Genomic DNA, 72,089 nt, shown 5'->3' on the forward strand with positions numbered 1-72,089 from the left:
GAATCCGCGGCCGCTTCTTGAATGTGCGCAGCGGCGTCATGACCGCCGCGTGCAGCGTCTCGTCTGAGCGCAGACAACGCTGGCGGCGCGGACCGAGATCAAGACGCGCCGACTACGCTCGGCGGACGAGCCCAGCTGACCGAAACGTGTAAATGTCCTATCGCCGGGGCATGCAGAAATGCCGGCGGTCGGCCTTCTCGGGGCTTCGGCGCGCGGGGCAGCGCTGGATCTCTGCATGCTGGATGCAAAGCGGACCCGCACTCAACAGCGCGTCGTCCCGTTTCCTCTCCTTCGCCGCCGCCGCCGTCTCTCTGCGGCTCGCAATTGTTGCGTCGTCCCGTTTCTTCTCCTTCGCCATGGCGGCGGTAGTAGTTGTCTCTCCACGGCTCTCGTCATCCCGTTTCCTCTCCTTCGCCGTGGCGGCGGTAGTAGTAGTCTCTCCACGGCTCTCGTTGTCCCATTTCCTCTCCTTCGCCGCCACCGCCACGGCGGTGTTAGTAGTTGTCTCTCCACAGCTCGCGTCATCCCGTTTCCTCTCCTTTGCCGCCGCCGCCACGGCGGTGGCAGTAGTAGTAGTCTCTCCACGGCTCGCAACGGTCGCGTCGTCCCGACCCTCCTCTTCTACCAGCGTAGTAGTAGTCTCGCCACCGCTCGCAACGGTCGCGTCGTCCCAATTCTCCTCTTCTACCAGCGTGGGAGTAGTCTCGCCACCACTCCGACACGAGTCGCTCGTTGTTGAGAGCGGAGGACTCGCGCAGCTTTAGCAACATCGCCGACACGTTTTCCGCCTGAGCGAGGTTCGTCGTCACCACCATGTCCTTGGTCTGGTACGCTACAGGCCGCTCTCTGCTCGTCGCTTCTTTTTTATCCTCTCGCAGCAGGGACTGGGGCATTGTTTCATGTTTTATTTATTTGGTTCTTATTTTTTGTTTTTTTTTGGGGGGGGGGGGGACAATAAACAATTATAAAAACAACTGTGTGTGCGTGCGAGTTTTTATTCACCCTTCCTCGGACAATGACAAGAAACAAACAATCAAAGAACAAAATCAAGTCAGCATAACGGTCTGCACATTGTAGGTTCATTGAGGACGGTAATAATAATACGTGCGACAACAAAGCCAAACGGGCTGTCCAAGGTCACAAAATAGACAGAAAAGTTGCTCTTTCACACTTCCGTTTGGTCGCTGCTTTTTATTGTGGCGGTAGTGTCGCGTCGAGTGCCCTCGTAGACCGTTCACAACCTATGCCCGACCTCCATCTGCGCAATGTACATCTCGTGTAGACGCCTGATTCGTTGGCGGTGCGGTACAGGCGTTACAACTCCTCATGCTCCATCGCGCGCATACGCCGCCGCCGATCGTCGGCTTCCCGCTCCCGTTCCTTCTCCCTGTAAAACTGTTCAGCCTCCGCGATATCTTCCGGCGAGTACGGACTCACGGCAGGCTCGTCGCAGGACGGGTTACCCTCTGGAGTCAGCGTCGCCAACTCGGCGGCGCTCAGTCGGTACAACGCGTCGGCGATGGCTTCGCTTATGTGCATCTTCGAGCGTCCGAACTCGTGCAGCAGCGCGACCGCCACAGTCAACAGAGTCTCGTCGTCGATGTCTGTCGAGTCGGCTCGCATCAGCAGGAACCGTCGGAGGTGCGAAACACGTTCGCGCATCAACACTCCGCTCGTAATGTCGCCAAAGTAATAAAGGTAATATTTTTGTCTTCGGGCGCGTACGCGCACCAGTGTTCTGTCCGACGCGTGGAGGGTATCCTGCGTCGGCAAGCGGGGCACGCGTACGCCTGTTCTCGGATCTCGACGTCAATCTGGCGAAGAAGCCCCGTTCGCAATCGTGCCACCGTGCGTTCGGATAGCACCCACTCTGGCAACTTGGCCTCAGCGTTGTGTGAGTACCGACTCGTGTCGAGCACCGGAGTCAGCACGGCCAGTTCGGTGTCGTTCAAGCACCGGAGCGCCCGATCGACGGCGGCGCGTATGTGCATCGTAGAACGTTTGAATTCATGCAACGTCGCGACCGCCGCGGCGAACAGTGCGTCCGCACTCATCTCAGACTACACGGGGTGCATCGTCAGGAACCGTGGGAGGTGTGAAAGGCGTTTGCGCGTCAACGCTCTGCGCGCGATTTCGTCAAAGTATTGCGAGTAGAACGTTTCGCGTTCGGGCGAGATGGCGGTCTGCAGTTCCCGCCGACGTACGGCCGAGTGCTTCGCATCCGCCACATCTCGGATTGCCGCGTCGACTACGAGGAGAAGCCCCCATCTCATTCGCGCCATCACGTCTCGCGATCGCGCCCACTTGGGCAGCTCGCTCCGGAGCTCGCTCCGGAGCTGGGCCCAAAGCGTGTCCTGGGCACCTCGATCGGGCGCTCCTCGATCATCGCGCGAGAGTCCGTGGCGCTACTGCTGCGAGCTCAGGCTGTCGTAGTGGTAGTCGCGGCGAAGCGCTAGTCGCTGCGCTCATTCTTTATAGGAAGTTAGGAAGGTTCTGGTTTGTGATTCGTTGAAACTCTGCATACACCTGCATTAATGAAAGAACAGTACAATAAAAATAATTATTAATTCATGATGAATGAAATACGGCAATGCTACACGCAATGTGAAAAAGTATGGTCAAAGATAAAACCAGATGAAAGAGCTGATCCACATTACCTCAGCTGGCATATGAAGAACAGGCCAGAGGTCCATTAGCTCTTTCACAGGAGGGCAGGGCATTCTACTTTCCTGTGGAGTTTCAGCCTGATTGGACCTTGTTTTCACACAAATGGAACCAAAATTATGTGAAATTTTGCTTTGTGCGACATCATTCTGGGTGCCATTTAACAACCATAAGTGCTAATGACTCCATTCCTTTTGCTGGTTATAGGGGCTGTCCTCTCTAGGACATTCAGAAGAAAAGTTATAACACAAATGGAACCAAAATTATGTTATGTTATGTCAAATGTGCCATTTGATGTACAAATGTAGGTAAAATGACAAACGTTTGCCATTTTCCCTACTGTTACAAGTCATCCTCCCAAACTAGCTGACTCTTTAATAAACACTACGTCTCAGGGTTGACTTGTAATTCTATTTGTGCGTGAGCGTGAATCCAGTCTGAGCTCTTACACCACTGTGAGCTAATCAGCGATCATCTTTACCTAGATTTAGACTCTGGCAAACATACTTTAGCAGCACAAAGGAAGACTCTTGTTATAACTTCACCACAACTCAGTCACCTGCAGCTTATGCTATGCCCAGGTTAAAGACTTTAAGCTTAAGTGTTAACCTCTTGGAGTGGGATTAAAAGTAACCAGCACCTCACCTTTCAGCTGTTATGCGACACGATTGGAGACCCCAGGCTGGAAATTCCGTTTAAAGCCCCTTATATGAAGGAGCAAATATTTTATTTTATATGATGAAGTAAAAATATTCCAGATTTCCCGACGCAGCGGGTCAAATCACTCAACCGTTACAGTTGTCCTCCGAACTCTTCCCCAAACACCCAAAAAAGCCCCTTGCCAACGGAGCCCTCACACTTTTATTCTCCCCAACTCTCTCCTTCTGGCCCCCCTTCCGTCTCCATGGCAACCCCTGCCTCGGAAGCATTCTTCGGCCTTCAGTATCCTCCCAGCTCCCTCCGGTATCAGCCAGATGGGCGGAGGTCTTCCCTCTTCCTTCTTCCTTCTTCAGCTCAGATCAAAGGAAGTCAAACATAAACAATCTCCAGACGTGTGTCCCTGAAATTCTTATCACATCCTGGGCTACACCATAAAAAGTCGATACAAGGTTAAAACTACAACATAAATTTGTCATGGATAGCAGATTAGTTGAAACACACACATCATTTATGGCAGCATGAGATCAGGAGTCAAATCACCACACACAGACCTCTTGCTGAACCCTGAAGCCTGGTTTCACTAACATACAGATTTGAGATGTAATCCAGAACTGCTATTATATAATAAGACAGGTCTGGAGGAATCGAAAATCTTTATTCAACAACCAAAAACACTAGTAATCCAAAAATAGTGGTGTGCATCTCTACCTGCCTCACGATTCGATCCGATTCCGATTATCTGCCTAACGATTCGATTTGAGTCTGAAATGCATCACGTTTTCAGTAGAGCAGCTTTAAGATAGAATATTACTGAACTTAAAAATAGTAAACAAATACTGTGTTAAGTGATTCTTTCACATCCAGGATCCCAAAACCGAAATTAGCCCAGACATCCGATTTAAATGTAACGGGTACATCTTTGATTACTGGTAATGTTGGCCCTGTATCCCTGTCCAATTGCTTCTAGGACAACGCAGTGCGCATGTCATTGCAACTCTGCCCCCAGAAGTAATTGTAAAACCTCAAAACTTTATTGTCCTCGCATAGACATAGACCAGGGGTCGGCAACCTGTTCCCATCAAAGAGCCATTATTACCCGTTTCCCACAGTAAAGAAAACACTGCAGCAGCCGCGGCGTTGTGGGCGGGGCCTACCCTCAGACATCTGAGAGCTGCTCACAACAGGTGACAGCAGCCAGTACCGGTCGCTAGTGTACGTCAAAGTTATCTTTCATAAGAAGATAATCAATAAAACGATTTATATAAAGTGGATCCAGAAGTTGTAGCCCGTCTCTGCCGACAATATTTAGATATTTTTCACCCTGTTGGTGGTTTTACTGAGCAGGTGCCACTTTTGTCATACATTTCTTTTTAAAACATGTTTAGACTGTTCAGAATACAAATCCAGGCTCTGTCACGCTTGATTGTTGTAATTAAACTTTGTAGGTGGGGAAGGTCAGAAAAGGATCCGATTATTTTGTTCTTCCCTCATTTACAGCGATGGAGATAATGGCGCAGTGCGCCTGGCTCTGGTGTTAATCAAGTTAAATTATAACTATTTTCACAAGAAAACAAAACAGTTAAAAGCAGGGCTTGTGTTGTGTTGACCGGACAGTTCCCGTTTTTGACCATTTATTTTGACGGAGAAAGAAGAGAAAGAATTACCCCGACACATGCAGACGAACTGACATTTTATTCGTTTCGCACATCGCAAATGTAGCTAAATCACTTAAGAAAAGATTCCCATCTGAGCTTGACACGGAGCTCAGCGCAGCTCGCTGTCAGCGCGTACTACATAAGGTGCATAGTGAGCTGAAGATGTGGAGAGGGGCTTGGAGCAAGTCGCAGAACCAGGGCGCATGCAGGAAGATTCCTCCGACTGAAGCGAGACTTGTCACTTAGAAAATGTTCCCTGATTTTGAAACTTTGGCTGAATAGCGCTTGTTCCTGTCTCCAATGTGGCGACACATCCAGGAGCAGTCTGAGGAGAATCCCAGAATCTCACATCCTCGTCAGCTCAGAACACGCATATGATTACGCACAAGCGTGACACGTCTACCCGGTCTCACAGTAAGACCGGGTTGGACCTGTTCAGGTTTACGCAGACAATCTTTACATTTAGAATTGGCATACAGATGTAAAATTAATGCAGTAAAATATAAAGCATTTTATTTAAATATCCATTCATTATTTTACAAGCAGAGAGAGCCGCATCAGATGGATGGAAGAGCCGCATGCGGCTCCAGAGCCGCGGTTGCCGACCCCCGACATAGACATAGGGAGAGAATCTCATTATGTCACGTTGCTGCATCGATGTAGAATCATGCACGGCTGAATCGCGATGCATCTTAGAATCGATCATTTTTCCCACCTCTATCCAAAAAGCGAGACGAGACTGACAGAATAACATCACAATGGACCGACAACAACACAGAGACAAGACATGGCTTATATAGACTGGGAGGAGCAATAAGGGAAACAGGCAACAGGTGTGTGGAGTGAGGGCTGGAGGGAAAGCAGGTGAATACAATTAACTAAATGGGGAACAGAACCAGAGGAGGGCAGATAAACCTAAAACTATTAAACACAAAACTAAACCTAAGGACTGAGGGAAGGACACACACACACACACACACACACACAGAGAGCTAGAGTTCTGGCTCTCTGGGACTGGTGATTGCTGATTGGCTGCACCTGGCGGTAAGGCGTTTCCTGTTTCCTGTTTTCAGTGTTGCACTCCGTGTAGCTGTTTGGTGTTTGGGGCTCGCTAAAGCTGATGTAATTTCTCTGTACTTGGATATCTCTGAGTTATTGTAGCACAAAAGCACGCTAAAACACACATTTTCTGTTGTTCCACCTAGCTTTTAGGCAACCATTTGAGTTTGCACGCAGTTTATTTGGTACTGAACAGTTTGCTCGTCCAGTTAGCTTAGCCTCAGCACGGCTATGGCTACTTCAGTCTCTGCTTCTCCGTCTCCTATCTCTTGCTCTCTGTGTCAGACGTTTAGTTACTCCTCTGCCTCCTTTAGTGATAATGGTACGTGTAATAAATGTAGCGTTTTTGTAGCTTTGGAGGCGAGGGTATCGGAATTGGAGTCCCGGCTCCGCGCTGTTGAAAAACCTGTAAACAGCCGTAGTTACATAGCTAGCGCGGGGCTAACTAGCTCAGAACAACCACGTAGCGACCCTCCAGTGGAACCCGAGCAGCCGGGACCTCAGGCCGGCTGGGTGACGGTACGCAGGAAGCATAGAACCCAGCCCGTGGGCCACCACCAACCCGTCCACGTTTCTAACAGATTTTCCCCGCTCAGTGACGCACCCACTGATAAGCCGACTCTGATCATTGGCAGATCCATAGTCAGAAACGTGGCATTAGAGACTCCAGCAACCATAGTTAAATGTTTACCGGGGGCCAGAGCGGGCGACATTAAATCTTATCTGAAACTGCTGGCTAAGGATAAGCGTAAATACAGTAAGATTGTTATTCACGCTGGCAGTAACGACACCCGGTTACGCCAATCGGAGGTCACTAAAATTAATGTTGCTTCGGTGTGTAAGTTTGCCAAAACAATGTCGGACTCCGTAATTTTCTCTGGCCCCCTGCCCGATCGGACCAGTGACGACATGTTTAGCCGAATGCTGTCCTTCAACCGCTGGTTGTCTAGGTGGTGTCCTGAAAATAACGTGGGCTACAATCATAATTGGAAAACTTTTTGGGGAAAACCTGGTCTGATGCGGAGAGACGGCATCCATCCCTCTTTGGATGGTGCAGCTCTTCTTTCTAGGAATATGGCCAGTTTTATTAGTCCTCCATGACAACCCAGGGTCCAGACCAGGAAGCAGAGTCGTAGCTTAACCCACCCCTCTGCAGCTTCTGTACTGTTACCCACCCACTACCCCATAGAGACAGTGTCCTGCCCACGGCCAAAACCACACAGATTAAATATCAGGCTTAATAAAGCAAATCATGGAAATCTCATAAATATTAGAACAAATTCAACTGAGCAGAAAACTAGAAAAATTAAATGTAGGTTGTTGAACATTAGATCCATTTTTTCTAAGACTTTGTTAGTTAATGACTTGATTTGTGATAATCAGATCTCTTTGCTCTCTCTCACAGAATCCTGGCTGCAGCAAGAGGACTATGTTAGCTTAAACGAGTCGACTCCTTCAAATTATTTAAATCATCATATTGCTCGAAGTACAGGGCGAGGAGGGGGAGTAGCAGCCATTTTTCATTCGGACTTATTAATCAGTCCCTTACAGATTAATAGTTACAGTTCGTTTGAACATCTTATTCTTAGTTTTCCTAATCCAGATAGCAAAACTGTAAAACCACTCTTGTTTGTAGTTTTATATCGTCCACCAGGCCCTTACTCTGAGTTTTTGGATCAGATCTCTGATTTTTTATCTGATTTGGTGCTAAATACTGATAAGGTCATTGTAGTGGGGGATTTCAACATTCATGTGGACATCGAAAATGATTACCTCAATGTAGCCTTTAGTAATATCTTAGACTCAATAGGTTTTACTTAAAGAATACATAGCTCCACCCACTCCTGCCATCATACATTGGACCTTGTTCTGACTTATGGCATTGAGTGTGAGGAAATAACAATCTTTCCACATAATCCATTCCTCTCGGACCACTTTCTGATAACCTTTGAGTTTTTTATAACTGAGTTCTCGAGACATGAAAGTAAATTTCACTATAGTCGGTCCCTATCTGACAACGCAGTTGCGTCTTTTAAATCAACTGTTCCATCTTTACTGTCCTCAGCATCTCAGAGGCATTTAGCAGAGGGCAATATTTTCAGTTCTAGCCCCTCACAAATTGATGCCTTAGTTCATCATGTGAATTCCTCTTTACGTGTGGCATTAGATGATGTTGCCCCTTTAAAAAAGAAGGTAATTAGGGACAGGAAGTTGGCTCCCTGGTTTAACTCTCATCTACGAGCCTTAAAACAAAACTCTAGGAAATTGGAGAGAACATGGCGCTCTACGCACCATGAGGAGGCCTACCTGTCCTGGAAAAATAGTCTTGTGCTTTATAAAAATAAGCTTCAACAAACTAGAACTGCTTATTTTTCAGCATTAATTGAGGAGAATAAGCATAATCCTACATTTCTTTTCAGTACAGTTGCTAAACTTACACAGAATCATAGCTCTGAGCCGTCTATTCCCTTAGCCCTCAGCAGCAATGACTTCATGGGATTTTTTACAAGTAAAATTAATTCTATTAGAAACAAAATCTTTAGCATCCTCCCTAATGCGATTTCTTCTTTCTCAGTAAGTGAGGCAGCATCAGAGGTGACTGTAGAACCTCATCTGTGCTTGAACCGTTTTGATCCAGTTGAGCTTTCAGAGTTATCAAAAATATTAGCTTCATCTAAACCTTCAACTTGCACTTTGGATCCAATCCCAACCAAATTATTTAAAGATGCATTTCCTTTGGTTACTGCCCCCATTCTAGATATAATCAATCTATCCTTAGTAAATGGGTATGTACCACAAGATTTTAAGGTGGCTGTAATCAAACCTTCACTTAAGAAGCCTTCTCTGGATCCAGATGACCCAATGAATTATAGACCAATATCTAACCTTCCATTTTTATCCAAAGTCCTGGAGAAAATAGTGGCCATCCAAGTATGTGAGCATTTAAACACTAATGCTCTGTTTGAGGAATTTCAGTCTGGTTTTAGAGAGTATCACAGTACTGAAACTGCATTAGTGAGAGTTACAAATGATATTCTTATGGCCTCAGATAAGAATCTTGTGTCTGTTCTAGTCTTGTTAGATCTCAGTGCTGCCTTTGACACAGTTGATCACAATGTTCTTTTAGAAAGACTTGAGCATGTTGTAGGGATCAAAGGAACAGCGTTAGGCTGGTTTAAATCCTACCTGTCTGACAGATTTCATTTTGTAAATGTACATGACAAATCTTCTTCATACTCCAGGGTTACTTGCGGAGTACCACAGGGTTCAGTGCTTGGACCAATTCTTTTTACTATACAGGTGCTGGCCAGTAAATTAGAATATCATCAAAAGGTTGAAAATATTTCAGTAATTCCATTCAAAACGTGAAACTTGTACATTATATTCATGCAATGCACACAGACCAATGTATTTCCAATGTTCATTACATTTAAATTTGATATTCATAAGTGACAACTAATGAAAACTCCAAATTTGGTATCTCAAAAAATTAGAATATTCTGAAAAGGCTGAATATAGAAGACACCTGCTGCCACTCTAATCAGCTGATTTACTCAAAACACCTGCAAAGGCCTTTAAAAGGTCCCTCAGTCTTGTTTTGAAGGCACCACAATCATGGGGAAGACTTCTGACTTAACAGCTGTCCAAAAGACAATCATTGACACCTTGCACAAGGAGGGCAACACACAAAAGGTGATTGCTAAAGAAGCTGGCTGTTCGCAGAGCTCTGTGTCCAAGCACATTAACAGACAGGCGAAGGGACGGAAAAAATGTGGTAGAAAAAAGTGTACAAGCTCTAGGGATAACCGCACCCTGCAGAGAATTGTGACGACAAACCCATTCAAAAATGTGGGGGAGATCCACAAAGAGTGGACTGCAGCTGGAGTCAGCGCTTCAAGAACCATCACGAGGAGACTCATGAAAGACATGGGATTCAGGTGTCGCATTCCGTGTGTCAAGCCACTCTTGAACAAGAAACAGCGCAAGAAGCGTCTCGCCTGGGCCAAGGACAAAAAGGACTGGACTGATGCTGAGTGGTCCAAAGTTATGTTTTCTGATGAAAGCAAGTTCTGCATTTCCTTTGGAAATCAAGGACCCAGAGTCTGGAGGAAGAGCGGAGAAGCACAGAATCCACGTTGCATGAGGTCCAGTGTAAAGTTTCCACCGTCAGTGATGGTGTGGGGTGCCATGTCATCTGCCGGTGTTGGCCCACTCTGTTTCCTGAGGTCCAGGGTCAATGCAGCCGTCTACCAGGAAGTTTTAGAGCACTTCATGCTTCCTGCTGCTGACCAACTTTATGGGGATGCAGACTTCACCTTTCAACAGGACTTGGCACCTGCACACAGTGCCAAAACCACCAGCACCTGGTTCAAGGACCATGGTATCCCTGTCCTTGATTGGCCAGCAAACTCGCCTGACCTTAACCCCATAGAAAATCTATGGGGTATTGTGAAGCGGAGGATGCAATACGCTAGACCCAACAATGCAGAGGAGCTGAAGACGACTATCAGAGCAACCTGGGCTCTCATAACACCTGAGCAGTGCCACAGACTGATCGAGTCCATGCCACGCCGCATTACTGCAGTTATTGAGGCAAAAGGAGCCCCGACTAAGTATTGAGTGCTATACATGCACATTCTTTTCATGTTCATTCTTTTCAGTTGGCCAACATTAGAGAAACAAACATTTTTTCATTGGCCTTTAGAATATTCTAATTTTCTGAGATACCAGATTTGATGTTTTCATTGGTTGTCACCTATAAATATCAAAATTAAACGTAATAAACATCGGAAATACATTGGTCTGTGTGCATTGCATGAATATAATGTACAAGTTTCACGTTTTGAATGGAATTACTGAAATATTTTCAACCTTTTGATGATATTCTAATTTACTGGCCAGCACCTGTATATATGCTCCCAATTGGTAAAATCATTAGACAGCATGGGATAAACTTCCACTGTTATGCTGACGATACCCAGTTATATTTATCCATTAACCCTGATGAACCTAATCGGTTGGGTAGATTACAGGCTTGTCTTGAGGACATAAAAAATTGGATGACTCTTAACTTCTTGCTTTTAAATCAAGACAAGACGGAAGTTCTCATCTTTGGACCAGAAATCCAGAAAAGGAAATTGCTTAGCCAATCGCCTGACCTTAATGGCATTACATTAATCTCCGAGAACAAAGCAAGGAACCTTGGTGTTATCTTTGACCAGGACATGTCATTCAAATCCCAGGTTTCACAAGTTTGTCGGATTTCCTTTTTCCACCTTCAGAATATTGCTAAGATTAGAAGCATACTTTCCAGGAGTGACGCTGAAAAACTAGTTCATGCATTTATTACATCAAGACTGGATTACTGTAATTCATTACTCTCAGGAAGTCCACAGAATGTAGTTAAAAGTCTTCAGCTTGTCCAAAATGCTGCAGCTAGAGTTCTGATGAGAATTTAAAAGAGAGATCATATCTCTCCTGTCTTAGCTTCCCTACCTTGGCTACCTGTTAAATTCAGAATAGATTTTAAGATCCTTCTTCTCACATATAAAGCTCTTAATAATCAAGCTCCATCATACATCAGTAATCTGATTGTTCCATATGTTCCTAACCGAGCACTTCGCTCTCAGACTGTAGGTCTACTGGTGGTTCCAAGAATATCTAAACTTAGGATGTGAGGCAGATCTTTTAGTTATCAGGCTCCTCTCCTGTGGAACCAGCTCCCAGCTTTAGTCCGTGAGGCAGACACTTTGTCTACTTTTAAGAATAGGCTTAAAACATTTTTATTTGATAGGGCCTATAGTTAAAATCTGATGTTAGCCTAAATCTGGACAAGTGGGGGAGTAGAGGGAGGTGGAGTGTACAGTCGGTAAAGACGGCTCTCCCTTGCCCTGCCTCCAACATGCCTACATCTAAATAGGATAGATTATCCAGAGTCAACTCTGTAGTCATGCTGCTATAGGCTTAGACTGCTGGAGGACACACTGACCACTTTTCACACTCTACTACTTTATTCTACAGTCTGCTCTTTAACTGTACTATTTTGTGCAATTTCAGCTGTTAACTTTATTTTCTCTGTAAGTGTTTTTCTCCCCAGAAGAAGCTACAATGACGTTCTGCTGAGCTGTGGTGGCCTCATGGAGGGGGCCATCGACTAGCACACTGCTGCTAACCACTAATACATTCTCTCTCTCCTGATAATAACTTTTTGTTTTCATTGACTTTTGATGTGCTACTACTAGTTTATCCGTTTAATTATAGATCCACTAGGATAAATACAATAAAGTTTATCTTTCACCAAATAGAATATTTACTAAGACATCACAATATAACTATAGACACATTACGTGTCACGTTTAGGGAGCAGGAGGTTAGGACCCAAGATGCAGAACCCAGGATGACAAGAGGCAGGAGTTGAATTGTAAGTGAAAATCCTTTATTTTGAGGAAGAACAAAAATAAATCCAAACGGAGGGAGCCAAAATCCAAGAATCCAGGGAGTCAAAAACACCAGAGGAACGAGCAGACTGACAGGACTAATAACGCTGACAAGCAACAACAAGCAAACATTAATGGACCGACAAGAACACAGAGACAAGGAGGGCTTATATAGACAGGGAGGAGCAATTAGGGAAACAGGAAGCAGGTGTGTGGAGTGAGGCTGGAGGGAAGGCAGGTGACAACAATTATCTGGATGGGGAAGAGAACCAGTGGAGTGCAGATAAACCTAACACTATGTAAAACACAAAACTAAACCTAAAGACTAAGGGAAGAACTCACACAAACACATACACATACTGAGACACACAAACTATGAACTGGGGAACAAGAGGCTGTGGCTATAACTTAAGACACACAACAGAGATGCAGACAAAGGACACATGAGGGCGCTAAGAGAACACAAAAGGGAATCCAGAGAGGGATGGAGAAACATTAGGAGACACATGGGGAAAGACGCAGACAAAGGACACATGAGGGCGCCATGAAACACAAAAGGAGAACCTGGAGTGGGAACTGGAGGGCTGGGGAACAAAGGGACACAGAACATGACAGTACCCCCCCCCTCAAGGGCGGATACCAGACGCACAAAACCAGAACAAGACAAAAACAGAAACAAAAGACAAAGACAAAACAGGACACGAGAGACCACAGGGCGGGAGAGGAGGGCCCGGACAAAAAACAACCCACAAGGGTGGGCGAGGAGGGTCCAGGGACCAGGGGACTCTGGGGGGCCGGCAACGGGGAACCAGGAGATGGGACCGGAGAAGTCTAGGGGGCCGGCGACGGGGAACCAGGAGACGGGACCAGAGGAGTCGTGGGGGCCGGCGACGGGGAACCAGGAGGCGGGACCTGAGAAGTCTAGGGGGCCGGCGAAGGATCTCTGGAGACGGGGATTGTGACTGGAACACTTGCATCTGGGAGACTGGAACTAGGAGACCTGAGAGTTGGGAGACTGGAAGACTTGTGACAGGGGAGAGTGGGACACTTGAGACTGGGGAGAGTGGGACACTTGAGACTTGGGGAGAGTGGGACACTTGAGACTTGGGGAGAGTGGGACACTTGAGACTTGGGGAGAGTGGGACACTTGAGACTTGGGGAGAGTGGGACACTTGAGACTTGGGGAGAGTGGGACACTTGAGACTTGGGAGACTTGAGACGGGGACATGGAGACGTCCACTTCAGAGCAGGGGCTCGAGACGTCCACTTCAGAGCAGGGGCTCGAGACGCCCACTTCAGAGCAGGGGCTCGAGACGTCCACTTCAGAGCAGGGGCTCGAGACGTCCACTTCAGAGCAGGGGCTCGAGACGTCCACTTCAGAGCAGGGGCTCGAGACGTCCACTTCAGAGCAGGGGCTCGAGACGTCCACTTCAGAGCAGGGGCTCGAGACGTCCACTTCAGAGCAGGGGCTCGAGACGTCCACTTCAGAGCAGGGGCTCGAGACGTCCACTTCAGAGCAGGGGCCCGAGACGTCCACTTCAGAGCAGGGCCCCGAGACGTCCACTTCAGAGCAGGGGCCCGAGACGGGAGGCGTCAACCTCCGGCCTGGAGGCATTGACGTCTGGACCGGGGGCTCGTGGACGGGCTGGACGGGGGGCTCGTGGACAGGCTGGACGGGGGGCTCGTGGACAGGCTGGACCGGTGCGACCTTCAGAATCACCACTGGAACTAGAGACAGAAGAGACATCAGACCAGAGGCGACGTCGTCAGACGAGCCGACATCAGGGGAGGCGACGTCGTCAGACGAGCCGACATCAGGGGAGGCGACGTCGTCAGACGAGCCGACATCAGGGGAGGCGACGTCGTCAGGCGAGCCGACATCAGGGGAGGCGACGTCGTCAGGCGAGCCGACATCAGGGGAGGCGACGACGTCAGGCGAGCCGACATCAGGCGAGCCGACATCAGGCGAGCCGACATCAGGAGAGCCGACATCAGGCGAGCCGACATCAGGCGAGCCGACGTCAGGAGAGCCGTCATCAGGGGAGGCGACGTCATCAGGGGAGGCGACGTCATCAGGGGAGGCGACGTCATCAGGGGAGGCGACGTCATCAGGGGAGGCGACGTCATCAGGGGCGGCGACGTCATCAGGGGCGGCGACGTCATCAGGGGCGACGGCGACGTCGCCAGAGGGGACGTCATCAGAGGCGGCGGCGACGTCGTCAGAGGGGACGTCATCAGAGGCGATGACTTTGGACATGTCGTCATCAGAGGCGACGACTTTGGACATGTCGTCATCAGAGGCGACGACTTTGGACATGTCGTCATCAGAGGCGGCGGCGACGTCGTCAGAGGGGACGTCTTCAGAGGCGATGACTTTGGACATGTCGTCATCAGAGGCGACGACTTTGGACATGTCGTCATCAGAGGCGACGACTTTGGACATGTCGTCATCAGAGGCGTCGACTTCGGAACAGGAAGGGGCGTCGACTTCAGAACAGGAAGGGGCGTCGACTTCGGAACAGGAAGGGGCGTCGACTTCGGAACAGGAAGGGGCGTCGACTTCGGAACAGGAAGGGCCGTTGACCACCATCGACTTCGGGTCCAGATGGATGGGCTGGACCGGAGCCTCTTGGACAGGCTGGGCCGGGACCGGGACCTCTTGGACCTCATCAGTCAAAGCAGGACGCGATGCGACCCTCGGGACCACCGCTGGAGCAGGACGCGATGCGACCCTCGGGACCACCGCTGGAGCAGGACGCGATGCGACCCTCGGGACCACCGCTGGAGCAGGACGCGATGCGACCCTCGGGACCACCGCCGGAGCAGGATGCGATGCGACCCTCGGGACCACCGCTGGAGCAGGAGGCGATGCGACCCTCGGGACCACCGCCGGAGCAGGACGCGATGCGTCCACCGGGACCACCGCCGGAGCAGGAGGCGATGCGTCCACCGGGACCACCGCCGGAGCAGGAGGCGATGCGTCCACCGGGACCACCGCCGGAGCAGGAGGCGATGCGTCCACCGGGACCAACGCCGGAGCGAGGTGCGATGCGTCCCCTTGGACCACCGCTGAGGCGAGGTGCGATGCGTCCCCTTGGACCACCGCTGAGGCGAGGTGCGATGCGTCCACCGGGACCACCGCTGGAGCAGGAGGCGATGCGTCCACCAGGACCACCGCTGGAGCAGGAGGCGATGCGTCCACCGGTACCACCGCTGGAGCAGGAGGCGATGCGTCCACCGGGACCACCGCTGGAGCAGGAGGCGATGCGTCCACCGGGACCACCGCTGGAGCAGGAGGCGATGCGTCCACCGGGACCACCGCTGGAGCAGGACGGTTGCGGCGTCGTCGGCGTGGTTTTTTTTGGCTCAGCTGAGGTATGGAGAGGACACTGGCAGGAACTGAGGAGGAATGACAGCCCACCGGAGAGTAAGTGGTGGCGCTGTCAGGACCTGGTGAGGGTGTGGCGGTGTAACCCATCTGAGATGCTGAGGTGGCATGAGCGACTAGTGGAGGAGGATCACGGCCAAAAGTGCGGAGGAGCAATGCAGCAAAGTCCCAAAACGACACCGCCCTAAGATCCTCTACGTCAAAGTGGTCAGCAACCCACTGCAAGGCCTTACCCCTCAACCAAAGCACCATATACGACACCTTGTCGAACTCTGAGGATTTCAAGTCCAAACAACGGGCACAGTTCCGAATGAACTCCACACAAAGGTCTGGATCACCATCGTAATAGATCTCCTGTGTACCTGGAGTTCCCGCTGGGTCCTGTGTTGGTGGTCGGTCCATTCTGTCACGTTTAGGGAGCAGGAGGTTAGGACCCAAGATGCAGAACCCAGGATGACAAGAGGCAGGAGTTGAATTGTAAGTGAAAATCCTTTATTTTGAGGAAGAACAAAAATAAATCCAAACGGAGGGAGCCAAAATCCAAGAATCCAGGGAGTCAAAAACACCAGAGGAACGAGCAGACTGACAGGACTAATAACGCTGACAAGCAACAACAAGCAAACATTAATGGACCGACAAGAACACAGAGACAAGGAGGGCTTATATAGACAGGGAGGAGCAATTAGGGCAGACCTGGGCATTTTACGGCCCGCGGGCCACATCCGGCCCTTTGGTTGACTTTGACCGGCCCGCGTAAGGTTAATTGGAAATTACAAAATAAATGTATTTTCTCATTTTACCTCATGCATGGGCTAAGGCTGCATTGCTTTTATTTTGAAGTTGTTTTTTACGTGCACAATGACGCAATACGTATAGCAACAAGTGCCCGCGGTTGACATGGTGATTGTAGCCTGAGAAATGTCCGCTCATGCAAAAAAAAAAAAAAAAAAAAAGAAAGATGCCGAATGCAGGATTTTCAACAAAAATTGGACTGCTAAGTATTTTTTTTACTGAAGTCGGAGGTAAAGCCGTGTGTTTGGTTTGCGGGGAGGAGAATGCCGTGTTTAAGGACTACAATTTGAGTCGGCATTACGACAAGAAACACTCGGAAAAATACAAGAACTTGTCTGATGCTGAGAGCTGAGAGGGCACGGACATCCGAAGCTTTGCTTGCAAAGTTGCAAAAGCAGCAAGGCTGTTTTACTAAGCTTCACACATCCAGGGATGCAGCAGCCAGGACCAGCTTTGTGATATCCCACAAAATAGCTAAAAACAGCAAGCCGTTTTCGGAGGGAGAGTTTGTCAAAGAGTGCATGGTGGACTCTGCCGCACTAATATTCCCTGAAAAAAAAGGCGCATTTGAGCAAATCCCGCTGTCCAGGCGAACCGTGACCAGGAGGATCGAGGACATTGCGGGGAACCTGGAGCTTCAGCTGCAACGTGAAGTGGCAAGTTTTGACTTTTTCTCATTAGACGGGAGCTGTGATGTCCGCGACACAGCCCAGCTGCTCGTATTTGTCCGGGGATAACGGACTTCAAGCTCACAGAGGAGCGGGCAGCAATGCGGTGGATGAAAGGGACAACGACAGGGAGTGATCTTTTTACAGAGGTAAATGCGTGCATGGACACTCTGGGATTGAAATGGGAGAGACTGTCAGGTGTCACAACAGACGGTTGTCCAAATCTTAAGCCGGCCGGGCTTACACTGTGCGACTTTTTCACTTTTTTGAGCCGATTTTCCAGTCGTGCGAGAAGCCACGACATCGGGGCGAGTTTTGCGCCGAGCGGTCGTGTAGTGTACAGGGGGTTACGAGAGGCGATTAACACCACGTGACCAGCCGCCGATCAGCAGTCGTGAGGTCGCAGGGACTTCTGGCGTGCTTAATATTTCGCTCGTCCCTCGTGAGGGTATCGCACTGTTGAAGCGGCGCTGCGAGCAGCTGCGATCCAAAAAGTATCAGAACCGCTCACGGCGCATGCGCGCGCAATCCTGCATCAACGCCGGTCGCTCGCTATTTCCCTAATAACACACGCTGTTCGTTTTTGTTTCTACACGTTTTTTTTACTCACAAAGATTGTCAAGAAAGCGTGTTTGTCGTGTTCATGTCAAATTAAACTGATCACAAAACACAGATTTACTTTCTTTATTTCGTTTTCCTCATCCAACCCCTATAAATCCCTGTGTGTCCTCCTGCAGCACTCCCGAAGGACAACAGGCAAGACAAGACAAAAAACTCTGACGTGTTGAGTAAAAACTGCTATTTTTAGCACATTTTTAGGGCCGACGTGTTGCTACCAGACGTACAGTGTGAGCAGTCAGGTCGCATGCGAGAACTGGGTCGTACAGTGTGAGCGCATGACTCGTGAGATCTGCTCTGCGAGGAAGTCGTACAGTTTGAGCTGAAGCTGAGTGCTGCGAGTGAAAAAGTTGCACAGTGTACGTCCGGCTTTACAGGGAAAAATGTCGGACTTTTGAAACGCATGCAAGATAAAGTGACAGAAATCGATGCAGATCAAAAATAGGTGTTTTTGCATTGAATTATACACCAACATGTGTTGTGCAAGTCAGTGCTAAAAATCAACCATGTTACTGATGTTGTTACTAAAATAATAAACTTCATCAGGGCACGGGCGATGGATCACAGACAGTTTGTGGCTCTTTTGGAGGACTCCACACAGCTGTCAGCTGGCTCAGCCTGGGGAAAGTGCTGAAGAGGGTTTGGGACTTGAAAGCAGAGATTCAGGATCTCTGCTGGATTTCTACTCTTCTCTTAAGGAGGACTTTCCAAACCTGAGGAGACATGCTCAGAAGATGTTGGTTCTCTTCGGCTCTACCTACATTTGTGAACAAACATTTTCAATGATGAAGTTTACAAAATCCAGGTATAGATCCTCTCTCACTGATGATCATTTGTCAGCTGTGCTTCGCTTCTCCACCTCAGACATTCAACCTGACTTTGATGCACTCGCTAAAGCCCAGCAGAGACTAGATTTCTCTCACTGAATAAGAAAAAAATCACTTAAAAACACAAAATAAGGTGTTTGGACCACAAATGTAGGCAACTAGCAGTGAACTGGGACACTTTTTTTTAAACCTCTTTCTCAAGATCACAGTTCAGTGATTTTATTTTACAGACAATACTGTGTGTCTGTAGAATGCTAAGAACCTCTTTCCAACAATATTTGAAACTCAGAATGTGTTTTGGAGTGAATGTGACTGAAACTGTTAACTAATATAAGTCACAAATGTTTAACAAAAACCAAATGTGCACACTTTGTTTACCATTGCCTTGGGAAATTTGAATAAATCACATTTTTGTAAGACAACCTCACTTTTTCCTTTTTGCTCATTTATAACATATAGTCCACTCTTACCAGCTTGAAGAAACAATGGTATTTACTGCTTTTTATAAAGAAATACCATTAATATTATGCATAATTGACTTCAGCCTTTTGGCCTGGCCCTCCACAATATTTTCTATTTCTCATGTGGCCCCATGGAAAAAATAATTGCCCACCCCTGAATTAGGGAAACAGGAAGCAGGTGTGTGGAGTGAGGCTGGAGGGAAGGCAGGTGACAACAATTATCTGGATGGGGAAGAGAACCAGTGGAGGGCAGATAAACCTAACACTATGTAAAACACAAAACTAAACCTAAAGACTAAGGGAAGAACTCACACAAACACATACACATACTGAGACACACAAACTATGAACTGGGGAACAAGAGGCTGTGGCTATAACTTAAGACACACAACAGAGATGCAGACAAAGGACACATGAGGGCGCTAAGAGAACACAAAAGGGAATCCAGAGAGGGATGGAGAAACATTAGGAGACACATGGGGAAAGACGCAGACAAAGGACACATGAGGGCGCCATGAAACACAAAAGGAGAACCTGGAGTGGGAACTGGAGGGCTGGGGAACAAAGGGACACAGAACATGACATTACGTGTGTGTGTGTGTGTGTGTGTGTGTGTGTGTGTGTGTGTGTGTGTGTGTGTGTGTGTGTGTGTGTGTGTGTGTCTGCTCTGTCTTCTCGATCCCCAGTGAGTCGTGGAGGATGGCTGCTTATACTGAGCCAGGATTCTCTGGAGGTTTCTTCCTGTTAAAAGGGAGTTTTCCTCTCCACTGTCGCTGCATGCTTGCTTAGTATGAGGATTGCTGTATAGTCACTGACACTAGTCAGTGACTTCATGCAATTTGCTGGGTTCCTTATATAGGAAACATTATTTCTGATTGGCTTAATGAACTGTGAATTGGAATGTTTATTATGTGAAGTGCCTTGAGACGACTCTTGTCGTCATTTGGCGCTATATAAATAAACTTGACTTGACACACACACACTATACCGAGCTGGGGAAGGACACACACACACACACACACACACACACACACACACACACACACACACACACACACTGAGCTGGGGAAGGACACACACACACACACACACACACACACACACTGAGCTGGGGAAAGACACGCACACACACTTAAATAAAGTACCTATATAATCTGAGGTGGGGAGACTAAGAGACATGAAGAAAACCAGGAGGGAGCTGGGGACAAAAAGGCTGTTTTCTCGGTTGTGGGGTGGGTTCTACCGTTGTCTTTCAAATGATGTCCGCATGCTACTGGACAACGAATGTGACATACTCACAGCAACAGCCATCGGTAACCCCCAAATTCCACTACCTCCGCTCTGCTCCGCTCCGGTCCGCCCCCGCCCTCCGCAGCCGCTCGCTTCCGAACTCAATTTTTACTGCTACCCGCTCTACAACGGCTCCGCTCCGGTGCGGAGACCTGAGGTGGGCAAACAAGCATGTGCGGGATTTTCGAGATCTTGCGATACAGTCCGAGCAATAAACGCGGAAGTTAGATCCAAACACCCGTTGTGTGGGAGAAGCATCGGCATGAGCTGTTTAATCTGCCCATCATTTGTGTTGAGAGACCAGCAGTGTTTGGATCAACAAAGTGTGACTACTTTGATAGTGGAAACTGTATTTATGGCTTACTTTTGTGCATTTAAACTTCAGCTGCCACTGATAGTTGTTAAAAGTTGTTAAACCTGTGCATATGAAACAAAAAACGCCTTTTGTTTATCGATTTATTGTGAAAAACGGAAGTTGTGCTCGCTGCTTTTCCTGTTGGGCGTTTGTGATTTCTGTCCATTGACTGCGGAGGTGCTCCGGCATCCGGCGAAAATAGGATCGATTCTATTTTTGCCGGACGCCGGAACAGAGGGCGGCACACGGCGCCGCGCTGCCAGAGCACGGCCGCAGTAGTGGAATTGCTCTGATTGACTAGAACGGGACCGATTTTGCTCCGGCGTTCGTGTCGGAGCAGAGCGGAGGTAGTGGAATTTGGGGGTAAATGAGGCGGTCCGCAGTTGAAGAAGGGGAAAACACATAATTTTTTCTTAAAAAAAAAAAAAAAAAAAAAAGCACTTAAATGCGTCTATCTGCTCCTGATTCGAATGAAGCCCAAGTTCTAATAGTCCAAATTTGATGTAAAAGCCATTTCAAAGGAGCTGTTGCCATCTTGTTTCACTCTGTTGCATCATCCCACCCACCAGGCATATAGAGTGCCCTGATTGGCCCACAAAGCGGATAAAGCTTTGTGATTTGTTCACTAAGCAGATATAGCACTATGATTGGCCCACCATTATAGAGCAATCACAGCTCTTTATGTGTTTGAAACCCCTCTAGAGAGCTGTGACTGGCCAGCCAAAATGCTGTTGGTGCTGCAGAGGTTCCAGTGGAGCGTTCCTAGACCAAACTTTGCAAAGCAAGAATTTGGTCTAGTTCTGTCAAACTCCACACTAGTTTTACTCTAAAGGGACACTTTGGGACAACTCCATCACATTCCAACAATTTTTATTATGTCAGTTCAGTGAACATTAGGTTGATAACCTTCAAAGAACAGAGACAAGTGTTAGATGCCACATAATTTATATAAAATACAATAAACAAAGAACTTTCTAAACTAAATCTTCCCACACTAACAGTGTAAACGATTAAATTAAAAGCATGACTTTAAAGGTCACCCAAAACAACTTCATATCATAAACAAAACAATAGTTACCAACCATTGGCGTCTTTAGAGTCAACTCATTGTTAGAGCTTGCTGTGCTGTTCCTGTTTGACTGAGGACTGAGGCTGTGTCCGAATCCAGGGGTAGGATGCTTGTGAGAGCGCATTTTGAGGTCGATGACGTCAAAGCGCAGCGACGAGTACTGTCCGAATTCCAAGAATCCTCATTCTCGCGTCCTCAAACGCGTCCTCGCTCCACCCACATTTCGAGGATGGGTCTGATGGATCCTCACAGGAGCAAGGGTATCCCAGCATGCTTTGCGCGCCGGCCACTGGACTCGACACTCGCAACAACGGCGGACGGAGCGGGACAGCAGTACAGCTTAAAATGTAAGTGAGTTAAAAAATAGCGGTCAAAAAAATAAAATACGTGTTTGGGCACTTTTGGTTTGTTTTTTATATACGATCTAATACCGCAAATTGTTTTTTTTTTTCATGTAATTTAAGGCTAAAACATGCCCCACCGAAAACCAGCTTGAATGTTTAATAGGAAAAAACCCACCGTAAACTAGCTTGATCCCAGCAGGCTTTTTAAAAGAAAATAGCGGTAGAAAACTAAGCTGAAAGCGGTTCTGTTTATAGACATTCTTCGTTTGTATAAAGTACATTTTAAGCAGAAATCAGCGAGAACGAGCTTGTATGGTGGTCCCGTCATAATTCCTGTGTGTGTGTGTTTATTTAGCGAATAAAGCTTCTCATCATTTGTTTTAAGGTTAACACCCCACCGTAAACTTGCTTGAAAGTCTAATAGGAAAAAACTCACCGTAAAAGAGCTTGCATCTTATGTAATCATGTAACGAACGCCAAAAATAACGAATACTAAGTTTAATGTTTATTTAAAGGAGACATAACATGCTTTTAAGTTATTCCTTTTTACATCTAAATCCTTCAGTTGGGGTCTAAAAACAGTGGAACTGCAGTTCTTTGGTCTGATTTCCTCATTATTGTTGCTCTACAGACCCTCATCTACCCCTGTTCTGAGGAGAGTCTTGAGAACGAGCCGTTTTTGGGTACTGTCTCTTTAAACTGCAGGAGGAGCTGTAAACTCCACCCCCCTCCATAGTGCAGACCTGTACTCTCCTCCCCCAGTCGGACTTTGTAGTTCTATAGAGAAATCATTATTTAGCATAGCAGATTTAGCATAGCATATTAGCATTTTTAAAACACGTGGGGAGAGTAGTTCATCAAGCTGTTTCATGGCTGCTAACTCTCTCATGCATTTGTCTGTAGTCACTCACACACACCCGTCACGGCCGACGGAGGGACAAGCGAGCAGGCACACGCGCGCGCGCACAAACACACACACACACACAAGGAATGCTGCTTGCTTATTTCTGTAAAAAATGTTTAAAAAAATGATACAGCTCATTAAAACACCATTCAAAGAATATATTTTATTAAGATCTCTATCTATATACATACATATAATTATAAATAATTTTATAAGTAGTCTTATTTTATATTGGGTGTCTTAATGGCTGAAAATGGATAAAAAGCAGTTACATTTTAATTTAAAGATTTGAGATTCTAGTCAAAAATAAAGAACATTCCTCCAAATGTTCTTTAATGTGATCATTATAATTCTAATGCTTACAACTTTGTTTTTATTGTCTGCAATGCGTAGCCTATATCTTAATTAAATATGTGTTTAGCTGTAAAGTGGTAATTCTCTCTAATGTGTACAGAGAGGTGGACATCAGTGCTGCAGTGAAATTCCCAAGATCAGTCTGCTTTGCTAACAAATATAGTTAAATTTTACCTGCATTCTAAATAAATACCGTTAGGTGAAAACATCAGTAGGCATTGAGTTATTGATAAAATCCCTAACAGCCAGAATGGAAGAAGAGCATGCTGGGTCATCCTGGATCTGAGCCTGTTCTGTGTATTTACCTACAGGATGCAATAAATGTCTACAAGGCTGAGTTTGGACCATTACATCTAAAAGAAAACATACAATCAGTGATTTTTTTAAATTGTTTACATTACTATACAAATTTTCTAAGTATTAACCTCACAGCAAATAAGTAGAACAATATAATAAACAGGCTTTAGTAGTTAAAACAGGCGTTGTGCACACAGGTGCTTTGTGTCTCGGTGCTGGTGGTGTCTAGGTCTCAGAGTTCCTGTCCTCCTGCCGTCTTCTGTTGTCCTCAGGATACGGATTGATGTTTCCTGGTGATGAGGGAGGGGCAGTATGTGGGCTGCAAACTGGTCCTGGATAACAGTGGGAGACCTCCGTTGTCTGAATACTGAGACCAGAGAGTTGGTGAGATGCAGATCTTCTCTACCTCATCTAGAAACGGAGTTGGTTCAGGGAAAACTTTTCCAAAGACCAGTTCCATGATGTCATCGCCATATTCTGCAATGATAGACAATAACTTTAATGACATATTTTGTTTACAAGCAGCTTTAGGAAAGTTGTTTCTTTAGCTTTCATGTTTATAGTCACGTTTGTGTTTGTTCACAAGTTCACTTTGCTGCAGTGACTTCATATTTTCTTACAAATGTAATAAAATAGTGACACTAAAATTATACAAATGATTCCTTATGAAAGGAAGCTCATTAGAGAGCAGTGCAGACAGACTTACTACATGCTGCAGCTGTTTTTGTAGGCCAGCTGTTGCTGAACTTGGGGAAAGTTATTCTGCACACGTTCAGATCAGATGGTCGATTACAGAAAATAATGTAATTCAATAATTTCTAAACAGACTAAACAAGTAAAACATCAAATAAATCACTCTGCTGTCATCAGACGGAGTGATTCAGGGGGTGAGGTGTTCTTAATGATGAGGGTGGCTGAGGTGTGTCATCACTCACTTTGGTCTGGTCCAGACCGTCTCTTTACTGGTGGGTCTCCTTCCTCAGTAGGTGACGTGAAATGCCAACATCTGAACGTTCTGTGTTCCTTAGAGGAGAAGAAAAGTAACATTAGCAAGCTGGCTAAATTATTTTTTACTAGCATCTCAAGGCCTTGGAGAAGCAGATCTTCACTTACCTAAACATCAGACCAGTTTGTCCCAGCTGAGCTCATCAGGGCGTTAGTCTGACAGCCTGTCAGTGAAACACGGCTCCAGTCTTCTGGATGTGGACTCTAAAAAGCAAAGGAACATTTTTACTTTGTTTTAAGTATTTTACAGCCAATTTTATCAGCTTTCCGACGCTCACGCTCATACAGACGGTGAGCTTTGCTGCGTCTGACTGATGCAGAGTTAGTTTTTATATCTGCAGTGAGACAAAAAACTAACCTCACTTCACTCAGAGATCGTTCTTTAAAACTCTATTAAATCCACTGTGTTGACGCACTTTAATGACTTTGTCACGCTGCATTTTAGCTGATATGGGACTTTATTTACTGGATGCTAAGATTACATCACACTCACGTAGAATAACACACAGACTCTCTGCTGTTACAATCAGTGGGAGGTTATCATCTGGTGTAAAAGAAGGCGTTGATCAGAAATCACGTTTTATTCCACGAAAATCAGCCAAATCCACATTAATCTGGGTGCTAACTTTACTAGCATACTGTGCTAGCGATAGCAAGCCGGATGCTAACGCTTTAGTGCTCTAATGCCCGTAAATCTAAAGTAAAGTTTGTCGACATTTTAGAGTGATATGAAGCTTACCGCTCTGCTGCTGTGTCCCGGTGCTGCCAAATTCAGATGGAAATAACTCCTTTTAGATAGATGAAGCCCTCAGTACTTAGCCACTAGCCTGGAGACAGAACGAACGAACCACGCGCGCGCACGCACACACACACACACACACACACACACACACACTACTTTTTCTCCTGTGTTTTTTTAGCAGTAGTGTCATCAGCTCCTGGGTTTAAATACTGCCACACCACCCTTCCTTAAAACGAGGAACAGTTTTGAGCTGTGTGTGGCTAAAATAACCAGACATTCTGCATTTTTCCAATAGGACTACAAAAAATCTTAGCGAGAAGAAAAAATGGCGGATTGGCTCTGTGTTTAGCCGAGGGCCATTACCATATTTGGTAGTTATCCTCACTAAATTAATTACTGATGTAATAGATAATGTAAAAACTGAACGGGTGGACAAATATACCCAAAACTTAATTATTAAATATCTAAATAGCAACTCCAGTGAATAATATAAGCCTTTTTGCTCACTTAGACACTTAAAATGTGAAACACACTGTGTTAATGGATAAAAAAGTGGGTTTTTCATGTTATGTCTCCTTTAAGTTAATTTTTAAGAAACCACATTACTGATTTAATGTTTTTAATTTCATTTTAGGCGGAAAAAAAACACAGAACACAATTTTCATCTCCCATGTTGATAAATTAAAATATTGTTTATTGCACGTTTTATCAACTATGATTTATAATCTGACTTTGTTCTTCTATTCCTCTCTCATCCAGAACCAGTACCTTTAGGAGCATCTGTAATTTCATTATGCCCACAGTGTTCTCTGTTGTTAAATGACAATAAAGCCTTGTAATTCTAATTCCCTTTGTCTGTAGGACTGCAAGTATCCAGGGTCAGGAGAGGGAGTCAGCGGAAAGCCCACTGCTGAAACCTGGCCCTGGTTTGTCCCCATGGACGAGGTGTTGGGACAGAGGCCTTCCACTATGCCTCCTGTCCTTATTGCTTCCATTCCCGAGGACACTCCAGGGCCAAGTGCAGCAGTGGGTGAGACAGAGGACAGGGAGAGTGGTGGAAGGAAGCCGGACTCCTCATCAGGGAGAAAAAGGAGAAGGGCTGATGAGCTCCTTGACCTGATCAGGGAGGACATGAGACAACAGAGGGAAGCGGAGGAGAGGAGAGAAAGAAGGGTGGACAGATTTTTAGCATTGATGGAAAGGATGGCAGAGAAATGGTTTTTTTTCTTTTAGTTTCTTCTGGTTCAGGTTCTATATATGTGTTTGAATGTTTTTGTTATTTGTTTAAATCATGGACGTCACTAGGATTGAGATATAGGGGGGGCTTAGCCCCAGGAGCTTGACCTCGAACGTTTTTTGTCACACCCTGCAAAAACTTTGTCAATGAATTCATTATCTGAAGAAAATCTAACAAAACCTATTATTTTATCACTTTCCTTTCCTACTTTTGTGCATTTTCTCTCTTCTTTTTATAAAAATAACACTTAATCAGTTAATTAGTGGGGTCTATGTTGAAGAAAGATTTTATGTAAGTCCATTAAAAATTTGATATGTTATATTTCCAAATAAAGCTATTCATTTCAGTCTACTGCACTTAACAGGGGGAAATGTTGTAGTCATTTATTTAATTTGTTTAATTACAACTTGTTTAATTATAAATGTTACTGAAATGTGACAATAAAGAACAAATGAATAATTGTCAAACTTTTATTCTGCCAAATGAGTGTGCAGTTGACAGTTTTAATATATGAATAACACTGCTATGATATGGAATAAAGGAGTGTGTAATTAACTCTTACAAGACAAAATAACAGTATATATGAAAATATCCAGCAAGTAGTAGAACTTATAATACAGAAAGTCAACTATACAGATACAACTTGACATAAGGTTGCAGGTCACATGGTAATTATAGTTTTTTTTTCTCAAGGTCTCTTACCTGTTCACTCCTAAATAGAAAACTGTTCAATTTTGCTTGGGAACTTTGTGCTCAGGTAAATGCTCGTAACGGTGCGCTCGCCCCTGTTTTCGCTGATCTCCTCAGCATCAACCACCTGGTCTCTCTCCTGTTCCTCACTCACTCTCTTAAAAAATCTTCGTATATCCATCTAGCCAACACATTGAAAAACATTTTCAATTTCTAATGCCAAAAAAATGCTACTAAGCCATTTATTTAGTTTTCACTCACAATAACTGAAACAGCCATTGGTGGATAAATGGTACAGAATATGGACAACTGTTAGCCTAATATAGCCCATGTTTGGTTGCTCATGATGATGGCATTGTCCATAATGTCACATTAAGCTGCCAAAATTTATGTTAAAGTTAGATGAGTACAATATCTCCTTTCTTTCCCATAGGTAAACATAGGAAATATTAAGCAATTGACAACCCACATGGAAAGAATTCAAATAAACATATAGGTTTTAATATATGTTTTGATGTAGCTTTTGAATATATGTGACATTATAAAACTGGCTGTTTACTATATTATAGATACATATATGTACCTATAATATAATATATATAATATAGAAAAAATATATAATATAGAAAAATGGTCAATAATATACACATTCGGCCAGATTCTGATTCAGGTTTTAGTGTGGAGTGATTTTTGTGCCACCAACTGGAGCGTGCAGTGATCAATCAGCAGGAGCACAACCTGCTCTGCAGTCGTGTGCAGCCCTCTCTCTGCATGCTCAACTCTGTCTCTGCCTGCACAAATCTCCCTGTTGTTGCTCAATTTGCAATTTACAAAGCAATGTAGCCTCTCCGTCAGCCAATCAGACAGCTCTCCATTAAGCAATCAAAGCATGTCCAGGAAATACTGCCAGGAAAATTGCACTTTTTTCAGATAAAGAGAACTTTATGTAATTATATTTAATTAGGTTGATTAACCCTCCTCTTTTCCTGCGACATTTCCACTGTTCACTTCCTTTTACACATCAAGGGATCATTTATGTCTGACCAAACAGAGAAGAAACACTTTATATGTTGAAATTAAAAGTCCTCTTTAACTGAAAATAGTGCAATTTAACAGTTTTAGGAATGGGCAATGTGTCTTTTCTGGAAGTCAAATATGGTCACCCTAATCATGACACATGAATTACAACAAAGTATTTTGCAGGCAGTGGATGGTGACTGGTAGCTAACCAGCAGCAGAAAGCAGTTCAATAAGCTGTTAAATGGGTGTTTTTCTGTAAAGCAGTGTTTCCTGGACATGCTTTGATTGGATAAAATAGAGCTGTCTGTGATTGACTGTTGGAGAGGCTACTTGTTGAGGAGAGCAGGGAGAGATTTGCATGCGCAGGGACAGAGTTGAGCCCACAGAGAGGGCTGCAGCTGCTGCACACAAGCGCAGAGCAGGTTCTGTTTGTGCAGACTCATTACTGTACGCTCAAGTTGGTGGCACTGTCACTCAATGAACTGGCTGGCTCGTTAATCACGTCACTTCAGGGGAGTTTTCCGACCATTTAACTATGGCGCGGCTTTTCATTATGGTTTGCGGCATGTAAACATGCTAGCGGAGATAGCATTAGCATGTCGGTGCGGTAACATTTTCCTCTCTCGTCTGAACTATAACCTTGAAATATTAACGGTGTGCTGCTGTTGCTGTCTTACCCTAATGTGATGTTGAGTGACTTACAAGAGCGCTGAGCAGGGTTTGCTCATCGATATAAAGGTTTTGCTGTATAACCCCTGCCCCTGACTTGTCAACAAAGCTGCCGGGCTTAAGGGGAGGAAGTCCTTTCTTGATACTTCCTGTGTGCGACGGTGTAGTTCTATATTCATTAATTATTATTTCTGTTTCAGACAAAAAAAAAACTCATGTACCAACTACACGTGTCGTGATTGTGTTGAGCATGTAGATGTGAACAAATAAAAAAAAGTTAACTGAAAAAATAAAATAAACCAAAATGATAGGGGGGCTTGTGATTATTTTAGGGGGGCTGAAGCCCCCCTAAAACGACCTAACGACGTCAGCGGTTTAAATGTAATAAAATTTCTATTAATTGATAACTCTTTTTGATCATTAACAGTTTTATTATTCAGTTTTTAACAAGTAACAACATAGTAAATAAATGGTAAGGGAACACTGTAAGGAATAAAAGTAAAGATAAAAGTAAAATATATACAGTAAACTTGGAAAGCAGGGAGTCTTTGGTGGTGTTGCTAAATCTACTAAACATGGATCGAGGTGGATGGAGTGCAGGAACCGAGATCCGTGGCTGAACGTTTCTGGTTGGCAAGTGGAACATCAGACAGAGTGGTCTGCAGAGGGTGCTTCTGGATGCCTCATCTCACTGACCACTGCATCGTCCATCAAAAGGGTTTGCTGGGCTGGCTCAATCGACGGCTGTCACATCACTAACATTCAGATATATGCAAAAAAGGAGATCATGAGTATAATACTTGTAACTCTAGCAGATAACAGGACTAAATGATTTTTAAACTAGAGATTCCTACGTAAATTACTTGCCTGTTAACAGTAATTGTGATCTGGTGGTACTTCCTCCAGAGCAGACACCTCAGCAGAAAGTTGGTCCCGCCAGAGGGCACCACTGACTGCCTCCAAACCAGCCTCCCCCTCATCTTCTGGAGCATCATCCTCCAGTTCATCGTCCTGCACCACAATGTCACCAGCACTGAGGCAGATGTTGTGCAGGATGGTGCATGCTGTGATGACCTGTAATAGAGATAAAAATTTAATTTATATTTCATTCCCAAACAAAGATTACACCCAAAGTTTATTTCCACTTTGTGTTAACTTACATGAGGTACAAAGGTGTGGTGGACCTCCAGCGCTTTCAGGAAGATGGTCCTGAACCTGGTCTTCATCATTCCAAAAGCACGCTCGATGATGCAGCGTGCCCTGGAATGATGGCTGTTGAAGCGCTGGGCTCCCACACCTTGAACCACCCGTTTGTAGGGGGTGATGAGGGGGAGTGGATGTTGGAGGCATGGGTACCCTCCATCCGCGAGGATGAAGTGCCCTGGAGGAGGATAGGCTGACTGCCTGTACAGTGGGCTGTGCCGGAGGACCCTGGAGTCGTGGACCGACCCAGGCCAGCCCACATAGGTGTCGATAAAGTGGCCCTGATGGTCACAAACTGCCTGCAGGATGATAGATGGGAACAGTTTCCTGTTTCTGTAGCACTGACCATCAGGACCGCTCGGAGCCTTGATCCGAATGTGACAGCCGTCGATCGCACCTGCTGCTTTCATGAAAGCTCTGTGTCGAGCCAGCCCAGCAAACCCACAAGACACAACCTCCATCTCCTCTGGGATTTTGGGGAGGTGAATGACCTGGTGGAGGATTGCGACCACATCCTCCGTGACTCAATGGAGGATGCCGTGGACAGTTGAGCGAGGCATCCCAAATACTCTTGAGACCACCCTGTAGGATGTTCTACTTGCCAACCAGAACAGAAACACCAGGGTCTCGATTGTGGCACCCCAACCATGTCGCTGATCTTGGTTCAGGAGACTTAGCAACACCACAAAAGACTCCCTGCTCAGACAAAAATCTGGCCTGGGATCTTCCTGGTTAAAAAACCGGTCCAGGACTGGCACACTCATGTTTATCCTACAGTACAGTGGTCTGTTCTGTTAAAAGAAAAGTAGAGAACAATAAAACAATTAAAAAAAACCTGTATAAATGCTTGAGATTTTTAGAAGAGAGCTAGGCATTATTAGGCATAAGTTGAAAAGGACAATACACATTAAACACATTGTAATGCTACTTTTACTATGAACTTTATGCACAGAACCAAGCATTATGATCAAATACAAACTTCTAAAATGTCATTCCATTAATTATTTTAGATGAATATAGGTTAAATTAACTAAATGCATGTTAGTCTACTCTATACTAATGTGTATATTCAGCCACATGTCTTTCTGTTGCTTAAAATATAAATGAAACTAGCACTAAAGTTAACATGTAATGCCTGAAAGCTGGTTCACTAAACAAAAAATAATTTTACCTGGATATGGCTGCTTCTCAGCCTTAAATACAAAGGCCGGTGACGTTTACTAAGCAGTCGCAGCTCCTCAAAACCCCCAAAAAAAAGGGAATACTGCTGTGGATCCATTTTCACCTCTGACTAGCTTGTTAGTTTGTTAGCCTGTTTGCCGCCGTCACGGTAGCTAAGCAACTGGACCTGGGGGCGGGAATAAAAACAAGGCTAGTACTGTCCGAATTCAGAGCCGCTGACTTCCGGTTTTAGCGGTCTAGCAAGGACCCGGCCTTGCTAGACCGGCGAGGACCCGTACTCACAAGCATCCTACCTCTGGATTCGGACACAGCCTGAGAGCCACCACCCTGCATAGGTGTTTTTTTATCACCAATCAGTCGCCATTTTGTTGGTGCATTCTGGGAGATGTAGTTCTCAGTGGTGGTGGACCAGTTAGACCTCCATTTACTCAACTTTAAAACAAGTTCACTAGGCTAAGACAGCTGTGTTATTCACACAAGTGTGAAACATCTGTAAAAGCCAGATCTGGTGCAGGAAAATGGCTGAACAAGGTGTGGGGATGCACTTTGCCTTCTGCGGTTGTAAGTGATAATAATAATAACAATAACAATAATAATAATAATAATAACAATAATAAGTTCTGTCTGATTGTATCGATAATGTTAAGCTTTGGCTTGCTGATAACTTCCTCCATCTGAATGACTCCAAAACAGAAGTAATCGTTTTTAATCCTCACAGCATCCCGGCTACTCATCAACCTGACCTCAACTATCTCTCACCTAATGTCTCCACTGTAATTTCCAACCTTGGAGTTAAAATAGACCAGGCTCTGAAGATGGATGCTCAGGTCAATAACACAGTTAAATCATGTTTTTACCACCTCAGGCGTATCTCTAAACTTAAGCACATCCTGAGTGTCCGTCTTCTCAAATCAGTAGTCCACACTTTCATCACTTCACGGCTGGATTACTCCAACTCCTGCTTATACGGCATCAGTAAAGCAGCTCAATCTAGACTTCAGCTAGTCCAGAATTCAGCAGCTAGGTTCCTGACTGGAGTTGACAGAAGACAGCACATTACACCAATTCTAAAATCTCTCCACTGGTTGCCCGTTCATCTCAGGATCAATTTCAAAATCATGCTGCTCACTTATAAATCCCTGAACAGTCAAGCTCCTCCATATCTGTGTCAACTCGTCCATTACTACAATCCGCCTCGTGCTCTCAGGTCTGAGGATAAGCTCCTCCTAGCTCTTCCAAACGCACGTCTGAAAAGCCGTGGAGAAAGGGCTTTCTCTGTCTGTGCTCCCAAGCTGTGGAATGCATTACCACTACTAGTGAGGCAAGCACCAACAATTAGCATTTTTAAATCTCGCATGAAAACTCACTACTTCAACCTTGCATATAATACATAATCATGGACCACTTTCGACATCTGCATTCTTTCTACAATAGAATGCACAATAATTAACATCTGTATTACTGTGGTTCTTTCATATGTTTTTATCTGTTGTTTCACATTCCTTTGCGTTTTTAGTGTTTTACGACTGTTAGTTCGAGTATTTTCTTGTTTTCATTTTTTCTTATAAACTATGCTTTAAATGTCATTCTGAACGTGTTAATTTAACTGTAATCTTTTAATGTACAGCGCCTTGTCTGGTTGTAATGCCATGTTGAATGCGCTTTATAAATAAAATGGTATGGTATGGTATGGTATAATAATAATAATAATAATAATAATAATAATAATACATTAAACTTGTATAGCGTTTTTTAGGTCAGTCAAAGAGGCTTCACAAAAAATGCAATAAACACATAATAAAACAACATGAAACATAGTAAACAGACTGGGGGATGCTGGGTTGATCTTAAGAGAAGGCCAATTTAAAGAAGTGGGTTTTAAGCAGTGACTTAAAAGTAGAAAGAGAGACGGCATTCCTGATGTTTAGTGGGAGAAAGTTCCAAAGGGTAGGGGCAGCGGCTGCAAAGGCTCCTTCCCATATGGTGCCATGTTTTGTTCTGAAAGGGGAAAGGAGGTTGGAGTCAGCAGTACGGAGGTGCCGGGAAGGAGAATGGCGATGGACTGATTATCTTTTTGATTTAAAAGTTGTGAAACTATTCAGTATTTCCGTGCTGCAATAAATGGTCTGCAGCGCTAAAGACAAAAACAAAATGCTTACTACAGCCTCCACATGTGACTCCAGAGTGCAGTCGCTAAGTCAGCATGCAGCTCAGTGAATTTAATGTCCTAGTCGAGTGGGTGGTGGTCTTATGGAAACATAAGGCGACGGTGGCACAGGAGTTAAGTGCTCGCCCTGCAATCGGAAGGTTGCAGGTTCGAGTCCCGCTCAGTCTGTCGCTGTCGTTGTGTCCTTGGGCAAGACACTCAACCCACGTTGCCTGCTGGTGGTGGTCGGAGGGACCGGTGGCGCCAGTGCTCGGCAGCCTCGCCTCTGTCAGTGCGCCTCAGGGCAGCTGTGGCTACACTGTAGCTCATCCCCACCAGTGTGTGAATGTGTGTGTGAATGACTGATTGTGTTGTAAAGCGCCTTGGGGGGTTCCAGGACTCTAGAAGGCGCTATATCAAATACAGGCCATTTACCATTTACATGAGAGCCAGTCAAATTGCATCTTTAAGAGCACTCTGAGCAACAGTTGTTTTTCTACACATCTGTTTTTGATTCACTGTTTAGCACAGTGTTTCCCTTACATAGGCGTAGCCGCCACGGCTGAAATCCCAGCGCCACGCCTACAAGATCCCAAGTTTTATTTATTTTTTGCACCGTTTCCCAAAGAAGCAACGGTAACTAGGGGTTGTATGAACTAGTCGACTTCACTGCTCTATAGTGACTTTTTATGCCTGTTATCGACTAGTCGCTGTCATGTGATAATGATAGACAAAATGCCGTCTTTGGAAAACACAGCAGGTGACAATCCCCTGTGCGTCGGGAAGTGACACGCTGTGCCAGAGCGTCGGTATCTGACATCGGCGGTAAAACGGATATTTAACCAAATTGCGACCTTTACCCTCTTGCAATTTAACCTTCCCCTCACCCCCATCCTAATCTTAACCAGCTTGCGCATGCAAAGCTCTGATCGTTAACGCGTTCCAGACATCTGCGTCCTGAGCACGGCCACAGTAACATTATCAAATCAGGTGTCGCCACCTCAAAAACAAATTTATCACGCGATCGTTCATGTCGGCTCATTTCCTTTCATGTTTTCTGTCTTTTATTTGTGCCTGATGCGTTTTGCTGCTGTGGAGCGGGGCGCATCACCTGTTTTGTCCTCCGGTGACGCACCTCACTGAAGCAGCCGGTGCGCACCCCGCTGCTTTAGCGGTCGGTAGATCTTTTAGAACTGCAGTTCAAAGGTAACTCATGAGGTGAATATATGAAATTTATGAAAAAATCCACTTAAAGCGTTATACTGAGGCATGCTAATCTCAGTAAGCCATTGATCATTGACTGACCTTCTGAACTTTGGGTGAGCCCATTGTTTTTGCTTCTCAGCTTTTTTCTTTTGGAAGATGCTGCAAAGAAAAGAAAAATAGATCTAATGTCAAGCTATAGACATAACAGTAATAATTCCCTTAAAGAACAAGTCAGCCCAGAGTATAACTTCCCCCACACTTCCCATTTTAAAAATGCAACAAAAGGATGAGTTGCCAGCTTCCCCATACTCTGATTTTTCCCGTCATCTGTGTGTATTTTTAAATCCACTGAGTTATATTGTTTTCGCATTCTGATTCAGGTGTCTCAACCCACAGTCATTATTAGGGGTGTAATGGTATGCTGAACTCGTATTCGGTTTGGTTCAATGTTTAATATTCCGTATATTATTATTATTATGATATTTACAGTGGGGCAAAAAAGTATTTAGTTAGCCACCGCTTGTGCAAGTTCTCCCACTTAAAATGATGACAGAGGTCAGTAATTTTCATCATAGGTACACTTCAACTGCGAGAGACAGAATGTGAAAAAAAAAATCCATGAATTCACATGGTAGGATTTTTAAAGAATTTATTTGTAAATCAGGGTGGAAAATAAGTATTTGGTCACTTCAAACAAGGAAAATCTCTGGCTCTCACAGACCTGTAACGTCTTCTTTAAGAAGCTTTTCTGTCCTCCACTCGTTACCTGTATTAATGGCACCTGTTTGAACTCATTATCTGTATAAAAGACACCTGTCCACAGCCTCAAACAGTCAGACTCCAAACTCCACTATGGCCAAGACCAAAGCGCTTTCGAAGGACACCAGGAAAAGAATTGTAGACCTGCACCAGACTGGGAAGAGTGAATCTACAATAGGCAAGCAGCTTGGTGTGAAAAAATCAACTGTGGGAGCAATTATCAGAAAATGGAAGACATACAAGACCACTGATAATTTCCCTCGATCTGGGGCTCCACGCAAGATCTCATCTCGTGGGGTCAAAATGATCATGAGAACGGTGAGGAAGAATCCCAGAACCACACGGGGGGACCTGGTGAATGACCTGCAGAGAGCTGGGACCACAGTAACAAAGGTCACCATCAGTAACACACTACAACGGCAGGGAATCAAATCCTGCAGTGCCAGACGTGTTCCGCTGCTGAAGCCAGTGCATGTCCAGGGCCGTCTGAAGTTTGCCAGAGAGCACATGGATGATACAGCAGAGGATTGGGAGAATGTCATGTGGTCAGATGAAACCAAAGTAGAACTTTTTGGTATAAACTCAACTCGTCGTGTTTGGAGGAAGAAGAATACCGAGTTGCATCCCAAGAACACCATACCTACTGTGAAGCATGGGGGTGGGAACATCATGCTTTGGAGCTCTTTTTCTGCTAAGGGGACAGGGCGACTGATCCGTGTTGAGGACAGAATGAATGGAGCCATGTATCATGAGATTCTGAGCCAAAACCTCCTTCCATCAGTGAGAGCTTTGAAGATGAAACGTGGCTGGGTCTTCCAACACGACAATGATCCCAAACACTCCGCCCGGGCAACAAAGGAGTGGCTCCGTAAGAAGCATTTGAAAGACCTGGAGTGGCCTAGCCAGTCTCCAGACCTCAACCCCATAGAAACTCTGTGGAGGGAGTTGAACGTCCGTGTTGCTCGGCGACAGCCCCAAAACATCACTGCTCTCGAAAAGATCTGCATGGAGGAATGGGCCAAAATACCAGCTACTGTGTGTGCAAACCTGGTAAAGACCTATAGTAATCGTTTGACCTCTCTTATTGCCAACAAAGGTAATGTTACAAAGTATTGAGTTGAATTTTTGTTATTGACCAAATACTTATTTTCCACCCTGATTTACAAATAAATTCTTTAAAAATCCTGTCATGTGAATTCATGGATTTTTTTTTCACATTCTGTCTCTCACAATTGAAGTGTACCTATGATGAAAATTACTGACCACTATCATCATTTTAAGTGGGAGAACTTGCACAATCGGTGGCTGACTAAATACTTTTTTGCCCCACTGTATTTAATATCTGAAGCAGCTCTTTACTATCGAGGAATGCAGCAAAGCATTTGTGAAGCCACAACATGCACAACCTTGAGGCGGATGGGCTACAACAGCAGAAGACCCCACCGGGTACCACTCATCTCCACTACAAATAGGAAAAGGAGGCTACAATTTGCACAAGATCACCAAAATATGACAGTTGAAGACTGGAAAAATGTTGCCTGGTCTGATGAGTCTGGATTTCCGTTGAGACATTCAAATGGTAGAGTCAGAATTTGGTGTAAACAGAATGAGAACATGGATCCATCATGCCTTGTAACCACTGTGCAGGCTGGTGGTGGTGGTGTAATAGTGTGGGGATGTTTTCTTGGTACACTTTAGGCCCTTTAGTGCCAATTGGGCATGGTTAAAATGCCACGTCTTACCTGAGCATTGTTTATGACCATGTGCATACCTTCATGACTACCATGTACCCATCCTCTGATGGCTACTTCCAGCAGGATAATGCACCATGTCATAAAGCTCCAATCATTTGAAATTGTTTTTTTGAACACGACAATGAGTTCACTGTACTACAATGGCCCCCGCAGTCAGCAGATCTCAACCCGATAGAGCATCTGTGGGATGTGATGGAATGGGAGCTTCGTGCCCTGGATGTGCATCCCTTATATCTCCATCAACTGCAAGATGCTGTCTTATAAATATGAGCAAACATTTCTAAAGAATGCTTTCAGCAACTTGTTGAATCATTAGCCATGTCTACATGCGCCAAATTTCCTCAATCCGATTCAAATGATGGTTGATCGGAATTTCTGAATCTCTGTTCACATGGACGCAAACTGAAATGATCCGATTATGCCGTGCGTATATATGCATCAAGCATTTAATCTGATTAAATAGGTGGAGCATGCGCAGAGAGTTGCCTTTCACGGAAGAAAAATTGTAAACAGACGCCATGAAACGAAATGAAAAATGTAAAAACAGAAATAACAATTCTTCCTGCTATCCTGATTCATTTATTCAATTCAATATTTTTATTTGGCTCATACAAGTTACGTTTTCTTCAGTGAATACTTTCAGATCTATGCTTTGCTGCATTTTATTATTGAATAAAATAAGGGAGGGTTATGTTTCTGCCTCTTGATCAGCTGGACCGCGGGTCTGAAGTGACAGCTGTGATGTTGCGCTGTGCTGCGGCGCAGAGCGGGAGTGGGGGGTTTTAGATTAATGTTTTATTACTGAGCTCTGTTGTTGCTTATTATTCATAACATGTGACAATCAGCTGAAACTGTTGAGAAAAATCTGTTCAAACAAAATAACACAAGATGTTCAGAAAGTTTAGAAGCCTGTGTTCATTATTGACAAACCGCATCCAGAATATTTAACCGAGGATGTTTTCCTACCCAACATCAGCCTCCAATCAGGTCTGTAAAACCGATATTATACTGTCTTCTTTACAAGTGCATCTCCATCACCTGCTGCAGAAGCTGCTGTGTTCAAAGCTGACAGAAATGGGGATCCGTGCGCTGCAACCCCCACAATAAACCCGCGTACTTCCAGTACAGATTTGAAAATGTTTGTCGAATGATTTGTGCAATAATCAGATTTTTATTTTACCTCTACAATTGCAAGTTCTGAATTAAATATTAGTGAAACGGGATGGCTTGTCATCGAATTTAAAAGCCGCTGCTCATTAATTACGCTGTCATTTTTTAAGTCAGGCAGTCCAAATGACAGCGGAGAGACCCGCTCACTGTTGCACACATGCGCAGTGGGCATTATTTTACCCCAACAATCCGAATGGCTGTTTACATGCACGTCAATCGGAATGATGATTGGACAAAACCACCTCTCTCAATCGAATTGAAATTTCAATCCGATCGGGCCGAATTGGATCAGAATATTCCAATTGACATGTTTACATGCAGAATTTTTTTATCTGATTGGGCGTTCAATCCGATTAAATATGCGCATGTAAACGTGGCTACTGCCACATCGAATTGAGACAGTTCTGAAGGTAAAAGGGGGTCAAACACCATATTAGTATGGTGTTCCTAATAATCCTTTAGGTAGAATAGAATATACTTTATTGATCCCACAGTGGGGAAATTCACTTGTTACAGCAGCACCAACACTTAAGGGGATAATCAGAAGAAAATTATGATATAGGTACATGTATATACACATAGGCAGTAATCTAGTACTGTAACCTTAGACCACTAAAAAAAACACGAATAAAAATGAAAAAACTTGGTTTTCAACACTATGCAGCATGCTGTAACAACCTGGGCTGCATTCCGCTTGGCCTGCCGGTACCCATAAGCTGCCTCTGGAGTCCCACAGGCTAAACAGACCCTATAGGACTCTTTCTTCAGCTTGACGGCATCCCTAACCGTCGGTGTCCACCAGTGGGTTCGGGGATTGCCACCACGACAGGCACCAACAACCCTGCGGCCATAGCTCCGGTCAGCCGCCTCGAAAATGGAAGCACGGAACATGGCTCACTCGGACTCTATGTCCCCCGCCTCCCCCGGAATATTTCAGAAGTTCTGTCTGGGTTGAGACTTGAAACTTCTTCTGACAGGAGACTCCGCCAGACGTTCCCAGAAGACCCTCACAATTTCATTGGGCCTGCCAGGTCTGACCAACATCTTCCCCCACCATCGAAGCCAACTCACCACCAGGTAGTGGTCAGTTGAAAGCTCCGCCCCTCTCTTTACCCGAGTGTCCAAGACATGCGGTTGCAGATCAGATGAAATGTCAACAAAGTTGATCATCGAGCTGCGGCCTAAGGTATCCTGGTGGCAAGAGCACATATGGACACATTTATGTCTGAACATTGTGTTAGTTCTAGACAACCCATGATGAGCACAGGAGTCCAACAACAAAACACCACTCGGATTCAGATCAGGGGGGCCGTTCCTCCCCACCACACCTCTCCAGGTCTCACTGTTGTTGCCCACGTGAGCGTTAAACTCCCCCAGCAGAATGAGGGAGTTACCAGAAGGAGTGCTTTCTAGCACCTCATCCAAGGACTCCAAAAAGGGTGGGTAGTCTGAACTGTGGTTTGGTACATAAGCACAGACAACAGCCAGAACCCATCTCAAGGAATCTGGTTCCAGAGCCAGACCCATGCGTTGATGTGGGTCCGACTATATCTAGTCGAGGTGACATTCCACGTACCGAGAGCCAGCTTCTGTAGCCAAGGCTCAGACCGCCACGGTCCCCGCCTTTGGCTACCATCCATCACACATTGCACCCGACTCCTTTGGCCCCTCCCACAAGTGGTCAGCCCATTGGAAGGGGGACCCACATTTTCTCTTCAGGCTGTGCCCGGCCAGGCTGGGTGAAAGCCCAGCCACCAGGCACTCGCCGATGCGCCCCACCTCCAGGCCTGGCTCCAGAGTAGGGCCCCGGTGACCCGCATCAGGGTGAGTGAACGCCGTGTCAATTTATATTATTCATCATAATGGGTCATTGGGCTGCTCTTTGTCTGATCCCTCACCTAGGACCTGTTTGCCATCAGTGACCCTACCAGAGGCATAAGCCTCAGACAACATAGCTCCTAGGATCATTGGGACACTCAAACCCTTTCACCACGGTAAGGTGGCAACCCAGGGAGGGGCGTCTGGCGCTATTACATGTGAAAACTCTCCCGGGATGTAATAGGGCTGGAGACCAACCGCCAGTAACTCGATGTCATTTGTGCAGTTTTTTTTTAATGGTCGCATGCACTGGGTTGCACCATCTCTCATTATTAAACACAGCTAGTCCCCACTCTTGCGCTTTACGCTCCAAGCTCCTGTCGGCCCGCATGAGTTTAAATACTCCCAGTGAAACCTCAGAGTCAGCTATGAGCTCATCCGTCCACGTTTCCGTAAAAAATAACAGACTACACTGTCTGTAATCTCGCTGCAGCCTGGTCAGTGCTGTGAGCTCATCCATCTTATTGTTTAGTTTAGTTTATTTGTCATATGCAAGTTAGCACAGGGTCAACATTGCAATGAAATGTGTTTGACGAGCAGCGGTCTCTCAGCAGCATAATACAATAGAAAAAAAGAACAAGGTATAATACAGTAAAAGCAAAATATTATAGAGTCATGCTAAAAGTAAAAGCTTACTAAATAGATAAGTAAGTATAGATGACTAAATATAAATATATCTAAAAAAAAGTGAGTAGTAACATTAAAATGAAGTAACCAGTGCAGGTTAAATTTTACTTGTGGAGCTGCAGGGTAACATCTGTATCCTGTGTTGTGTGTGTTTAAGTGTAATGGTTGAGGTGTCATATGGCTTGGTGGTAGAAACTGTTTTTAAGTCTCGTAGTCTGAGCAGGCAGACTCCTGTAACGCCTGCCAGATGGTAATGAGGAGAACAGCTGATGCGCTGGGTGGCTGTGGTCCTTGATGATGCTGTGTGCTTTCCGGAGGCATCGCTGGAGATAAATGTCCTGAATGGCAGGAAGCCTTGTGCCAGTGATGTGCTCTGCTGCTTTCACCACCCTCTGTAGTGATTTACGGCTGCTGGCAGAGCAGCTTCCATACCAAACTGTGATGCAGCTCGACAGCAAGCTCTCAATAGCACACCTGTAGAACTTTGAGATGATACTCATGTTCATGCCAAACTTCCTTAGCCTCCTGAGGAAGTAAAGCCGCTGGCGAGCTTTCTTGATAACAGCGTCTGTGTGGAGGGTCCAGGAGAAGTCCTCAGTGATGTTGACTCCAAGGAACTTTAAGCTGCTGACCCTTTCGACCATGACACCGTTGATGTGGATGGGTCGGTGTTCCCTGACTGGTCGTTTCCGGTAGTCCACTATCATTTCTTTGGTTTTGCTGATGTTGAGAGACAGGTTATTATCCAGGCACCACTCGTGCAATGCCGTCACCTCCTCTCTATAGGCCGTCTCATCATTCCCTGTGATGAGGCCTATGATGGTCGTATCATCCGCAAACTTGATGACAATGTTGGACTCATGTTTTGCAACACAATCGTGTGTGAACAGGGAATATAGGAGGGGGCTAAGCACACAACCCTGGGGCATACCTGTGTTTAGGATGAGTGATGAGGAAGTGTGTTTACCCACTCTCACCACCTGGGGCCTGTTTGTAAGGAAGTTTAGAATCCATCTGCAGATCGGTGTTCCCAGGCCAAGGTCGACCAGCTTCGTGGCAAGTTTTGAGGGTATAATGGTGTTAAATGCCGAGCTGTAGTCGATGAAGAGCATTCTTGCATATGTATTCCCTTTCTCCAGGTGAGTGAGGGTGGTATGTGTTGCTAGGGCGATGGCATCCTCTGTGGCTCTGTTTCTCCTATAGGCAAACTGAAGAGGGTCCAGTGTGTCAGGGAGAGAGGAGCAGATGTGACATTTGACCAGCCGCTCCAGGCACTTCATGATGACGGATGTCTGCGCCACAGGACGGTAGTCATTCAGACAGGAGACCACTGATTTTTTGGGAACAGTAATGATGGTGGATGCTTTGAGAGCCGTGGGGACCACCGACTGCCTCAGGGAGAGGTTGAAGATGTTGGTAAAAACCTCTGCCAGCTCGTCTGCACACACTCTGAGTAGCCGGCCTGGGATGCCGTCCGGTCCTGGAGCTTTGTGAGGATTGACCTTTTTAAAGGTCCATCTCACAGCTTCTGTTTTCAGAGTTAAGGTTACAGCCCCACTGTCCTCCTGAGGGTAGAGGATCTGCTCTCTGTTATCTTCATCGAAACAAGCATAAAAGTTGTTGAGCTCGTCTGCGAGAGATGCAGTGGGCTGAACACCAACTGTGCTGACCTTCTTGTAATCAGTGACGCAGCGCAGTCCATTCCACAGTCGCCTGGTGTCGAAGCTGTGGTAGCTGGACTCCGTTTTGTCCCTGTAGTCCTTCTTGGCCTTTTGTATGGACTTTTGGAGGTCATACCTGGCTGCTTTATATGCATCAACATCCCCGGAATTAAAGGCAGAGGTCTGCACTTTTAACTTGGCGCGAACGTCTTTGTTCACCCAGGGTTTCTGATTTGGATATATGCGGACAGTGGTTTTTGTGATGATTTCATCCATGCTCTTCCCAATATATCCAATGACAGAGTCCGTGAGTTCATTGATGTTACCATCAGCTACATCCACAAATATCTGCCAGTCAGTTGTCTGAAAGCAGTCCTGCAGGACTCCCTCAACCTCGGTGTCCCATTTGTGAACAACCCTGGAAGCTGGTTTTTCCTGTTTTAGTCTTTGTCTGTATGCAGGCAGCAGCAGAATGGAACAGTGGTCTGCCTTACCAAAAGCTGGGCGGGGGAGGGGTTTGTAACACTCTTTGAAAGGAGTGTAACAATGGTCCAAAGTTTAATCACCTCTTGTGGGGAAGAGAACGGGCATTTCCCATAATCACGGAGGGTAAAAATGGTTTATATCTCTGTTTGCTCTCCTGGAGCTTGCAGCCCACTCTGTTACTCATTAATTCTGGGGGCAGAATCAGCTCTTCAGAGTAGAACAGCCGGTGTCCGCAGTGCCAACAGCTGATCCCTGGAGTAAACAACAGGTGCGTGGATGGAGCTGGAGGACTTTCCCAGTGCGTCCCCAACAAGTTCAGAAAACAGTAGAAAAATCATCACAAATTACATTAAAGTATTCCTGCAGATCGTGCGGTTGAGGAAACATATGCCCACAATAAGGGCATTAAAAACACACAACACAAGACAAGCAAAGAATAAAAAGGAGAGTAAAAAAGCAAGAGCTGCAGCAACAGGTTGCAGCTCGCACTGTGCCATCTTGAAAGGGTGACTGTAGGTTTCCAACAGAGAATGCTGCTGTTGTGTCCTTGAGCAAGACACTTAACCCAGCTTGCTGGCTGGTGGTGGTCGGAGGGACTTTTGGACTGTTTTAGGCTGAATTATTAAACTCTAAATAAGATAAGATAAGCTCTAATTTCCCTCTGGGATTAATAAAGTATCTTTGATTTGATTTGATTGATTGAAGATGCACTAAAAAGCCATAATAATGACCACACATTTCTAAAGTACTATTAGACACTCATTGATACAGTTTATCAGCAAAAAATAAGTTGATTTGGGGGTGACTTGCTCTTTAAGTGATGTCTGCCAATACAGTTAGTGGATAGACCAGGAGTCACAACAACTCATACAATCAATCACGTGAATGTGGAAGTCACTCACCTGTTTTCTCTTTCTCACTGAAATCCTTTGGAATCCCAGCTCCTGAGGGGCATTGGCTCTGCATGTCTGTAAAGATGTCAGATTAGATGATTTAACACAAGTTTATCAATAATTTGAACTATGGCTATGACTATTTTGCAGAGTTATTAATAAAGTTAGCAAAGTTTGAAATATGAAGGGCAGTCTAAGGCACACCTTTACATTATTCATGCTGTCTAATCAGCCCCTTAATTTGCCACACCTGTGAGGTGGGATGGATTATCTTGGTAAAAAAAATAGTGCTCAAGAACACACATGTAGACAGATTTCCGAATAATATCTGAGGGTCATGGGTGTTTGATGTATGTAGAAAAAGTTTCAATTGTTTGAGTACAGCTCATGAAAAATGGGAGCAAAAACAAAAGTGATGCGTTTATATTTTTGTTCAGTGTAGATAAACAATCTAGCAAAAAGAGCCAGGTTTGGTGTGTTTACAAAGTTAAATGTTGACTCTTCACAATGGCAATCATTTAGTTTAAACTTTCCTTAGCTTTTTTTTTCATATTGTTGGCGCCAAAAAGGTCAAGAGGTCATCTACAAAATGTATTGAGTTAAAGCTGAGTTCTTAGGTTGAAAGTGTTTTCTGGCTAGAGTTCGTGTGCTGCTCCAACATCAGCTCCAAAGGAATTTCCTGTTTTGGTCTCTGCTTGCTTCCAGTAGAATTGCTCAAAGCTTATCTGACTTGCGAAATACTTGATGTGATTCCAAAAGTGTTGCTGTGTCCCAGACAGAAGTCTCTACCCACAGTTTCCACAGAAGAGATGTGCTACCAAATATGGTCTGGTTCTCGCCTGTTTACTGCTGAATGTTAGAAAGGCTGTGGGCTATAAGAAGGAAGGACTCGTGATTGTCTGGGTCTTTCAGCTGTCCTGAGATGTGAGGAGACAAATAAAAGACCACGCTGTTCTTGACTGAAAGACTCTCTCCGACTCTTTACTTTAAGAATAACAGAGAAAGCCCACATGTTGGCACCCCGATGGGTGAACAGCGAGGACTTTCCGTGGCGTCCCTTGGCTCCTGTCCAGTGGCTGAGGTCCGTACTAAGGGCCCAGGTGAGCATGTTTTTGTTCATTTTTGTGGCCTCTGTCACTGGGCAGGGGTGTTCTCCTGTTCTGAAAATACTATAAATATTAGTTGGAGAGAGGATTCATGTCTGACAGTGGTAAAATATTCACACCGTGTGAAGTCAGCTGTGTCATTTTGATGACGGACAAATTTTAAGTGTCAAATTGAAAGGTGGGACAGCAGATTGGAATAGAATCTGAAAAGCTGATAAGGTTTTGAGAAATCCAGTCTCCTGACTCGGTAAGAGCAGAGACGGGGATCCTGGGAAAAAAGCGCTGAAGTTGTGAGAAATGAGTTTTGCCTGAAATTCGGTCTTTCCCCTGGGGTTTGGTAAATTTAATAAGAGTTTGTGGCAAAGTAAAAAGAGAAAAAGAGGCCTGTATAAGAAGTTGAAGTCTTTGCTGAGTTTGGTTCGTCCTCGAGGAGTAACAAATTTAAAGAGCAAGTAACGTCTAAATTAACTTTTTTTTGCTGATGAACTGTATAAATGAGTGTCTAATAGTGTTTTAAATGTGTGTATTCATTATTTTAGCATTTTGGTGCATTTTCTTAAAAAATTAAAAATTCTGCCTAAATACCACAGTATAGCTCCACCTTCAGCTTAAAACATAGAATTTGACTCATTTTGAATAAATTTTAGCCAATGGCTAAAGAGTAAGATACTACGTAATCCAGTAGAGTACTACGTAGCAGCTCTGTGTCAACGTTATAAAAGCATCGGGAGTCTCGGCCACGCCTTGTGGCGAGTTGGGAGTTGGATTTGCATGAGAGTGTAGGAGGCTAGCCGTAGTTCAGCATTAGCATATAGCATTAGCATATCCTAGTCTTTAGCATAGCTTTTAGTGTTATACATACTTATTTAGTGTTAGCTTGGCTGTTGGATATTGTAGTTTAGTTACTGTTTGGCTGTTAGTGTAATTAGGAAAGTAGTTCGGGTTTAGTGCTCCATATCGTGTTAGCATGGTGAGATGGTGTAGTGTAGTATGGTTGCGGAGCTCTGTCGGGTTGCACTCCTTTCCGCTGGACTTAGAAATTAGGCGCCAGTGGTTGCGTGTCTGGAAAAGATTCAGCTCCCGCCTGGTGCTGTAGTTTGCAACCAGCATTTTACCCGCGATTCTGCACGTCTCCGTTCCAAGAGGGAGGCTGTGCCCACCGTGGCTCTTCCGCGATTTAGATGCAGCCCACCGACTCTGCTCCCCCACCATGACGGGCTACAGTCTGAGGTGAGTAAGCTAAATAAAAGTTTTAACATCTTCTAAAGACAATTTCCTACCTAAATGCAAAGTTTGAGAGACGTGGTTCACTCCATTTAGCTAATATCAGTCTGCACTGCCTTCGGGCTATTTTGTCAAGTTCACAAAATGTGGAACGGGATGTAAGGTTAGAATCAGCGGCGAATCGGAACATATCTCGAAGCCCTGGCCGACAAAACGGTCCACATGACTGTCAGGCTCAGAGAAAATTCGGGTTGTTTTTGTGTCAGTCGGTAATTCTGCAACAGTGACTCTAAACTGACGCAGCACTAGTTGACAGACAGCATTACAGCGTGAAATCTAGCACAGCGTGACCCGGTTCTGTGAGGAATTCTGTTCAGGAGGTCGCATTTCAGGGTCTCCACATCATATGTGACTGACTTTTACTTTATAATAACATCACACACTAGGAATGTTATAAAGCGCCTATATGGGACAGTTTCTTTTGTATTTTATCTGACTTTATAAACATCAATGTGCTTCTATTTTTTTTCAGGCTAAATCTACCCAAGACACTGGCTGTCAGACTGATTTAGTAATCTGCAAGAATGCACTTGTCCAGGCTGACGTGGTGTTACCCGTAGAAAAGGTGAATTATTTTTAATAATCTTCTATGTAAACATTTTATTACCTTCTAGTTTTAATTTGTTTTACAGATTGTTACAAGTGATTTTATGCTCTTTTAAACATTTATAAATGTGCTGCTTCTTTGTTTTTATAGAGCTCACAGCCTCAGTGTCTTGTGACACAGGGACCATGACAGAAATTCATCTTCCAGAAGGTCCCAGAGCATCCACACCTCCTGAAAAGACCACGGTGTGAGGTGTCTGCTGTTGATTCCAGCTTCCACCTCAGTGACAGTGCAAGCTCAGTGAACTGTTCAAGGTAAAAAAAAATTAAAATATTTCTGAATTTTTAAGATATTAACAATTAAATAAGTATGTGATTACATCATGAAGGAGGCTACTGATTCTGGCCCTGTGACACTTGGTGGTGACGTGTGAGCTGATTCACCTGGTAAATAACTTTTAAATTAAATATTTTGTTTTTGCTATCAAAAGTAAATTAACTAATAACCTGCATTACTGCAGGACACTCAGCAAAATATGGACTCTACACCATGAGGCAGGCACACGTTAATAACTCTATAAGAGCACATAAGGTAAGCAACACCACATATTATTTTTATTACTGTACACTGTCCTGGATTTGTTTTCTTTCTGCATGATTTGTTTTCTTTCTGCATCTCATCATTAGCCTGGCTGATCACCTGATAACTCCTGTCATCTGGTTATGACAGCATGAGGATGTCCTCACACATCTGTAACCTATCAGCTCATCTGGCAGAATAGAGAGAGAAGAGACAACACCACATCTCCTGTTCCTGGAAAGCCTTCAGCCATCCTTCGATGACTGAGAACCTCCATCAGCTCTGTCTCCTGTCTGCCTACAATTATTATAATAAATATTGTGTTTGACAAGTTTTTTGTGCTGCCAAATATCTCATTTTGATTCCAGTTTTGATATTTTAATGGATATTTATAAATTACATTAATTGAATTATCACATTGTCGCATGTTTAACTAGCTGTATTGTGATTAACTAAACTAGCACCTCACTGTTAAAAGCTCGTTTTAATTTCAAGCATGTTTAAGTATTTATGGACATGAACAAAAACAGGAAATATATAAATTGAGATTTATTTAATTAATATAACAAATAAGGGGGAAAGAGTCATTGAAAGGCACATTCTTCTGGAAGTTCCTGATCCCGACGACATCAGCAGGAGACCAGCTGCAGACACCAGAGGATCACCTGCAACCAAGAGCAGCTAGTATCAGTAAATAAATAATGAAATCAGGGCAGTTTTAATGGGCTGAACACATTACAGAATAATTTTCTCATGGTATATTTTCATAACTTTATGCAGCAGACTAGCTTGAGCCCAGATCTCCTGGAGAGCTGCTATCCAGCACGTTTCAGTGGATTTTCCTGCTTTAACAGGTTAGATAAGCTGTTAAGCAGCTCAGCTGTTTGTTGCTGATTAAAACCAAGTGTGTTGATGCAGATAAATCTCTAAAACATGCTGAATACTAGCTTTTTAGGGCCATGGAGACAAACCCTGCAGCTAATCCAATGCTATGGCTAACGGCTACTTACGTTCAGAGATGGGTCTGTTGGGTCGGTTCCAGTAATTTCAGGCAACTCACAAGCTCAAAACAATAAGGCTCATGTCCGGTTGTCTCCTCCAAATAGACTTGGTCCCTTTCTTCTCGAGTGTCTGGGTAAGGAGGGGGAGAAACGTCCTCCACTTCTAATGACTGCTCAGAGTGAAGGGAGCTAGCTTCGTCTAGTTAGCCGTCTCTTCGTCACTGCCACGGCTCCGCCCTCTCGGTCCTCCAGGCAACGCCTACTAATGTTGCAGTTTTCAAAATTGATACGTGGGTGGGGTAAGACTCTGAGGCACACTTGACATGCACTTTAAGAGTGTTTGCAAAGCAGTAGTGAGGCCTGTGAGAAGACGTCTTGAGTTTGCAGCGAGAGGCTGCGTATGGCTCAGTTTGAGCACTTGGAGAGTGCTTATCAATTCCAGCGCACACGTGCGGTGTACCTCCTTATCAGGCAGCCCAGCTGCTGATTACGTGCTCCACAACATGTTGTTTTGTGCAGCTTATGTAAGTCCCACTTACTTTTGACCATATTAGGAGGTGGGGGTTGAATAGAGAGAACCACAGTGTGAGGGCCTGATGCGGTACCAGGAAAAAATAAATAAGATAAATAAGAGCTCTAAAAAGTTGCAACTCGCATATGTAAAGTTCACTGCAGTGCTAAAATTAATGTTTGAAGTTACGCAAAATTCAAATTCTGCAACCCTGTTCTGATTAGTCTGAGCAGAGTACCATAAGTTAATAAATAAAAGGTTTTAAAGTAACATATGTATGTGTATGTGTGTGTATGTATATGTGTATACATATATATACATATGTAGTGTACAAGCGTGATAATCATTTGTGTGCGGGGCAGCATGTGAGTGACCCCGATATGGGGGTTAAGTGGCCTGGAGATAAAAAAGGGAAAAAAACCAATAAGAAACGCAAGTAGGGTTGTGTATGACAGATTTATTTTGGAGATATATGGATATACATGTACATGGAGTCAGATAGCTGCTGAGCAGTGAGATCGAAACAGATCTGTAGAAAATAAGTATGTGGACTGTTTCTCAGAGCGCTCTCAAAAAACTGCAATTTGACTTGCTCTAATGGTTGAATAGGACTTGCTTAAAAGCAGGCATTAAGTTCTGAAAATTACCAGCCGTTAAAGGAAGTCCTGTCAATTTGGTGTAAAGTAGGAAAAGTAAGTGCCAATTTGGGTCAGTTAAATTTAAATTAGGAGAAACATAATAATAGTCCAACTGAAACAAAGAGATTAATAAAAGATAAGGTAAAACAGACGCTTATGTATACAAAGAGAATAAATAAGTGACGGACTGACTTATTTTTGTTTAAAAGACTGTGACAAAGAGGAAAAATGTCGTCTGTGCCGTTGTGTGACTGGATGTGAGCGTTTCTTGCATGAGGAGAAGTGAATGCTGCTTCTGTTGAATGACGCAGTGTTTAATAGAGAGAGCTGCTGGAAAAAACAGGGCGTAGTCCAGCTTTGCCCGACTGAAAAACAATAGAAAAAGAACTTGTGGTTAGTACGAGGACAAGGAAATCGTTTAAAATATAAAAGTTGCATGGTCGTGTTTATACAAAGGAAGTATTTTATCAGCTTTTGGGCCGTGTTGTAACGAGTCTCTCTCTCTGTCTTCCTCTTTTTTCTACTGCCGGCATGCACACACACATGGTGGAAACAGGACTTGCTTGCTTTCTGTAACATGCAGTTTTAAGCAATTTGTGACTTTAGAAAAGATATTTTTGGTGTTTTGGGCATACCTTCTTAGTCCAGACTTAGTTCTTAGTCCATGGTTGGCCTCCGTGAGACCTGTTCTCCTGAACGGCCAGGGAAGAATGATACTGAAAGTTCTGTCTGAGGGCCTGACTCCACCCACATTTACACACAAGAATCCCATAGTCCATAAATAGCACAGGGTGCTGCATTCTGCAGCTCTCATACCTCTTAGAATCATATGATCCAATCTTAAAATTAACAATCAGTCAGGAAATAAAGTATTTGCTCTAGAACGTTCAGTTACATCCATTTATAAATATTTAGTATAGGTTTTGTAAAACTATTGCTGTAAATCTTGCTGTAAAACAAAACCCAATAATTGTCTTGCCTCAACTTTAAGAACCATTAACATTAGTGGCTGGATTTTGAGACGCTGAATGATGAAAAACAGATAAACTAATTGTATTATTTCTACCTGGCTAAAACTTGTGCCAGGCTGTTTTGAGTTAAGAACTGGTATTTATTCTCCCAAAATAAGATGGATAAAAAAAAATAAAATAAAATAAAAATGAAAAGAGGGATCTTGCATTTTGGGTTAGATCGCACCTAATGATTAAAACCTGTGTAGAACTGATTTGATGATTAAGGAACAATTGTGCCCAGGAAGTAGTCTAGATTTAGCTTTGAGTCAGTAAAGTCGACTATTTATTAGAAGCCATCGTTGATTTGTAAAAGAGAAAGTTCTGTCATTTCAACCCAATCAACATATTTAAGGAAGACGTTTGCTGTGAACTGTGGCGGCATGAACTTTACTGGGTTGGCCTGTCATAGAGACGGAAACCGGCTGCAAATGAAAGTTTCCTGGATCTGGCTCTACACAAATGGAGCAGGAAGTCCCCACCACAAGCTGTGTGTCTGCGTCGAGATGGGGGAGGCGCCGTAAGATGGACACTATGAGACAGACGCTTGGTTGCCCTGCTGCAGATGGAACAAAGACGAAGGGGAGGAGCATGTGTTAACATGTGAACTTTAATCAATGACGGTGGTCATCCTGGACTTACAAAGAGAGGCTCAAAAGAGACTGTCTCCTATGGTTACACCCAGTGAAGGAGTGCTTGCTGCAGTTAGGTAATGGAAAAAGCTTTTTGGCAACAATCAGTTGACTTGGTGAAAGGTCAGAATTGGGAAAAAATTTACTAAACTACTGCAGAACATAGTTAACTGAGGAAGTTATCCTTAAAAAATAGGATTAGTAACCTGGTCCAACTTACCATTGGATGTCAATATAATCTTTATTGTAAGTATGATTTGAGATTTGGAAAACCGCAAGTGTCAAGTTTCTTTATGTTTGTTTTATAGCCCATCCTAGCTTTTTATCATAGCTTATACGATTAACAAAATTTAAATGAAATAGTGGTAAAGTAGATAACTTGGTGCACAACAACTTCTCTGTATTCATCGGGTTTCTTAGTTGACTGAATGACTTTTCTTATTTCTGCAAATCGTAGGATACTCAGCTACAGCGGACATGCAGTAAAGCCTCGTTTTCTTTAAAAAAAAAATAAAATAAAAATAAAGCGATTCATCAGCATCATCGCTTATTTTCAATGGTTAAGGAAACAGTGTCTATTTATAAGTCTAGGAGAACGCTTTAGGCTTCAACAGTTTTTTCTCCTTAACCACCAGTTTTGAAGTACGTTTGGGAGTACATCATCAATAAATTGAATAAAAACAACAATTAAATTAATAATTAGGCATTTAGCTGACTAAATGATTCATGGTACATCTCATCCGAGACAACAGTGTTGGTTTAGCTCCTTTGAGTTTCCCAACAGACCTAGCCAAACCTGATCCTATATTTTTCTATCAGCTGTAAGTTCTAACGTAGAAAATAATGTTACAAAATATTGAATAATTGTACCTCTCATTCAATAATATTTATGCTCACATTTTCTCATCTTGTGAAATCTTTAACATAACATTTTTAATTGGCCTTTTGCGGGAATGGCGTTGCGAGAACATTTGGATTTGGCTACAGCCGAAAATTGGCTAAACTGAAATTTTGGTTTGACTTAAATTAGGTGTCACTGAAGGTAAACGAAGCTATATTCATGCTGCATGGGAATTGGAGTGTAGGAGCTAAAAGCAGTGTTCTGTGTACGTGCGAACTGACATTCTGCTTATCAGCCCAGCTGCTGCGTACGTGCAGCCTGACAGCGCCAGCAGTAGAGTATAACTGCTGTAGGAGGCATGAGAATGGGACGACAATTGGCTAAAGGAAAAAGTCTTTAAGTTTATCATCACAGGGTGGCATGATAAATAAATAAATAAAATAAATAAATGAAAGAAAAGAGAAAAAGGAAAATTAATTAAGTGAAACGTAAAAGCAATAAAACGTTAATTTGATCTAAATCTGTCATGAAATCACGGCCATGGAAGAAGGAGTAGGTAAAAAGAGGATAGGGGAGTATTTCTTAGCACAAATCACGTTATTGATTTAGCAATGCAGCTTAATTTCAGATGCTTTAAGGATGATACTAACTTGTGTTATAGATGGAGAAGTAGCACAGAAATACACTTCTAAGTGAGGGAATAAGGAAAACTGCTGATGACCAATGCCATATAATAATAATAATAATAATAATAGCCTTTATTGTCATTGTACAGGATACAACGAAATTGGAGTGCCACTCCCTTGGTGCACAATACAATAATACCTCTAAATTTAAAGGTCACCTAAAACAAAACAATAGTCAGTGACAAAACAATAGTATTGTATTGCCCACATATACAAACAAACCTGTAACTGCAGTTTCGTTATTTATGAATTAACCTTAAGTAGTGAATTAATTCTTAGGATTTCTTGTGCTAGTGAGGATCTTAAAGGAAAAAGGAAAGGAAATAAGAAAGAAGGTGCATAATTGGGGTGAATAGTAAGGGACATTGGAAAGCCTGAAATTATTTTGTTTAATTGATAGTAAAGTAGTTGTCCTAATTTCTAATTGGAGAGATCACACCGCAACATGAGTTTAGAACAGCAGTGATGGGAAGTTTTGTTGGATTAATTTGATCACACGCTTCAGGTCTTATTCTTTTCTTCCCACTGATTTAGTGTTCGGTTCATTTAAACCACGTGGAGACACAGACTTGAGAGAATAAGTAGTTTAGTTGTGCGTGTCCCGCTCTTGCTGTTTGAGCATTTTCCAGAAATAATCTAGGTGTTTAAGAAGTGTAAGGAAGCTCTCGATGTGATTACTAACATGCATGAGGAATTTCAAACTTTCGCTTAAGTCCGACATTTGCTTGGTGTGTGAGGGCACAGAGACGTGTATGGACCGTGTGCTTGACTGTGTTTGTTTTGTTTGTTTGTTTATTTATTTATATGGGCGTGGCCGAGCCTTGAGAAACATCAACAAAACCATTGGACAATTCTGAGTAAATTAACCAATTCAAATTCAAATTCAGGATCCTGAAACAATTCGGTTATAATCTCTAATTGGTGAAGACCATCTTAAGAATTCATTATACAAGGCATCATCTCCAGTGTTACTGGAACTGTTTTAAAACCCATGCATGGTTGTATATTTTAGTTGAATCGTTTATACTCATTGAATTATTGTTGTTTGTTTTATGTTTTAATTTCTTTGCAATTTCTCTCTGTGACACAGGTGGAGATGCTGGTGGCAAAGTGGATCCCACTTATTTTTTCTTCCACACACACATTCTTGCTCTCTCTCTATCTCTCTCTGTGTGTGTATGTGCATGTGTATGTGTTTGTGTGTCCGTGTGTGTCCATGTCATGATGTCACTGTACCTTTAATTGCGCTTGCTGTTTGTAACTGTATGTGTCTGATGTTGAAGGTGTCAGAGGCTAGGGTCAGTAAGAGTTAGGTCATTTTTGTGCATAACCATTAATCCCTAGGCGATCGGCTCGGGGGACGTCTGGTCCGACCGGAGTGCAAGGCTTCCTGGTGTTGCAAGGTGACCAAGGGAGAGGATGGAAAAAGATGAAGATTGGACTCTCGTGGACTCACGTCGATACCTGAGATGAAGGCTAAAGGATAGTGTCGCTTCTCACTTTACTGGGACTAGTTTAACTAAATTAAGAAGAAGTTTGCTGAACTTGTATGGTTCTTGTCTTGAATGCCGCTAGGAACCATCCCTGATTAATTACAATGGGGTTTCTGCTGGAGGAGGTGAAGAGGATAACCAATGGACAAGCATAACAAGAGGACAAAGATATCACCACAATGTATCATCGTTTTATAGGCCATCCGACGACCACGACACCAATAGAGGAATTGTTTACAATGAAAGATGAGTAAAATGCAACTACTCTACACCCTAGACTGGTTTCCATACCTGCATTCGCGTCATTATAGTCACATCTGTAGATGCATGGACTTGACTAGTCTCACTAACCATACAATGACGGCGTCACTTTGCTGATGTCTAATTACTTTTGTTCCAGTTTTACAACTTTGATTGTTTTATTTGTCCGAGGGGAGGTTATAGGTTTAAGGTGTACGTAAAGCTTTTGCATGGGCCGGAGGGGCCAGGCAGATCTGAGGTAATAAAGAGACGAATACTGACAGAATATAGCATGTGTGTATTCCTGGTAAACTACCAATAATGGGCCCAGAACTAACATGTTTCTGGATAAGTGCTTAGAGCACATTAATGACATTGTTATAGGTCATAATGCTGCGGATTAATTCCTCGTATGCTGGGGATTCCGAACTACTGATGATAGGTGACCCAACATATGAGTTTACCATATATTCTTAGGTTTCACATCATTTTTGTTCCCGTTTGTGTCTGAGTTCTTTAACTTAGTGTGATAACATAACCATGACTGTTAGTACTCCATTTCAGGTGCGACAGATCTTCTGGAGGGTGCTGGATGTCACGATTTGACTAGTGTTTTCTTATAGTGATGAGTTAGCATGTGTTCACTTTTGAGGGTGTGTGGATGTTGCATGAAGGGTTTTGAATGTGGCTTCGAAGGTTGAGGATCAGAATAGGTGATTCTGATTGGGTTTAGGTCGAATTGGCTGGATGACTTTTAAATTTGGTTCTAAGGACTTATTTCTGGTCGTTTTACCGAGCGGCCATTTACATTACTCCTAGTTATCAAGACAATCAGGTGAGTTTTGCTTTTACCATTAGCCCGGAAATGTTTGAGTGAATCATTGCATGCCGTGCTGGCAAACTAGCTCTTTAATTTAGGATAGTGAGTAGTATAGAAAGGGGGTGTGAATGTGGGGATGGATGCTTTGTCTATGGGTCTAATATTTAGGAAGTTTTTGTGGTAATGGGTTTATAGGCAATTGGCGTGCTAATTCAAGTTTTTCTTGTTGACATGTTGTGTTTTGCTCGCTGTGGGGAGGATGGAGTCGGCACCACCACGCTGCACGAAGATGGACAAAGGGAGGACTGAGCCAAGGACTTATGCCTTTGCTTTCCTGACAAATAAAGGACACTTGTCCACATAAAGCCCTCCTCAAGCAGAAGACCTCCGACGCCGACATGGATGCTGAACTTGTATTTTCCGTTTTATTCTTTTGAATGAAGTTTTCAACCGGACTTATTACTGTTTCATTACGTCTTCGCTAAAGCTAATTGTTCATTATTCATCATATTTGTCACCTGTTTATCTTCATGTGCTTTTGTTGATTTGTGTGTGTTTTTTCTTTTGATCACTGACGAGGACATGTGTCACCAATGTCCTCGCATGCACGCTCTGTGCCGTGGTGTTCGCCCCTGGGGTCGGGGGGGACATGGAGGAATTTTCCTTGTTAAAGTACAGCGGGCAGGGTTTTTTGCCTCCATACGGAGCGCGCATGCAATACATCCGCGAAGTAATGGGTTCAGTTAATGCTAAGGTCATGTTTCATGTATTGTTTCATAGTTTTTCATTGTCTCAGCTGTGAACTCATCGGTTGTTTTTCAGTGTCTTAATCATTGTTCATTACATATACGTGTTAACGTTGCTGTGTTAGTCTGGAACATCATCTCGTGTTTTGGCATGGGTTCTCCTTTATGCATTTTTTGATTCAAGGTCATATGTTATGCCCTTTTGTCTCTATCCTCGGTCATATTGTTACATTATCATTATTTGTTGCTCATTTGTTCTGTTACTTAGTTAAGCATTCATTTATTGGTATACCCTACCTTGCTAATTTGTTTACAGTAGTAATGTGTGGTGGACAAGTCCACCAAAGGGAGGACTGTTGGCGCCAAAAAGGTCAAGAGGTCATCTACAAAATGTATTGAGTTAAAGCTGAGTTCTTAGGTTGAAAGTGTTTTCTGGCTAGAGTTCGTGTGCTGCTCCAACATCAGCTCCAAAGGAATTTCCTGTTTTGGTCTCTGCTTGCTTCCAGTAGAATTGCTCAAAGCTTATCTGACTTGCGAAATACTTGATGTGATTCCAAAAGTGTTGCTGTGTCCCAGACAGAAGTCTCTACCCACAGTTTCCACAGAAGAGATGTGCTACCAAATATGGTCTGGTTCTCGCCTGTTTACTGCTGAATGTTAGAAAGGCTGTGGGCTATAAGAAGGAAGGACTCGTGATTGTCTGGGTCTTTCAGCTGTCCTGAGATGTGAGGAGACAAATAAAAGACCACGCTGTCACCACTGGGAAAACTCTCTCCGACTCTTTTCTTTAAGAATAACAGAAAAAGCCCACAATATGTATGTACTTTTATTTAAATGTATTTACTAAAAATACAATTCCTACCTTCCATCTCCGAAGGATGTCGTGAAGATTCCTCATCGTCAACGTTTGAATCGTCGTCACTGAATGGCGGTTGAGTTGTTTTGTCTTTTTTAGACAAAGCAACTTCACCAGAAGAAAAAACAATAATGTTAATATAAATTTCAGAAAAAATATTGCATTCTTACACTGAGCAGGATGTAGGTTTTCCTGGAAACATTACATGAACTGAAAGTCAAAATTATACCTACTTTCTAAGTCTAGATCGATGTCATCTAGCGATTTCCCTCTGTACACATCTGTTCCAAGCTCCATGGCCATCAACAACTTGCTCATTTTGGCTAGTTGGAGAGTGTTCTCTGTCAGACGGTAATATTCTTGATGCACTAATGTCATGTCCCATGAATTTGGCCAGTTGGTCCATCTCGTTTTCTTTAAGGTTCATTATTTGACTTAGTGTTGCCACGTGCTTCCTCAGGTGGGTTGAAGTCAGTGTCTCAGGCCTCTTTGCGCCACTGAAATTAGCAAACTTCCTCAGACAATCAGAGCCCCGGATGTGAGACAATGAGTTTGGTCGAGCAAAAAGATACTCGTTATCAGCCAGAATCTCTGTTTCTCGACCCCTTTTGTCAATGAGAAAGTCCAGAGAATCTGTCATCTCAGTGGTCAGCAACACGGGAACTTTTCTACCATGTTTGCCTCGCATTACCAGCATGGTAAACCTTTGGCTCAGGTCTTGCTCCAACTTGGACAAGCTATTCATTACATCAGCATTCAGCTCTTGTTGAACCCTATTCGTGAATGTCAGCAGGGGCATCTTTGCAGCCTCACCCTGCCGTCTACGGTTAAAAAGGATGATCTGGGAGAGGACACACTCACTCAGTGTCCTGTAGGCCTGAGGGTTGTTGCCTTCCATGAGACTCTGTTTGGCTGATTCTTCTGTGGCCTTCAGGACTTTGTGGAGCTTCATGACATCTTCAGTCAATGGTATCATCTCCTTTTTGTTCCATCTCTCTTCCTCTAAGTTGGTCCGAGCACGCCGTGACACATATAGGCCCCACTCTGAAGATAATAGTTCTTTGAAGCTTCGAACTCTGTGAGCAGCAGTGTCATTTTCATCCTTCACATGTTGGCCAATCACAATTTCGCATATTGCCTTCAATGAATGCCCTAACTTTACAGCCAGAGAGGGTGTGCTGTATCTGAATTTGGCTTTGGTGTAGCCAGAGGCGTGTTTTGCAGCTGAAACAGCTAAAGAGAACTTGGGTGGCACTAAAACATCTTTAAGAGTCTGTACTTTGCAGTCGATTGACTTCGCTGACAACAAAAATCGGCCAAGCTCTCTCATCTTTTGGCTAACATAGCCATCTTTAGATGAATCACTGCCATGTTTCTCCAAAAGTCTGTCCCCAAACTCACAAATGAGCTTATCATTTTTTACCTCATTTGATACTTCATCAATCATCATCCGACTGATAATTTTTGAGCACCTTTCAGTAAACTGTCCTCTGAAGGGAAGCAGTGACATGGCTGCAGCCTGAACTCTTTCTCTTGGCTGGGTAGAACTGGCATTTCCAGTCTTCTTATGGCATACTTTTTCATGCTTCCATAGTTCTTTTTTAAAATAAAAGCCATAGCAGATATTGCAGGGTAAGTATTCATTTGCACTTACACCATATGATGGCCGTCTGTAGGGCACAATCTCACCCTTTCCCTCTTTAAGAACATTAATGTTGTGGTAATAATTACCCTTTTTGCGAAGCTGTTCTAATTTTTGTTGATGTTTCTTTGATTTGAGAGGCAGAGCAAGCAGAGGGGCCACTTCTTTTTCATTACTGTGTTGCGTTGTTAGGTGCCTTGCCATTTTACTAAGGGATTTCTTGCAATACACACAGTGATGTTTCTTGTCCCACTTTCGTTTCTGTTGTTTTGTGGTTTTTTCACAGTAATGCGACACTCCTCAACCTCGTTCTCTTCATCTTCAGATATTGTCTCGGAGCCGCTGATTTCTTCATCAGGTTCAAATAATTTGTCTCTGCCCATTTGCCCATGTGCTGTGTTACACATTTGCTTTACAGCAGTTGTGTCATGTTGATGAGGATGACTTCTTTGCTTTGTTTTTGGTTTGATCTCATCTTCTGACGTATCAGAGCACGAAGGCTTATAGTCACTGTCCAGGTCATGGCTCGATTCAGACAAGTTTTCAGAGATGAGAGACAGGTCCTGGATGAAATAAACAAATCACAATGTAACAAAAATCTCATAACTGGCATAGCCAATCACGTTAGAATGAAAAATAAAAATTGAGGACAGTGTCAATTGCCTTTTTCATTGCACTGGCTGATATAGACCTCTAGACATGTGACATCACATATATATATACATATATATAAGTTGCCTCTTTCAGGGATGTGATTGGGTTAAGTGAAAGAAACTAGAAAATGGCCGGGGGTGTGGGGGCTGCCTTACACCCCCACTGGGGGTCAAGGGGCAATGCCCCTGTGGGGGCCAGGGGGCCCCGGTAGCTGGTGCATTTTCTCCAATCTTAAGTGTGTTTCTTGGGTCTCTGGGGTATGTTTTTTTTAATTGTTCCCACTATTGACTCACTGTAAGCCGCCATTTGTGGTCAAGATCTCCATTCACACATGTACAGCGATGACTTCCTTTCGGTTTTGATGGGCGCCGCCATTTTAAACATCGTCACGCATGTGCCTACAGACTTGTATGATGTTTTCTAGCAAACAGTCAGGGAACACACAGGCAGTGTTTTTTTTATTTTTATAATTGATCATGGGCATGGGCGGAAATCCCACATATATTTTTGGGGGGGACAATAAACAGTAAAATTTCTGAGAGTAATTTTTGAGCTTTCACTGGAGAAGTTCACAGCCGAGTGTGAAGCAGCTGGGCTGTCTGCTGCAACTAGCAGGGTGGGCCTCCATCTTGAGTAAGTTCACTGAGAAACCAGACAGAGGAGAGATGTAAGAATATCAGGAATTAATACAGACAAAAGACTCTAAATCCTGTTATTTTGTTCCCCTCTCCTTCAACTAACTTCTGGTTCCTGAAACAGGAGCACCAGAACTTTTCCCCCACAGAGATCGACTCACAAGGTGTTCAAGACAGATGAGGAATACTAGAGGCCACTGCAGATGTGTTGGACAAAAACAACAACAGAACTTGGTCTTTCAATACATAATTTTGGAATTTTAAACCTAAATGTTAAATATCACAACCTTTCTGGAACCTTTTCACAATTAAGAGAGACAGAACACCATCTAAAAATAAAATGTCAAAAGAAAATTTGACTAAGTTACATGATGTAGAAGATATTAAAAATCCACAATTGTCATTAAAACACTATTAATAATGGAAATAATGTGTATAATCTAATAGAACAATCCTGGGGTGAATAAGTTATATAAATTTAAACCTGTTGATTTATTTTCTGTAGTCTATCACTTGGTGACCAGTTGTGATCAGCAGCAACTCCAACAGATGATCAAACCTGCTACATCAGTGTCACAACGTGGATGAAATCAGGATGAACAGGGCTGCACAATATATCGAAAAATTATCGTCGATAAATGTTTGGTTCAAACATTTCCATTCGTGTCATACATCAACTTTTTGTAAACCAGCTCTGTTTTTTACGCGGAATTATTATTTGACCAATCAAATGTAGCCCTTCTTATATGCGGCCAATCAGATGGGTCCGTTCACGTAATACGCCCGCCCCCTACTGTTGGTCTTTTCTTCTATGAGACCAGACAGGTACGGAGTAAATGGAGAGAAAAACCTATCATTGGTAGAGAGTGGAGCCAAATAATCAGAAGGATCGATCTGTTTTTCGCCGCTGCAGAGGGGAGAACACAACAGCTCCTCAGCTAAACACTCGCTTAGCTCTTGTCTGCTGCACCCAGTGTTCTGAAGCTCTCTGACCATACAGCTGTATTTATTGAGAAATAATGGAATGTAACATACGCAGTTTGCCATTTGCACACACGTCATTAGTCTTGATAAGCAGGAGCTAATTGCCTTGTTAGTCAGGAACTAATACATCACAAGGACATGTAATTCTAAGATAAGCAGGAACATCCTGGAACATGCCTGATAACAAAGACATATGCTGGTACCGAGAGGAACTAAGAAGAGATGGAATGTTTTTCACTCCCTTTTTGTGCATGGGAAAATATGCAGCTGTTCAGAGCTGGTGCAGAAAAACACTGAGAGGCACTTGATATTATAACATTATTTCATAATGTAGAAAATAGCATATGATAATGTATAAAAGAGCTTTAGGATAATGTATAAAAGAGCATATATGAGAGATACATATATTTTCAATCCCCCTTTTGAACTCTTTTAAGAGTTCAACAAAGATTAGATCTATAAAAGACATTAAAAAACAACAACATCAAATATCACTACAAAGAACCTATAGCAAAACACGAGATGATGTTCCAGAATAACACAGGAACGTTCACATGTATATGTAATAAACAATGATTAAGAAACTGAAAAACAACCAATGAGCTCACAGCTGAGACTATGAAAAACTGTGAAACAATACATGAAACATGACTCTAGCGTTAACTGAACTTATTACTTCATGAATGTATTGCATGCATACCCCGTATGGAGGCGAAAAACCCTGTACGCTAAACGTTAACAGGGAAAATTCCCCCATGTCCTCCCTTAGATTGGGACGAACGCCGCAGCACAGAGCGGGCATGCTAGACTAGACTAGCTTGAGGACAAATATCCTCATCAATGGTCAAAAGAAAGAACACACAAAACAATAAAAGCTCATGAAAATAAACAGGTAATAGGGGATTGTGACAAAATCACTGAACATCATCACACTGTAACATCATTTTCACAGTCATGGGAGTCATCACTATCACTAGAGGATACCTCCCCCAAGTAGATGTTAGAAGTGGCGAGTAACAAGGGCATCTGGAGAATTGGGTCAGCAGGTGGAGGGGAGATGGCAGTGGCGATCAATCTCTGAGCTAGTTGCCTAAGGCAGGGAATACAACAGCAGCCACAAGTGACAAGAATTGCAGCAAAGACAGATATAGACACCAGGATGGAGGCCACGAGGGATTTGTATTTACCAAAAACATCCAGCCATGAGTCCCACATGGAGGTGTCTACACCAGAGTGGGTTTTCATTTTTTCTGTCAAAGAGCGGAGGCCGTCTAAGGCCTTAGTTAAGCTACCGTCTGCGGCCGTATTGTTAGGGATAAACACACAACAATTTTGACCAAACATTGAACACACGCCTCCTTTTTCAGCTAACAGCATGTCCACAGCAATTCTATTTTGGAAAGCCATCAAGGAAGTCGCCGACAGTTGTTGGTGTATTGCTTCAAGTGCCGTACGAGTATAGTTACTTAAGAGTTGGACATTAAAATGGATATAATTAATGCGATCGACATTTTTATTGGGAGTTATCCAGATAAATATGGACTCCCATCCGGCGGCTATCTGGTCAACTAGCTTATATTCGTCCGGGACACCCCTGGGGACGCCAATGGCATCTATATAAGTGGGATTGTGAAATGTAGGCAAAGATCGCCGTCGCCGGGTGCTGGTGCCAGAACTAGAAGAGGGGGCATCGAGGAGAGTGACAGGAGTAACAGTAACTGGCATTATTAAAGTAACAAGGGCATTCAACCCTGAAGATTTTCTGGTAAAACCATTATAGAGCTGAGTACCGCACCACCACCAGAGATTGGCACGTTTTTTGGGTTTGAATTGAGAGGACACAGTTGTGTGGATACACCAGTTTTTAGTGACATTCCCTAGAAAAGGACCGCCTTGTCCAATAAGTTGGATTCAGCTAAAGTTATTAGGGGCTACGATATTGGAGAAGAAGGGCGTACCTATGTCGTCACCTGGTTTCTGTTTAGGAAAGATTCGTCCAAACTTGGTACAATCGGAATTTAGGGAAGTCCCGTTCATCAAATGAAGGACGCATTCTGGTGGGACTGGAGGTGGTACAATGCGGAGGGTAGGACGAGCTGAGAGGCAGACAAGACAATCATGTTGTGAAGCATTAGCTGCTTGTTCAGCCAGGAGTAACCAATTATTAGTGCTAGCGGAAATGCCGGTAACCGTCTGAAATGTGTCATCAACAGAAAGGTTTTTAGTCTCAATAGTTATCGCAGAAGAGGGTTTATTTACTCCGGTAGTGTAGGATACGATGGATATAGACGAGGTGATATTGCGGACACAAAGGTGCACTATCCAATAGGAGCCCCCACTAGTCCAAGGAGCAAGTACAAATAGGGTACACCCGAGGGAGGTTAATGGGCTAATTATGAAAGTCAAGGGGCCTGTTTTGGATCCACCTTGTTTTAGTAACTTGATTCTGGAACGCCATGTTACGGCTGTTCCTTTGGAGTAGGATGACCAATCATCACCTGTTTCAGCAACAAGATTGCGCCACTTCCATTGGGTATAATCTCCCAGTGTTAAGTACCAAGTGTGCTCTTTACTGTCAGATGGTGTATGTTGGCCATGTGCGGGATTTGAGGGCAGAGCTCGTAGAGAAGTGTAACCGTGGTGGCCGTGGACAATGGAATACACAGGGTAACGGCTTTAGTTCGATAGATAAAATCAGAGGTACAAGAGGAGGAGGGGGATGGGAGAGACAGGGATCGCTTGGGTCGGTCAATAGGTGGTGGAGAACGGACCGTTGGCATTAGCAAGGTAGTATCAGGGGATTTAGGGGATGAGGGTGGCAAGGGGAGGTCATTACAGAGGAACAGAATAACCAAAGGGATGCATAACAGAATAACAGTTAGAAGTAGAATCAGGATACGCTGTCTGCACGTGAGGATGGGGGGAAATGGCCAGGACATAATTGGGCTCACACAGGTGTTAATTTAAGAAGTTGTGCCCGTTAACAAAGTATTCGGAGTAATCTGTGCCAGTGAGCTCACGATATGCTATAACTGCTGCTGATATTAAATCTACTGGGTTGGAGAAAGGGCGATAGTACCTGTCGTTCCACAGCCCCAGCCTGCTGTCCCTGTACTCCAGCCAATTCAGTTTACTTGGATCCAAAGCTATTGGAAAGGATTCTTGTTGGATTACGTTACCCTCAGAATCTTCTTCCGGCCAGGACAGGTGAGTAATCAATATAATCATTAAGAATTAAGTTTTAGAAATGCAATGAGTGTGAAAACATATCTCAACTGAACAGGCAAATGAATAATAGTATAAAATGATTGGAGGGTGTGAACCCTTTTTAAAACCGTGTGGAGGGTGTAAGATATAACCCCCCTATAATAACTGAAGGGTGTTAAATAGAACCCTAGTAAAATAAATGAAGGGTGTTAAATATAACCCTTGTAGAATAACTGAAGGGTGGTTTCTTCTTCCCCCTGTTGAGGTCCCTTCACTGGCTCCAGGCAGCTGCAGGGGGTGATGATGTCACGATTCTCGTCCCGCTGGATGAGGTGGTAGCTTGGCACGCTACCGCGGTCAGCTACTTCTCTTCCTGGTCCGTAGGTCCTTTTTCCTGGTCAGGATCCCCCTTTTGTGACAGGTCCTCTTGGACCTCGGTCAGAGTGAGGTGGGGCTCTTCCGCTGCAGCACACTGAGTCCAATGATACCAGGAGTCTCCTTTGCCGTCCAGGCGGACAGCGTGTGACGTCCTCTCCGTGATCCTGTAGGGTCCGGTCCACTTTGGTTCCATCCACTTTCTTTTGGTGACCTTTAGTAGGACTCAGTCTGTCCCAGGTTGTGGAGATGGGGCGTCTGTGGTGGTACGGTCGGCCTCAACCTGTAACGAGAACTGAGAGACAAGACTATGCAACAAGTTATAATATGACCTTGGGTCAAGGGAGTCAGTCAGGTTGGCAGTCAAAGGTAATTTTGTGGCAGGTCCCGGGAAAGGTCGTCCAGTCTGTAGTTCAAAGGGGGTAAACCTTGTGGTTTCAATCATGCCTGTGTAATCTATGATTATCTCTTTTCCAGGGCATGTTGGTATTGGAAATTGACCTTGGATTGGTTTCAGGGTAGGTTTGATGCCAAACTGAGTACACTCTGTACAGGTTTTGACTAAATATTTGGCCATGTCTGTTAGGTATGGATGCCACCAGGGGGACAAATTCCTCACCATCTGTGCTACACCAACATGTCCCACTCCGTGCGCTTCTTCCATTGCCGTTTGTCTAATGCCAGGTGGCAGTATGGGTCTACCATCTGGCCCTCTCCAAACGTCCGTGTTGGTTGCGGCCCTTGCCAACCACAAAGTTTTTTCTTGTGGCGAGGCTTGATCTTGCATGTCCTTGAGAGTCTCTTTTGTGATGGAAATCTTAGGGTCAATGCTTTTCTCAACAGTTACTGTCTCAACCACTAGATTATGTATAGGGAGATATTCAGCTGTTAACTTGGCTGCCCTGTCTGCTTCTTGGTTTCCTCTAGACACGAAGTCAGAGCCCTGACTATGTCCTTTGCATTTTATTACTGCCACTTCTGCTGGAAGGAATAGAGCTTCTGCTAGTTCCCTCATTTCAGACTCATGTTTTATTGGTTTCACCCCAGCTGTCACAAAGCCAGCTCTCAACCATTGTTTAAGTTCCACGTGCACGGCTCCTACGGCATAGGCTGAGTCACTGTAAATATTTACCTTTTTTCCTGTGCTCATTTTGAGAGCTGCAATGATAGCCAATACTTCTGCTCTTTGTGCTGACTGTTGTCCTTTTAGTTTTTCAGCTCCTGCGGTGGACCATTCGCCTGTAGGGAGTTGTTCTACTACTGCCCAAGCAGCTTTTAACCCGTCATTGTCATCCCTATGGCAACAGCCGTCCGTAAACCAGTTCTTATCAGGGTTTTCTAGTGGGATTGCACTTAAATCTGGTCTGACTTTTTCTTCTATTGCTGTTTTTTGTTCGCATGAATGGGGTTCCCCATTCCCCATGTGGTCTGCCATGTTTATTCCTTCATGTGTGTAGGTGATGTGTGGGGCCTCTAAGATCTTACTGATCTTTCTTTGTCTCAGCGGGGTCATGGTGAAAGCTTGTGATGTGATATAAGCCACTACACTGTGTGTTGTCAGTACTTTCAGCGGGTAGCCCATTACTATGTGTGCTGTTTTCTGTAAAATTTTTGCAAGACCTGCTACATGTTGGGTGCAGGGTGGGTGTCTTTCTTCCGTGTTATCTAGCATGACACTTATGTACATCAAGACTTGTCTCTGACCTCCCCCTTTTTTCTGGAACAGAACTCCATTAACATGAGTTTCTGATCCAGAAACATCAAGGAAAAACGTAGATTTGTAGTCGGCCGTAGCCAAATCACTGGCTGTGGATAGTTGTTGTTTAAGTTTTATGAATGCTTCTTCTGCTGGAATAGTCCATTCCAGGTGAGCAGTAAGTTGACGCATCCCAAAGGGTGCTATAAGAGCACGTAGTGGGGCAGTGAGACCGACATAGTTGGGGATGAAGTGTCTACTGTAGCCTGTCAGGCCTAGGAAGGATAACATGTCTTTGACTGTTTCAGGTTTAGAATGGTGGAGTATGGAGTTTCTATGATCTGGTGACAATGAAACGCCAACTTGTGAGATCATTCTGCCCAGGAATGATACTTGTTTTATGGCTATTTGGAGTTTGGACCGGCTAACCTTAAACCCAAGCTTGGCCAAATGGGTTAGTAGTGTTTGGGTAGCTTGCAGACAGGAGCCTGCAGAGGGCGCCGACAGGAGCAGATCATCAACATACTGCACTAAAACACAGTCATCGGGTAGGGGGCATGTGTCCAGGAGCTGGCGCAAACATTGGTTGAATAGTCCAGGGGACAGGGTGAACCCTTGGGGCAACCGAGTATATCGGTATTGCTGTCCTCTTAATGTGAAAGAGAAAATGTCCCTCACAGATTCATGAAGTGGAAGACAAAAGAATGCATTCGCCAAGTCTATGCAGGTGAACCATGCATGTGAAGGTGGTAGGTTTGTCAGAGCCACATATGGGTTAGGGACGGGAAGTGAGTCTGTGTTAAGTAGGGCGTTTATACGACGCAGGTCATGAACCATTCGATATTTACCAGTATTTTTCTTTTCTACAGGTAAAATAGGAGTGTTCCACTCAGACACGTATGGCTCCAACACTCCTGCTTGCAACAGACCACCGATGGTGTCGGCTATCCCGTCTTCAGCATAGGGTTTGTGTGGGTGTTGTGGAACCCATAGGGGAGCATGATCTTTTAGGTGAAAAGTCACCGGTGGGATGGACACCAACCCAACATTGGTGGGGCCCGTCGACCACAGGGAGGCTGGAAGCGAGTCTAACATTATCAGAGCATCAGGGTGGTCAGTTCGTTCACGGCCATGAGATCTGCTAATAGTTTCCTGTTGTAAATGTGTCGTATTAGTACAAACCGCAGCGATTTTAAACGTCTGAGTCGATTCTGAGTATGACACTTGTGGAAGAAGAGTTGAACGCCAATCAGTGGTTGCTATGGAACGTTTAACCATTCCTCCTAGCTCTTTTGCCTAATGGGCCGGATGTAAAGCGAGAGAGACATGAGGTACCGCCTCGTCTCCCATCATATACCATGCCAATTGTTCCTGGGTTAGGTTGACTGCCGCGGCCACACCTTCTGGTGCAGCATAAATATCTGTTGTTTGAACACACCATTGCTGTCCCTCTAGTTGGTTCTGGAAGGCTTCCTTGTACCAGACGGAGTCATGTCTGTCATAGAATAATGTTAGGTGAGGAGGGTCAGGAGGGGGAACATAAGGATGGACCTGAGTCAGCCAGGGTTTCCACTGCTGGTACAGAGTCATAAAACCAGGAGTGTTCTTGGTTTCTGTGTCCAACAGAGCCCAGTAAATCTCAGCACAGTCTGATATGTCAGGCAGTTTTTGAGCCAAGTACATGCCTTCACTGGCTTCTCCGGTGCAGGGCAAAATAGTCCCTTCAGGCAGAGTGACAGTAAGTCCCGTAGGACCACACAAAATGGTGGCTCCTAACTTGATGAGGAGATCTCTTCCCAGTAAGTTGACTGGAACTGTCGGAGAACAGACGAAGCTGTGCAGTACTGTTTGGTGTCCCACTGTAGTCGGAAGTGGCAGGGAGAAAGGCAGAGTTTGTTGTTCCCCAGAGAAGCCCATCACTGAAATAGTGCATGTAGATGTCTTAGAAAGCGGTACAGTTTGTATGGTGGAGCAGGTGGCACCAGTGTCAACCAAGAATGGTTGATCTTGTCCATCTACATTTATTGACAGCAGGGGGTCTGCCGTGGCTCCCTGACCGTCGGAGTTTCTCTGTGGGGTGTCCTATTGTCTTGGACCACCCTCCCACTGGTCCCAGCCCATCATTGGCATCTGGGTGTGGGGTCCAGTAGGCCCTCCTTGTCCTGAGAAGGTGCCTCTGCCTCGACCTTCCCTTTGTGGGCTGTATGGCAAGGGGCAGTTCCTGGACCAATGTCCTGGTTGACCACAGTTGTAGCAAATGTCTTGAGCACGTGGTCCCCCTTTGCTGCCTACTGGCCTCCACTGTCCCCGTCCCCTGAAACCACCTCTAGGTCGACCAGCAAAGGGTGGTCACTGGGCAGCCTGTGCGAAGGGTGTGTTTTGTTGTGGTGGCATATATGGCCCTGAGTATGGTGGCTGCGGCTGCCCTGAGTATGGTGGCTGCGGCTGCCAAGTCATAGGCGAACCCTGATCAGGAAATGACGGTGGTGGTGGGGATGTGGCTGTGGACGCGACCATTTGTTTCTTAACCTTGTCCCCCTTTTTGCCCAAAGTCTTTTTTGCGGCTTGTAATTGGACCCTGAGCAATTGTTTTTGCAAGTCCTCTAAGTCATCAGAGTCTTTTTCTTCTTTTACCTGTACTTTGTTGAGGTTAAAAATAAGGTGTTTCTTCCACTTACTAAAGTCACAGTCATGCAGATCGGGGTTGTCTTCCATTTTCTGAGTCACTGAGTCGGGAACTCCCTTTAGGACTGCCTTTTTGAACCACATACTATTCGTGCCCTGTTTGGATGGGTGTTGTCCAGTTTGGGCCACCCAGTTATCAATGGCTCAGTTCAGGTAAATAGAAGGATTTTGTTTAGTATCCCATTTGATTTTGCTCATTGTGCTGCTATCTTTTAGCGGGAACATCTTTCTGACTGCCGGGCCTAGTTGAGCTATCACTCTACCGAGAGGTACAGAATTAGAATCATGAGTTGTGCCGGCGTCTTTCTCTAGGGCCTCCGCCTGTGAGTGTGATGTGCACCTAGTGATTACCGCTCGGAAATCTCCCAATGCAAGGTCCTGTCCAGCAGTGAGGGTGTCAAAATCTGAGAGCCAGGTGTTTCCACCCTCTTGGATATCTGGTAATTTGTCTATTAAAGCCTGGATATCCCCAAGGGAATACGGCTGATAGACTTTCTGGGCGTTGGGTTTATTCTGCACCATGGGTAGTTGGAAGGTCGGTGGGGGGCCCATGGACCTTGTGTGTCTTCTGTCTAGGCATGGGGATGCAGGGCGGGAAAATTCAAGCAGGTCCCTAGACACTTCTCTCGTGAGCTGCTTCTGCTGCTCCTCTTGTAGAAGGGCTTCATAGCTCTGACTGGCTGCTGGATGGGGATCTGATGATTCCTGCCCTACCAGAACCATTTTTACCACTATATTTTTGTTTGGGTCTTCCTGATCTTCTCCCTGCAACTGGGAGGTAGCGTAAATTTGTATTGGCTTGTTCAGGTCTAGCGTTTTAGGCCATACAGGTGGACTATTTGGCCAAAGTGCTGGAGGCGGTGTCTGGAGGCTCGTACCGTAGTCAGGTGCGACCAGGCCCTGATTAAAATAGTGAGTGTTAAATTGATTTTGTGAGTTATCTATGTCCTGTCGTTTAGCCCTTAATTCGAACGGTGCAGCTATGTTGTCTGCAGATGGGCTACTGTTCGGTGTTTCATTATTTGGCAGGAAGGGATTATGTTTCCTTGAGGTGGAGGGTTTGACTTTAGTGTCTGATCCTGATGATGCAGTTACACCTGACCACTCACTCAGGTTATCCTCCTGAGACTCCGTTTGTATGTCCAGTATGCCGCTAGTGACTTTTATCACTGGATATAGTCCTGCTGTTGGAGCAGTAGGAGGTGTAGGCTGTATAGCGGGGGAGTATGGGGGCGGTTGGGTGGGTGATTTGGTCTCTTTTTTCACTTTCTTCATATTATGTTTGGCCGCATTCCACAACATGACCCACTTCCTGTATTTATTTACTCGACCCGCCTGCTTTTCAACTTCACTTTTTATCTTTCTTTTTGTTAATACTCCTGCCTCTCTTAAAGCTTTCTTAGCTTCTTCTTCCTTTTCTCTCGCTTCTGCTGCCTTCTGCTTCCATATTTTACCCCAGTTCCCTCTGCTGTTCACATCTGTTCCTTTTTCTTTCATTGCTTTTTCTGCAGTTTTTCTCAATAAATTTTTGTTTTTCGTAGCTTCTATTGGACCATTTGTCATATTTATTATAGTCTCTATGCAGGCTAGTTGTTCTCCCAGTGTGCTCAGGATTTCATTTGGTCCCCATCCATCATCCTCCGTTTCATGATCAAATTATTTATCCATCATTCTCTTAGTATGCTGCTGATTTTGGTGACAATTTGGACCGGTGAGGTCTTAGCTCATAGGGAACTCTAATCACCGGTGTTAAAAGTGAGACAGCGCTAAGAACCGTTGTGGTAACTTTCGCTTCTACCTTTTCAGGTGGAAAGTTCTTACCTCTGCATCCACAAGGGTACGCTGTATTTCTCTCACTTACACATATAATTGTTATCACAGTTCATTCATTCATTACCCTTCTTATCTGCAGTAGGGTGGTGTTTACCGCTCATTCAACTAGTCCCTATTTGCATGATATGAAAAATTCTATGTGCTTTTACACTTTTATCGTTACTCTCTGTACTTTTCGTAAGTACAGATAATATGATTGCTCAGCCTAAAGAGACTTATTACTCTCATGTGGAGTTTATTTTTCGTCTCTTCTATTGTGTAATTCAAGTTAAATCAGTCAGCTCTATCTGTTTTACCGACAGAACTGACTGAGACTTGACATTCATACAGCGTGTGTGTTCTAACTATGGCGTGAATCTTTTGTCAAAAACAGTTTTTCTTGTTTCATAAGAAGGTCCCAGACCTGTAGAATTTTAGGAGTTCTCTTCACCTCCTAGGGCCTCTAACCCTTTTTAATATAACCTCGAACAGGTCCCTGACCTGTGTAAGAATTTTAGGAGTTCTCTTCACCTCCTAGGGCCTCTAACCCTTTTTAATATAACCTTGAACAGGTCCCTGACCTGTGTTAGAATTCTAGGGTTTCCCACATCCCTAAGGCCTCTAACCTGGCTTAATATAACCTCGTTATATTTCTATTTACTCGTCAGTAAATAGTGTGGTCAGCCACGACCTGGAAAATGTCTTTTCTATTTCCTTATCTTTTTTATCATTACACCATTGTAAAAATCCTTATCTTATTTACCATTAAACCATTGTAAAAACCTCTCATTATTTGTGCAGTTGTCTCCACTTTCTTCTCCAACGATTATTTTTAGGACCACAGTTACTAAGATTCAAGACACAAAGGTTTTGGATATATCCAATGGGCAGATTTTAGAGAAGGTTCTGCTTACCTTATTTTCACCGCGGTGTTTTTGTGCCTGGATCCATTCACTGGGTCGGTTGATCGAATCGGCCTCCCAAAACTCCTTCTTCTTTAAAAGGAAGAAATCCTGTTCGTGACGCCAAAAATTGTTGGTCTTTTCTTCTATGAGACCAGACAGGTACGGGGTAAATGGAGAGAAAAACCTATCATTGGTAGAGAGTGGAGCCAAATAATCAGAAGGATCGATCTGTTTTTCGTCGCTGCAGAGGGGAGAACACAACAGCTCCTCAGCTAAACCCGCGCTTAGCTCTTGTCTGCTGCACCCAGTGTTCTGAAGCTCTCTGACCATACAG

General features: G+C 44.2%; 1 protein-coding gene and 3 long non-coding RNA genes across 5 annotated transcripts; 1 reads left to right on the forward strand and 3 right to left on the reverse strand.

The window, feature by feature from the left end:
- Positions 1-22,602: 22,602 nt before the first annotated feature.
- LOC139073212 (uncharacterized) lies at positions 22,603-25,728 on the reverse strand. The gene is made up of 4 exons (XR_011521923.1): positions 25,587-25,728; positions 24,956-25,051; positions 24,778-24,865; positions 22,603-24,319 (listed from the first exon to the last, which is right to left on the reverse strand). It is a non-coding gene; the product is annotated as an uncharacterized lncRNA (long non-coding RNA).
- A 3,284-nt stretch (positions 25,729-29,012) lies between these two features.
- LOC129154764 (putative nuclease HARBI1) lies at positions 29,013-30,884 on the reverse strand. The gene is made up of 3 exons (XM_070556007.1): positions 30,366-30,884; positions 30,073-30,279; positions 29,013-29,960 (listed from the first exon to the last, which is right to left on the reverse strand). The coding sequence occupies exons 1-2, from the start codon at positions 30,867-30,869 to the stop codon at positions 30,076-30,078; spliced, it is 708 nt and encodes a 235-aa protein (XP_070412108.1). The 5' UTR covers positions 30,870-30,884; the 3' UTR covers positions 29,013-29,960; positions 30,073-30,075.
- Positions 30,885-46,272: 15,388 nt separating this feature from the next.
- LOC139073214 (uncharacterized) lies at positions 46,273-48,012 on the forward strand. Of its 2 annotated transcripts, XR_011521926.1 has the most exons (6): positions 46,273-46,506; positions 47,033-47,125; positions 47,258-47,421; positions 47,496-47,553; positions 47,628-47,698; positions 47,794-48,012. It is a non-coding gene; the product is annotated as an uncharacterized lncRNA (long non-coding RNA). The 2 variants fall into 2 exon arrangements; XR_011521925.1 differs by lacking the exon at positions 46,273-46,506 and having other exon boundaries at positions 46,907-47,125.
- Positions 48,013-48,222: 210 nt separating this feature from the next.
- LOC139073216 (uncharacterized) lies at positions 48,223-48,833 on the reverse strand. Its single transcript, XR_011521927.1, has 2 exons — positions 48,697-48,833; positions 48,223-48,351 (listed from the first exon to the last, which is right to left on the reverse strand). It is a non-coding gene; the product is annotated as an uncharacterized lncRNA (long non-coding RNA).
- Between the last annotated feature and the right edge of the window lie 23,256 nt (positions 48,834-72,089).

This window comes from Nothobranchius furzeri, chromosome 11 (assembly GCF_043380555.1).
Source record: "Nothobranchius furzeri strain GRZ-AD chromosome 11, NfurGRZ-RIMD1, whole genome shotgun sequence".
In the NCBI taxonomy this organism is placed as follows: domain Eukaryota; kingdom Metazoa; phylum Chordata; class Actinopteri; order Cyprinodontiformes; family Nothobranchiidae; genus Nothobranchius; species Nothobranchius furzeri.

Excerpts from the sequence above, each read along its gene's own strand:
- LOC129154764 (XM_070556007.1), bottom strand. The coding sequence starts at position 30,869 with ATGGAGGTTGTGTCTTGTGGGTTTGCTGGGCTGGCTCGACACAGAGCT. Across the intron at positions 30,280-30,365 it reads ACCACACCTTTGTACCTCAT|GTCATCACAGCATGCACCAT; the intron begins GTAAGTTAACAC and ends TCTCTATTACAG.